This window comes from Quercus robur, chromosome 12 (genome assembly GCF_932294415.1).
Source record: "Quercus robur chromosome 12, dhQueRobu3.1, whole genome shotgun sequence".
Classification (NCBI taxonomy): Eukaryota; Viridiplantae; Streptophyta; class Magnoliopsida; order Fagales; family Fagaceae; genus Quercus; species Quercus robur.
This window is the reverse complement of record NC_065545.1, coordinates 32,035,462-32,107,550: the sequence shown is the minus strand read 5'-3', so window position 1 is coordinate 32,107,550 and position 72,089 is coordinate 32,035,462. Positions and strand designations below refer to the sequence as shown.

At 36.1% G+C, this 72,089-nt stretch overlaps 3 protein-coding genes across 3 annotated transcripts; all 3 read left to right on the top strand.

Annotated features, from left to right (window-relative positions):
* The first annotated feature begins 20,596 nt into the window (after positions 1-20,596).
* LOC126708386 (uncharacterized) lies at positions 20,597-21,829 on the top strand. Its single transcript, XM_050408175.1, has one exon. It carries the CDS (start codon positions 20,597-20,599, stop codon positions 21,827-21,829), a length of 1,233 nt encoding a protein of 410 aa, XP_050264132.1.
* A 9,440-nt stretch (positions 21,830-31,269) lies between these two features.
* Positions 31,270-31,975, top strand: LOC126709982 (14 kDa proline-rich protein DC2.15). The gene has a single exon (XM_050410363.1). The coding sequence runs from the start codon at positions 31,363-31,365 to the stop codon at positions 31,768-31,770; it is 408 nt and encodes a 135-aa protein (XP_050266320.1). The 5' UTR covers positions 31,270-31,362; the 3' UTR covers positions 31,771-31,975.
* A 12,946-nt stretch (positions 31,976-44,921) lies between these two features.
* LOC126709924 (protein NRT1/ PTR FAMILY 6.3-like) lies at positions 44,922-51,710 on the top strand. Its single transcript, XM_050410294.1, has 5 exons — positions 44,922-45,222; positions 45,345-45,522; positions 45,650-45,689; positions 45,760-46,331; positions 50,672-51,710. The coding sequence occupies exons 1-5, from the start codon at positions 45,108-45,110 to the stop codon at positions 51,540-51,542; spliced, it is 1,776 nt and encodes a 591-aa protein (XP_050266251.1). The 5' UTR covers positions 44,922-45,107; the 3' UTR covers positions 51,543-51,710.
* The last annotated feature ends 20,379 nt before the right edge of the window (positions 51,711-72,089 follow it).

Sequence of the window (72,089 nt, the reverse complement as noted above, 5' to 3'; positions counted from 1 at the left end):
ATTTCCACTTGACTTTATCCTTGATTACACCAAATGATTACAAATGACATTGAAACTTCATCATTGTAAGTAAAATATTTGTAAAGATTACAACTAAATTTGTCATGGAATTATCTTACAACTAAATTACCTAACACTCTCTAAACTTTTCATTTGAGCAATTAACCCTTTTAATTTTATAATTATGTGGATTTAAGGCATTGCAGTTAATCTTATACATGAGCAATCACGTTAATTTGAGATATATCTAAAGAGGTGGGGTTAGAATTATGGTTAAATGATTAAATTTATTATTTCTTAACAATTTAAGCTTTTGGGAGAATTAGTGATTTAACATAATATTAGAGGAGGAGATCTTTAATGTGAATCATGTCTCCACCCTAGCACTCATTTATAAAAAAAAAAAAAAAAAAAAATGTTAGGATTTCTAGTGTTGGCTAATTCCATGTCAAATTTCAATTATATTTGCAAATCATTTCCATGTATCTATTCTGTATAGAATTGTATTTGCAATTGAGATATAAGAGGATTAGAAGTTGAATTGGAGTTATAGAATTTAGAATTTCGCTCAAGCGAGTTGGCCATGTTAGGCGAGTTTCGAGCAAAGTGGACAAGTTTTAAAATTCTGTTAGTCAGAGCATTTTTCAAAACTTAAGAGAAATCAGTTGCCTTTGTTTTTTGTTGTTCCCATCCAATTTACCCCTCTTTTGTATCTCATAAAACCCATGAATTTACATCCTAATCAATAGAGAGAAGTGTGAGAAAGCTACCTATTCCATTAGGGTAATACCCATTGTAGCCTCCATACTTTCACCCTTTTCGAATTGCCCCTAATCCATTGAGAGGAGATCTAGGTAAATCATCTTGATATCCTTGAATGATCATTGATTGGAGCTTGGTTTTGAAAATCACCGCATGATCAATCTCAAAAAAACCTTCAAGAGGCCTTGAAGTATCCGGGAGTTTGGATGTTAGTATGAGCCTACTTAATCTATACTCACATGATAATTTATAACTGCTAAAGATAATTCAGTAAGCTTGTACATTTGTTTCCTTAATTTTCAGGTTGAAATTGTAATATGCTTCCGTTTTCTTTGTATGCTAGATAGCTAAATAAGCTACTTGAATTGGTATTGTTCTTCAGCCTATTTCAATGGTAAAATTTATCCCATAAAACCAATCCTTAGATATTACAATAGCTACAATATGGTACATAGGGCCATGCCATTGCTCTTTATTAGGACATATGTGGAACTTATTAGAACATATGTTATTGTATATTGGCTAATCCTTTGACAAAACACACTTTACTTGTAATTGGGTAAATCTAGAATGGGTTTAGTACTTCAAGGAACAAGAGTTTAAGTCTAGTATTGAAGCCATGCAAGTCTGTCCAAGAAGCAAGTGAAGAAGTCCTATTCATTAAAGCTCGACAAATAGCTCGATAGATAATATCTATCGAGGTTTAATGTTGATGCTCGACAGCTGCTCGACAGTATCTATCGAGAATTATGAAATTCAGATTTCTAGATCTGTTTTCATGCATATCCAAGTATATTTGTGTAGGGTTTCTTTTCTCACAACCTTAGACATATATAAGGATTATATTAAGAGCCGTCAAAGGTGATGCAAAATAATGCAATTCAATGCAAATTGATTATGCATGCAAATTGTGATTGGAGACAGAATTTGCCCTAGTTCATCAAATTCTTTGTAGAAGCTGTTGCGTCTTTGCGCCAAGGGTTTTGTAACTAAGGAGCTTCTTGATCTTTATCGTTTGGATGAATTGAAGAACTTTGCAGCCAACATCTTTCTCAAGTTGGTGTGTTAGTCACGTACTTGGATCCATGCATCGATTGGTTAGTCATGTACTTGGAGCCGTGCATTGAAAGGAGAGATTGTCACTACATTGCAAGTCCAATTGGGTATTGGGGTAAGGGCTCAACTGTAGGTTGGTATTAGGTACTAAGATTCCTTTTACTTGTAACCGCTTGTTTTGATAATAGTGGATTCTCGGGAATGGTGACCTTAAATTTACCTAATGGGGTTTTGTCTCTGTGATTTTCCCTATTCGTAAACAAATTACCCGTGTCAAATTTAATTTTCGTTGTATTTTGTTATGTGGTGATTTGTTTGTGCTACCATGCTCATTGCATGTAATTGAATCTAATTAATTTCACTTGACTAAATTAATTGATTAAGTTACCAAATGGGTCAATACATTCTTGGCTTATCAAATGGTATCAGAGCGGGCACACTATGATTAGTGTTAATCTTTGTTGTGTGATATATTGACCCCTGTTGTCATGGCTGCAAATGGCATGAAAAGATCTTTTATTTCAAATACATCTTGCTTTTCTAATCTCTATTTGATTGAGTGTTTCAGAAAGTGCAAGTCTAAAAGTTATTTAAAAACTATCTTGAGGATTATTGAAAAAGGTCTTAGTATAACAAAGAAGAAACTAGACTGTCTCAGAATGAAAATATGTAGAGGAGTATGTCTGAGAAGGGTGAAACTTAAAGGCTTCCTTCTTAAATGGCAGATGAGAGAGAAAACCATTCCTACTAATTTGTCATGTAAGCATGAGGTGTGCTTTATGATGAAATTTGCATTTAAGGTAATGGACACATGTTTATAGTACCTTGACAATGGATGCTCAAGACACATGACTGGAGACCATTCTCTCTTTAAGGTTTTCAAGTCTAAGAAAGGTGGAAATGTCACTTTTGGTGATGGGAGCAAATCATAGATTAAAGGGAAGGGAACCATATCTCTACCTGGATTGCCAGACATTTCAAATATATTATATGTAGAAGGTTTGAAAGTGAACTTGTTAAGCATAAGTTAGATATGTGATCAAGACTTTATGGTGTTGTTCTCGAAAGGGAAATGCCTTGTGTTGAATGAGTCTGGAAAGAAACTCATAAGTGTGTTCACACTTTGGATAACTGCTATGGATTGGTACCTGATGCTAATATTGTGTGCAATAGCATTCGTTTGCCAAATGAAGATCTATGGCAACAAAGGATGGGACATGCTAGCTACAAACATCTGTCAATTGTATCTAAGCATGAATCAGTCCTGGGGATAACAAAGCTCAGCAGAATTAACAATGTTGTGTGTGAACCATGTCAGCTTGGGAAACAAACAAAAGCAAAACATCCAGGAACTCAGACATCAGCTACATTTAGACCTTTGGAGCTACTACATATGGATCTCATGGGTCCAACTAGAATTGAGTCTCTTGGAGGAAAGAGATACATCATGGTTGTAGTAGATGATTTCACCAGGTATACTTGGGTCATTCTTCTAAGATCCAAGTCAGATGCTCCCAAGTACATTGAAGACTTGTGTACAAGGTTGCAAAATGAGAAGAACTTGAAGATTGATTGAATTCGAAGTGATTGTGGTAAAGAATTCGAGAACTCATACATGGAATCCTTTTGCACTAGATCTGGTATATCTCAAGAATTCTCTGCTCCTATTACTTAGAAAAATGGTGTAGTAGAAAGAAAGAATAGAGTCATTCAGGAGATGGCTAGAGCCATGTTGCACAACAAGGATGTGGCTAGAAATTTATGGGGAGAAGTAGTCAATACCACATGTCATACGGTTAACAGGGTGTATTTTAGACTTGATACAAAGAAGACTCCCTATGAATTGTGGAAGGGAAGGAAGCCAAATGTGAAGTATTTCAGAATCTTTGGAAGTACTTGCTTTATCCTTAAGGATAGAGAAAATGTGGGAAAATTTGACTCCCAAAGCGATGAGAGAATATTTTTGGGATACCCTTCCACTAGCAAAGCTTATTGGGTGTACAACAAAAGAACCAAGAAAGTGATGAAAACAATCAATGTTGTTATTGATGAAGCTTCAGATTCTGGTTTTGAGGAAATTAGTGAGGAAATACCTAAGAAAATTCTTCCTTCAAAGTTTAAGGGTGTTCAAGAAATAGTTGATCAAGAGCTCGTTTTTCCAAGCACTCCAAGTGTTGTAGAAGTATCAGCAAACATCCATACCTCACCTGATTCTAAATCTCATGAAGAGAAATGACCTTTCTCAAGGATCAAGTTGAATCACCCTCATGAAGTTATTGAGGGAAACATGAATGAACTTACACTAAGAAAGCGTATAGTTGATAAATGTGTTGCTAACTTTGTGTCTTATTCTTGCTATTTGTCACAGGTTGAACCCACCAAGTTTGAGGATGCTCTCCAGGATGAAAGCTGGGTTGAGTCCATCCATGATGAACTACTTCAATTTCAAAGGAATGATGTCTGGGCCCTAGTACCTAGACCGGAAGGAGAGCACATCATTGACACAAAGTGGATATTCTGTAATAAAACTGATGAGGAGGGAAATGTGATCCACAACAAGGCTCGTCTTGTGGCTCAAGGATACTCTCAAGTGGAAGGAGTAGATTTTGATGAGATATTTGCTCCTGTAGCTCGTATGGAATCCATTAGGGTTCTCCTGGCCTTAGCTTGTCACTTAAAGTTCAAGCTTTACCAAGTGGATGTGAAGACTGCATTCTTGAACGGGTTCCTTAAAGAAGATGTCTATGTGGCTCAGCCTAAAGGATTCATTGATCCACACTTTCTGAATCATGTGTTGTACCTTAAGAAGGCACTCTATGGACTAAAGTAAGAGCCCAAAGCTTGGTATGACCGGCTTACACAATATTTGGTCTCACATGGTTTCACAAGAGGACAAGTCAATCAAACTCTCTTTATCAAAAAGGAAAATGGTGAGTTGATAGTTGCTCAAGTCTATGTTAATGATATCATCTTCGGGTCTACTAAGGATGAACTTGCTCATAATTTTTCCAAGCTTATGCAAGCTAAGTTTGAGATGAGCATGATTGGAGAGCTAAATCACTTCCTTGGATTGTAGATCCGTCAACAAGAGTCAGGTATATTCATATCCCAATCTAAATATGATAAAAATCTCGTGAAAAAGTTTGGATTGGAATCTGCTAGTTCTGTTAGAACCCCCATGAGCCCAAATTTTAAACTCACTGTTAATTTTTTAGGAAAAAATGTTGATTCTTCTCTATATAGAAGCATGATAGGTAGTCTTCTTTACCTTACTACAAGCAGACCTGACATTAGTTACAGTGTGGGAGTGTGTGCTAGATATCAGGCTAATCCCAAAGAGTCTCATATGATTGCTTTGAAAAGAATCATAAAGTATGTCAAATCCATTGCCAATTTCGGTGTGTGGTATAGCAAGGACACCAATGATGTCTTAGTTGGGTATTTTGATGCAGACTGGGCTGATAATGCTGATGATAGAAAAAGTACTTCAGGAGGTTATTTTTATATGGGTAATAATCTTGTCTCCTAGATGAGTAAGAAGCAGAATTCCATCTCTTTATCCACTGCTGAGGCTAAATACATCGCTGCCAGTAGTTGTTGCACCCAACTTCTGTGGATGCAAAAACTCCTCCTTGATTATGTTATTCGTCAAGAACATTTTACCATCTATTGTGGCAATACCAGCGCCATTAACATCTCTAAAAATCCTGTTCAACATTCTCAAACAAAACATATCGACACCATTTCATTCGGGAGCTTGTCAAAGATGGTACACTCACTCTTGAGTTCATTTACACTGATGATCAAAAGGCTAATTCGTTCACTAAGCCTTTTGATAGCAAACGGTTTGAATTCCTACGCCAAAACATTGGTGTAATCTCCATGGAGTGATCTCCTCTCCTTTTCCTCCTTCCTCATGCATTTGCATATAGTTTTATGCTATGTTTTGTTTAACATGTTTTTGTTTGTTTGTTTTCAATTTTGCTTTATTTTGTTTTTTATAAAAAAAAATGGTTGAAAATCAAAAAAATACAAAAACAGTGTGTGTTTTGTGTACATTGGTACTTGTGTACCTTGGATGGCCATTGAAACAAAGTTTTCTAAACTTTGTATCTTTTATAGCTTAGATGAGCATCTCAATACACAACTAAGCAAGTGAGCTTTGTGGCTCGTGTTTGTGATGAGTATGATTAAGTAATCTCTTGTACTCAACACTCATATCACTCTTTTTGACAGGAATGACTAAAAAATCCTAAGCGAAAGGCATAAATAACCATCTCACTACTAAAGCCCGCCAATCATGAATAACATCTATATGCTTCAGCATAGCAAAATTATGATGTTTAAAGCTTAACATAATTGAGTATTTATTCTCTCTCTTATATGCCCATACATGATATGCTAAAAAGAAAAAGAATATGCAAATAAAATAAAAGCAAAAAGAATCAAAATTCTTTTAAATATGGTTGCAAGCATCTTTCTAGGAGATGTGAGAGTTATAGGAAGTACCTCGAAGGCAATAGTCCCCATCAAGCAATTATGATTATGTGTGAGTTAAAATTGATTTTCTCATATCTCAAATCGTCATAACTTGAGACACTTATGCACTCTTGCAATATTTTCACACACAACATGCATATTCTTTGCTACTTTTGATACATGTGTAGGTACAATGTGATTTGGCCGTCACAAGGAATACATGTGTTAATGTATGCTCACTAAACTATCTTGACTTGTTTTTGAAATATAAAATTGGTTAGACTTGTTTAGTGTGTGTGTGTGTGTGTGTGTGTGTGTGTGTGTGATCTATGAATGCTTTGTATTTTTTTGTTGAGAGATGTTTTTGAAAGCATAAAATGTTGATTGGATCTTTGGTTGAGTAACTTGCTTGTTTGCATTCATTTCTATGTGTTTTTCCTCTTGTTGAAAAAATGCTTTTTTTCAAGCTAGAGAGCTTCTCGACAGCTCCTTGACAGCTCTTCGACAATGTTCAATCTATCGAGCTGCTTGGACTTCTTATCTCAACAGATCTTATTGCATTTTCGATCCATCGAGCTTTTTGGACTTTGTCTCGATAGCTTCTCGATACATCGAGAAACCTTCTGTCTAGCCGATAGATTCTCGATCCATCGAGGTGATTTTTCCGTCGACAGAGTCTCGACAGCACCTCGACAGATTCATATTTGTCGAGATTTAGTGCTCGATAGATCCTCAATCCATCAAGCTGCGTTTTGTTTAAATAGGTTCAACGCGAAATTAGATCTCACTTTCTTATTTCTCCATCGATAGAAATTTCTTTTCTCTCCCTCCAACATTCTTCCCTCACTCCCTTCACCTTCCCCACTTGGATTTTGGCCTAGATCTTGTTTTTCTCCTCTGGTATGATCTTCTAATCCTTCTTTCTTCATGCATTTCATGCAGTAGACCTAGGTTTTTGGGGTTTTGTGAAATTTTTGGGGTTTTTGAAAACTTTTTAGATTTTTGTGAAATTTTTGGGTTGGGTGTTGCTTATTTGATGCTATATGATCATGCATTGCATTCCATTTATATTTTCACAATGTTTCATGCATTTAGATGTGTGTTTATATGTTGAAAATTGTGTGTTGATAGGTTTGGATTGGGTTGAACTCATGATGCAATTTTTTTTAGCACATCACATGTTCATATTCGTACCCTTTCTTTTCTATCTATCTGTTCTGGGTTGTGATTGTGTTCTATTCTCTCTCTCTCTCTTAGATAGACTGCGCATGGCTCCCAATCGCAAATCTACTCTAACTCGGAACCCTTTTCGTTTTGGGTCATTTTCTTCTTTCGATCCTCATGTTCCCTCTTTTCACGTTCAGTTTCATGATGAGAAGGCTCATTAGGACTTCTCGAAGAACTTTTCTAAACGTGGCATTCATTCGAAGTGCCATGTGATTCTATTAGACTTTTTCGATACTCCTCTTTCCGATGTCATTCACATTCGGGGATGGGAATCTCTTTGTGAGATACCCTTGAGATGTCCCACTGTGTTCACACAGGAGTTTTACTCCAATATGCATGGTATCGATACCTCTGTGCCTCAGTTTGTCACAACATTTAAAGGTACACATATCATAGTCACTCCAGATCTTATATCTGAGATACTACACATCCTGACTACCCCGGCTGTTAGCGTCTGAGGATTGTGTCCAAAGACGAGCTTCTGTCTCACTTATGTGAGACACCTTCCTTATGGAGTGAGTGTTAAAACACCCCATGCTCGGGCTTTATGATAGGCCAAGAATGTATTGACCTCTTAGGTAAATTAACCAATTAATTAGCCAAGTGAATTAATTAAATTTAATTAACATGCAATACGTGTGGTAGCACAAACAAATCACCAAATAACTAAATGCAGTGGAAATTAAATTTGACACTGGTGATTTGTTTATGAATGGGGAAAACCACCGAGACAAAACCCCACCAGGTGAATTTAAGGTCACCATTCCCGAAAATCCATTATTATCAAAACAAACGGTTACAAGTAAAGGAATCTCAGTACCTTATACCAACCTGCAGTTGACCCCTTACCCCAATAGCCAATTGGACTTGTAATGTAGTGACAATCTTTCATTTCAATGCGTGCCTTCAAGTACGTGACTAACTAATCGATGCACGGATCCCAGTACGTGACTAACACACCAACTTGAGAAGAATGTTGGTTGCAAAGTTCTTCAGTTTATCCACACGATGAAGTACAAGGAGCTTTGTGATCTTCATCGTATGGATGAATTAAAGAACTTTGCAGCCAACATCCTTCTCAATTTGGTGGTTAGTCATGTACTTGGATCCATGCATCAATTGGTTAATCATGTATTGAGAGCCGTGCATAAAAATGAGAGATTGTCACTACAGAACAAGTCCAATTGGGTATTGGGGTAAGGGTTCAACTGTAGGTTGGTATAAGGTACTGGGATTCCTTTACTTGTAACCGCTTGTTGTTATAATAGTGGATTCTTGGAAGTGGTAACCTTAAAATCACCCGATGGGGATTTTGCCTTGGAGATTTTCCTCATTTGTAAACAAATCACCGTGTCAACTTAATTTTTCGCTGCATATTAATTTAGTTGGTGATTTGTTTGTGCTACCACGCGTATTGCATATTAATCGAATTAATTAATTGACTTGGCTAATTAATTGATTAATTTATCATAGAGGTCAATACATTCTTGGCCTATCAATTTATAAGGGAAAGTATGAAGTGAGAAGGGAAGTCTATGGTAAGGTCCTCGATGAGGGACAACAAAAAGCAAGCATAAGGCTTAGTAATAGAATTATAGTGAGACAAGGGATGTAGAACAAATGTCATCACCACATTCAGGAATCTCGGACCTTTTACAAAGCCCGAGCAAGGAGTGTTTTGACGATCACTCCATGAAGAAGGTGTCTCACAAAAGAGAGACGAGAGTTAATCTTTGGACACAGTCCGCAGATAAGAACAATCGAGGTAATTAGGAAACTCCACCCTTGGAACATGTAGTACATTGAAGATAAGCTCCGAAGTAACTATGATATGTATACCTTGAACCTGTGTAACAAACCAAGGTATAAAGGTATCGAAACCGTGCATATTGGAGTAGAAATCCTATATGATCATGGTGGGATATCTCACGGGAATCTCATGTAGAGATTCCCATCCCCGATTGTGAATGACAGTGGGTAGAGCAGTATCGGAAAACTCCGATAGAATCACGTGGCATTTCGAATGAATTCCACATCAGGGGAAGTTCTCTGAGAAGTCCTAACGGGCCTTCTTATCACAAAACTGGATAGAAAGAGGAGTAGGATCAGAAAAAGATGCCTCATAATGTAGAGGGTTTCGAGATGGAGCGGATTTGCACTTAGGTGCCATGCGTAGACTGTTCGAGAGAGAGGGAGAGAGAGAGAAACAAACATAAAGTACCAATCACAAAAAGTACCAAAACAAGGAATGAAAAGGTACGTATGCATGAACAATGCATAAGCATGTGACATGCAAAGAAAAATTCATCATGGGCTTAGCCCAATCTAATCCTACTAGCACAAAAGTTTCCAACATAGAAGCACACATCTAAATGCATGAAATATTGTGAAAATGCAAATGTAATGCAATACATGAGCATATAACAACATATAAGCAAAACCCAACCCAATGATTTCACAAAATACTCATCAATTTTCAAAAACCCTAAAAAATTTTCAAAAACCCAAAACCTAGGTCTAAATGTGTGAAATGCATGAAGAATGAGAGAAAGAGAGATCATACCAAGTGAGAAATGATCAACTTAGGTTGAAAAACAAGGGGGTTGAAGTTTAGAGAGAGTAGAGAGTGTTTGGGAGGTAAAAAGATAGGTTTCTGTCAAGAGAGATAGAAGAAATGAGATCTAATTTCACGCTAAAGCTATTTAAAGAAATCGTGTCTCGATGGATCGAGGATTTGTTGAGAATCTATCGAGCACTATTCGCGACAAATAAATTTGTCGAGTTGCTGTCGAGAATTTGTCGACGGCAGCAAAAGTACCTTAATGGATCAAACAACTATCGAGAAGTTATCGAGCAGACAAAAACTTTCTCGATGGATCGAGAATCTGTTGAGAAGCTATCGAGACAAATTCTAGAAAACTTCAATAGATTGAAGATGTGATAAGATCTGTCAATAAAAGAAGTCCAAAGGTCTCGATAGATAGCTATCTGTCGAAATCTGTCGAGAAGCTGTCGAGCTTGATAAAAACAGTTTTTCAAAGAGGAGAAAAACACAGAAATGAATGCAATCAAGCAAACTATTCAACCAAAGATCCAATCAACATATTAAGCACTCAAAAACATCTCTCAACAAGAAAAATGTAAAGCATTTAGGATCCAAACACACACACACACACTATACAAGTCTAACCAATTTTATATTTCAAAAACAAGTCAAGATAGTTTAGTGAGCATACATTAACACATGTATTCCTTGTGATGGCCAAATCAAATTGTACCTGCACATGTATCAAAAATAGTGAAGAATTTTGCGTGTTGTGTGTGAAAAACAATGCAAGATTGCATAAATGTCTACATGTTATGACGATTTGAGATATGAGAAAATCAATTTAACTCACACACAATCATAACTGCTTAATGGGGACTATCACCTTCAAGGTACATCCTATAACTCCCTCATCTCCTAAAAACACGCTTGCAACCATATTTAAAAGCATTTTGATTCTTTTGCTTTCGATTTTTCTTTGCATATTTTTTTCTTTTGAGCATATCATGTATGGGCATATAAGAGAGAGAAGAAATACCCAATTATGTTAAGCCAAAAACATCATAATTTTGCTATGTCAAAGCATACAGATGTTATTTCATGATTGGCGGGCTTTAGTGGTTAGATGATTATTTATACCTTTCTCTTAGGATTTTTTAGTCTTTCCAGTCAAAAAGAGTGATATGAGTGTTAAGTACAAAAGATCACTTAATCTTACTCATCACAAACATGAGCCACAAAGCTCACTTGCTTAGTTGTGCATAGAGATACTCATCTAAGTTACGAAAGATACAAAGTTTAGAAAACTTTGTTTCAATGACCATCCAAGGTACACAAGTACCAATGTACACAAAACACACACTGTTTTTGTATTTTCCTAATTTTCAATTTTTTTGTATGAAAAACAAAATAAAGCAAAACTGAAAGCAAACAAACAAAAATATGTTAACCAAAGCATAGCATAAAACTAGACTGACTCAAAACAAGAAAGCAAAACACACAAGTAATGCATAAACAAAAAGAGAGGGAGAGAGAAAAAGTGACTGAATCACTTTGAGCATTTTTCCTTCCACACCTTGGAAGAATCTTTCCGTTGAGAAAACCTTTGATCCGATGGTAAGGGGGAAGAATTGAAACCGTTCAAGTTCGAAAGGAACATGAGGGCCTTAAAAAGATCTTCAAGAGGAGCAAAAGAGGATGAAAACTGATTCTGGTTTCCAGATGAGATCATACTATTGCTCTGTTGAATGGATAACCACTTGCAGTAATTAGGTCGAGTATGTCCTGAAGCTCTACAGTGATGACAGAGATGCTGTTTCTTCCATTTAGACTTTTGATTACTTCCCTTCTTAGTTCTAGGGTTTCTAGTCTCTTTATTATCAAGCTTAGGGTGTGCTTATAAGATAGATTTATCCTTCTATGTTCTCACTAGCTAAAACAGTTTTAACATCATTGTTATCAGAATTAACATTATTAGCAGGTGAAACAAACACAGTAGTACTAGAAGAAGCAATATTAAGAGAAGAGAAATCATACCCCAAACCGGTTTTATCGGAAGTAGATTTTTGAAAGCTAAGCATCTTATCAAGTTTTGCATTGGAAGTCCTCTCCAATTGATTTCTGACTTGAAACAGCTCAACTTCAAGCTTCTTGGTCTTTTCGACCAAGAAATTGTTCACAAATCGCAGTGCTCCAATGGTCTAATTAGCTTCCTCAAACTTTGTGGAAAGCTCTTCTCGGTCAAGTTCCACATCATTCAGCTTCTTGGTGGCCAACCTATATAGTTTCTCATGCTTCTCAAAAACTTTGTACAATTTTTCATAGGCTATATGGATATCATCTCGATCATCCATTTTCTCAAACTTAGAGTCTGCCAAGTCCTCTTCATCATCTACTATTTTTGAACCCCCATCAGTAGGATCAATTGTAGCAATGAAGGTATTTCAAATTCCCTCGTCATCATTGTCATCTGAATCATCGTTAGGCTCGGTGTCACTCAAGGTAGCAACAAGGGCCTTACTTTTTCCAATAGTCTTGAGTTAAGTTAGACATTCTTGTTTCATGTGTCCAAACCCTTAACATCCGAGGCATTTTGTTCCGGAGGGCATAGTGTACTGACTACCATCCTTAGCATCCTTCTTCCCTTTATCTTGGCTTCTGAATTATGAAGAACTGGATTGCTTTCGGTCCTCGTCGAATCCTTTCACATTGGCATTCTTCATAAACTTCTTGAATTGCCTAGTGATATAGGATTTCATATTGGAATCTTCATCATCAAAAGACTCATCGATATCACTGCTTTTGGCTTTCAATGTCATGCTCTTGCTTTTGCTTGATTTCCCTATCCTAGACAAACCCAATTCATAGGTTTGCAAGTTGCCAACCAGCTCTGTCAAAGGAATTTGGTCAATGTCCTTTGATTCCTCAATGGCAGTGATCTTGGCATGGAATCTCTCTAGAAGAGATCTAAGCACTTTTCTAACAATCTTGGGTTTTGGAATGGTTTCCCCAAGATTAAATGCAGAGTTCACTATGTCCTTCAGCTTGGCATAGAACTCATCAAATGACTCATCCTCCTCCATCTTAATCTCTTTAAAGCTCGTGGTAAGCCTTTGAAGTTTTGAATCCTTGACAGCCTTAGTTCTTTCATAGGTTGTCAGGAGGATAGTCCATGCTTCCTTCACAGTTTCAGTGGAGGATATCTTCTTGAATTCCTCATTGATGACTACACTAAATAAAGCATTCAATGCTCTGCTATTGAAGTTTTCCACTTTGATCTTAGTATCATCCCAATCAGCCAGCGCTTCCTTTGGCTTGGTCCAACCTATCTCCACAGCTTGCCACACTTTTTTATCTAAAGACTGCAAAAAAGCTCTCATGCGTACTTTCTAGTATGCATAGTTAGTGTCATCAAATAAAAGAGAGATAATTAAATATTGTCCTCTATCCATGACAATCTGAGGTCAATGTATCACACAACAAAGATTAAAACCTAATCAGAGTGTGCCAGCTCTGATACCACTTGATAGGCCAAGAATGTATTGACTCTTTAGGTAAATTAACCAATTAATTAGTTAAGTGAATTAATTAAATCAAATAATATGCAATACGCATGGTAGCATAAACAAATCACTAAATAACTAAATGCAGCAAAAATTAAATTTGACACGGGTGATTTGTTTACGAATGGGGAAAACTATCGAGGCAAAACCCCACTAGGTGAATTTAAGGTCACCACTCCTGAGAATCCACTATTATCAAAACAAGTGGTTACAAGTAAAGGAACCCCATTACTTTATACCAACCTATAGTTGAACCCTTACCCCAATACCCAATTGGACTTGTAATGTAGTGACAATCTCTCCTTTCAATGCACGGCTCTAAGTACGTGACTAACCAATCGATGCACGGATTTCAGTACGTGACTAACACACCAACTTGAGAAGGATGTTGGTTGCAAAGTTCTTCAGTTCATCCACACGATGAAGATCAAGAAACTCCTTGGTTACAAAACCCTTGATGCACAAACGCAACAGCTTCTTCAAGAGAAAGATGAACTAGGGCAATTTTTGTCTCCAGTCACAATGTGAGTGCAACAACAATTGCTACGACCTTTTCATCAAGTGAGACAGCCCTTAAAATAATTCTTATATATGTCTAGGGTTGTGAGAAAAGAAACCCTACACAATTAACTTGGATATGCGTGAAAAATAGATTTGGAAATTTGAATTTCGTAATTCTCGATAGATATAACTTCTGTCAAGAGTTGTTGAGACATATTAAATCTAGATAGATACATGTGTCGAGCAATCTGTTAAGCTTTAATGAACAGCACTTCTTCACTTGATTCTTGGACAGATTTGCATGGCTTCAATACTAGACTTGAACTCTTGTTCCTTGAAGTATTAAATACATTCTAGATCTACCCAATTACAAGTAAAGTGCATTTTGTTAAAGGATTAGCCAATTTTAAATGGCATATGTTCATAACATGTTCCACATATGTCCTAACACTTTGCAAAAGGTTCGAGATTCCTTAATTTGGTGATGACATTTGTTTTTACTCTATTGTCTCATTATAACTCTATCACAGAGCCTCGTGCTCAATCTATGGACTTCCTTCTCGTTTCATTATCTCTATTATAGATGTTTATAGGGATACGACGACCCGTGATAAGCTTATTTTTCCTTCAGGTATCACACGGATGCTTCGCCATTCTTCTATCCCTATTCCTGATTCTCCTCTCTACACTATCATGGGTGCCATTAAAGCGATGTCTGTTCGACAAAGCAAGGCTTAGCTTTGACCGAAGCGGCCACAAACCGAGACGACAAATTCTCTCGCCCCCTCCATTCCATCCACCTCCGCTCCTTCTTCTTCTTCTGCTGGTGTTGTGACTCTCGAGGCAGTCATGGTATAGCTTCAGCGCATGGATGCTCACCTTGATACACTCACTACTAAGTTGTATCAAGTGAATAGTCGTGTCAGTCGTATTGCACGATGATAGGCTCGCCATGGTGGCTTTGTTGCTTCTCCGTCTCCATCTCCAGAGGCTTTTGATGATAAGGATGCTGATGATGGTACTGATGATGAGGATGAGGATGCTAGTTCTTCTGGTGATGATAAGATGACTTTTCAGTGACTTACCAATTGTGAAAGTTCAAAAACGTGTACAAAAACACTTTTGAACGTTTAGACCCCCAAAAACCAACTTAACCAACACAAGCAATATGTCAAACAACAAGTGTGCGGAAACTTAACATATGCTATAAAATGAAATTGGTTAAACAACTATCTAAGCCATAACAAAATAAACCACAGCAGATAATGTAAAGGCAGAGAAAGAGAGGAAGGAAGATGCAAACACAGAGATAACACCCGATGTGTTATCGAAGAGGAAACCGAAGACCTCGGCGAAAAACCTCTCCGCCGCCCTCCAAGCGGTAATCAATCCACTAGAAAATACAGTTGGGATACAAGGACAGCAATAGACCCTCCAAGCCTAATCTACCCAATGCACCTAAGCCCTCCAAGCTTCTTGCTCCAACGAGGTTGTGCCGAACCTTTTTCTTTTCTAGCTTTCCGGATTCCGCTACTACACCGTAGCATCAACCAATAAAGATTGGCTCCTTCCTAACTGCTTCCCAGAACTCCAAACGTCTGTCTCACAGAGATGATAATGGTGAGAACCAGGTTTGGTATAATGCCTCTCAAGGATTTGACAATGGAGAGGAAGAGAGTGAGGGAATTTGATGAGACTCTAAGGTAGAGATTGTGGGTGAAACAATCTGGTTTTTCTTTAGGGTTTCTCTCTCAAAATTCTCTCTGGAAGCTCTCTTTCAATCGTGGGTTAAAAGGGTATTTATACTGGAGTGAAGAGGAATGCGAAACGTCAGGTTTTTCCAAAACAGGGGTGGCTCGCGGCTTGACCTCGCGGCTTGACTAAGTCGCGAGATCCAGTCGCGAGTTAACCGTATGGCCAGTTGTCCTGTTTTGTCCTGTAGTACTCCAGCTAGCATGACTGTTCATCTTCCAGCATGCTTGGCACGTGTGCATCTTCTGGCGGGTTGAAGCCGCGAGTCCACCCGCGAGTCCCAGCCGCGACACTCTGTTTTCTTGCACACTCTTGAGCAAACTTCACTCTATCTCACTCACTACCCTTACAACAATCCCACCTAAATACAGGGTTACTAAATGCTGAATTACAAGCAAATTTGGCACGGAATAAAGCCAATTAGATGGTTGAATAAATTCAACCTTACAAATTGTCATTCGTGACAAAAAGGGGGAGTAGTTTTGGGTTGAGAGTAGTCATGTATTTAGGGGGAGAGTTAGCATAGGACTTTTTTTTTATAGGGGGAGTGTTTATATTTTTTGAGGGATGTAGCGAGGATATATGTACTTTTCTTTTCTTTATCTTAGATACATTATCCTTTTGAAAACCGGTCTTGTGACCATTTTTTTGATAACATACATTGTACTCATTCCTCATTTATTATGATGATGTGTGTTATTATTCACCTATCTCTCCATGTGTTGTTTCTTTTCTCTCTTCATATACATGTTTCTTTATGTATGCAATCCTTTATTTCTGTTTCACACTAAGATGCCTTGATAAGTTTTGTTTAAAGTATTTCAGAAAGACAAGTTGTCAAAATCTATCATGCCAGGAACCCTCTTCTTGCAAAGTTTTTCAAGAGTTTGTGTTAGGATTAGATTTTATTGTACTCAACAAGTGATTATGAGTTTAGTGATTTATGACTTCTCTTATACTTTATTTGTTTGTTGTGGATTTGTCACTAATTTCCAAAGGGGTAGATTGTTAGGACATATGTGAAACTTGTTAGAACATATGTTATTGTATATTGGCTAATCTTTTGACAAAACACACTTTACTTATAATTGGGTAGATCTAGGATGGGTTTAGTACTTCAAGGAATAAGGGTTCAAGTCTAGTATTAAAGCTATGCAAGTCTGTCCAAGAAACAAGTGAAGAAGTGTTGTTCATTAAAGCTCGACAGATAGCTCAACAGATAATATCTATCGAGGTTTAATGCTGATGCTCAATAGTTGCTTGACAAAAACAGTATCTATCGAGAATTACGAAATTCAAATTTCCAGATCTGTTTTCATTTATATCCAAGTGTATTTGTGTAGGGTTTCTTTTCTCACAACCCTAGACATATATAAGGATTATTTTAGGGCCGTCAAAGGTGATGCAAAGTGATGCAACTTAATGCAAATTGATTGTGCATGCAAATCGTGATTGGAGACAGAATTTGCCCTAGTTCATCATATTCTTTGTAGAAGCTGCTGCGTCTTTGCGCCAAGGGTTTTGTAACCAAGGAACTTCTTAATTTTCATCGTTTGGATGAATTAAAGAACTTTTCAGCAAACATCCTTCTTAAGTTGATGTGTTAGTCATGTACTTGGATCCGTACATCGATTGGTTAGTCACATACTTGGAGCCGTGTATTGAAAGGAGAGATTGTCACTACATTACAAGTCTAATTGGGTATTGGAGTAAGGGTTCAACTGTAGGTTGGTATTAGGTACTGAGATTCTTTTTACTTGTAACCGATTGTTTTGATAATAGTGGATTCTCGGGAGTGGTGACCTTAAATTCACCCGATAGGGTTTTGTCTTGGTGGTTTTCTCCATTCGTAAACAAATTACCCGTGTCAAATTTGATTTCTACTGCATTTAGTTGTTTGGTGATTTGATTGTGCTACCATGCTCATTGCATGTAATTGAATCTAATTAATTTTGCTTGGCTAAATTAATTGATTAAGTTACCAAATGGGTCAATACATTCTTGGCCTATCACTCTTACTAAATTTTGGGCAATATTTGGTGATTTAGTTTGTAGACAACTACATTCTAGTCGATGTCGATCAGGGGGAAACCTTTTACCTTACCTAGATTGGTACATTGAAACCCTGAAGCCAAGATTGTTGTATGCATTTCATTTAATGATGTAGAATAGACATACTTCCTGAAGCCAAGATTGCTGTATGCATTTCATTTAATGATGTAGAATAGACATACTTTCTTCTAAACGAGACCATCAAAAGTCAAAAATCAAATCACATAAGCATAATGATCTACCCCACTTTTTGGGCCAACTTTGGAATCATGTGACATTTCGGTGACCTGAAAGGAATTGGCGTGAGGATCAAAACTCATTCATATAAGCATAATCTACCCTACTTTTTGGGCAAGTTATTTCATTTAGACCCATGTATAATCAATCTTTACTATAAATTAGTATTTGTTGCCCCATGGGCATTCAAAATTCAATTAATAAAATTTTAGAGACTTTTTCCCTTCTTTTTTTTTTTTAATTATTATTATTATTATTATTTTTTTGTGTGGACTCCATAATTCTCTTTGTAAATTTGAGGATTCATTTTTAAGATAGACATGTTCTATTTCTTGTGGCAACCCACTACATCAATTTAATGACTATATCAATGGTGAAGGCTATAAAAGAAACCGTTACTGGCCACATACTCGAAATAATAGGCATAAATTGTTTTGTATATTTGAATTCTCGAGTTCAAACCATTTTTTGGACAAACAGTTCTACAAAAATGTGACCCATATAACTAGCAAATATGAAGTTCTCCCTCAAAGAAATTTCACATGTTGAAAATATAAACTAAAAATCTCCATTTATATTTGTAACACATTTTGATTAATTATGTCTTCACAAGCAATCTATCATTTCCTAGTAGTTTAAAATTTTAAAACAATTGGTAATTTATCATAATATTAAAGTAGGTGTTTATGAATATTCGAACTATGACCGTGTTTTACCTCCAATTTAAAAAGTTAAAAAAATCTCACATGTTATATTCATTATTTTTTAATAGTTTAAGTTTGTGAGGGCCAGTTAACTAGGAAGTATTATTAAAAGCAGTATTAACTGGGCCTATGGCCCTATCCGAGGAGGCCTAAATAAGGCTATGAAGAGAATAAAGTTAAAAGAGGATTAGAGACAATGTGAGATGGGTCCAATAAGCGTCCGAGGACAAAAGTCTTCTCGGCAACGTGTGTCCGAGGTAAATCTGAATGCCATACCATCACAGACTTACTTTAGAGTTACACCACAACTAAGGATGGGGCATTGGACCAGGGATAATAAAAGAAAGGTAAACAAATATCTTCAAAAGCTGCTACCTCCACATTAAATGCCTTTCAACCAACTTTCTGACTGCATTAATGTGTAAATGATGCCTAAACAGTGATTAAGCAGCTTTACAGCTACTGGTTGATGGTTCTAGGAGGTGTTGGATGGGACAGGAAGGAGTTCCCCAAATCTAGCCTACACGTGTGTGGTAAGGATGACATCAAGATTACAATATATAACCTGGAAGAATGCACTGAGAGTAGTGATTGGAACTCTTTATACAATTTCTGTTTTGAAGAAAACCGTATGAAACAAATAACTTAGTTTGTTCCGAGGATAAATTTGATAATCTTATTTGTGTCAAACCACCTTGAATCGTTAAATTTAATTGTTTTTCTTCTGGGATAAATCTAGTTCTTTTACCCACGCTCTACAAATTTATTGTTTGGGCCGTTAGCATTTGAGCCCAATCCGATTTTAGGGTTAATACAATTTCAGTCCCTACAATTGGCGTCGTCTGTGGGAAGAGCTTGATTTAAGCCAAAGGAAATTCGGTTACAACGTTCACGATGGAGGAAGCAGGTCCACACCAAGCAGCAGTGGGGCCGCACCAGATAGATGCTAGCCCATACCGAGCAGAATCAAGGGATTCCCAGCATGGCAATCCGCACCGGAGCCCCGAATGGGGAGAGGGCCGTGAGGGAAGTGTACGCGCGACTCATACCAATAAAAGCCAGTCTCGAAGGAAGAGTCATGTTTCCCATGCAAAGAATGACAGGGACATGCAACGTGAAATTGATGAATTGAAAAGAGAGTTGCGTCACGCACGACGAAGATGTTCCCCACCTAGCTCCGAGCCTTCCTCTAAAGAGACAGATGGTGCTAGTTATAGACAAAGATCCAGGACTACACCCAGTGAGACTTTTTCCTATGAAGAGGAGTGTCACCGTTGACGTAGGTACAAGAGTCCGCCTCGTAAAGGCTTAGGGAATAACGCCATGAACAAAGCGTTAAGCCAAGTTTCCAAATCACCCTTCACAAGGAATATAGAGGATGCGAATCTTCCTCGGTGATTTCATCAGCCTACATTCACCCTGTATAATGGTCGAACGGACCCGGTAGAACACGTTAGTCATTTCAACCAAAGGATGGCTATCTACTCCAGGGATGAGACTTTGATGTGCAAGATCTTTCTGTCAAGCTTGGGCCCGGTGGTGATGAGATGGTTCAATGACTTAAGGGCTGATTCTATTGATTCCTTTAAGAAACTTACCCGGGCTTTTGGCGCTCGCTTTATTACCTGCAACAGGGTTCCTCGGCCTTTGGGGTCCTTGTTGTCTATGTCCATGCGAGAGGGTGAAACTCTTAAACTTATTCGGATAGATACTGGGAAATGTTCAACGAGATAGAGGGACAGCATGATGATGTGGCTAAAAGTACTTTCAAGGCCGGTCTTCCAGCCGAGCATGATTTGAGGAAGTCTTTAACTGGTAAACCTGTTACTAGTATACATCAATTGATGGATTGGATTGACAAGTATAGAAGAGTAGAAGAAGATCAACTGCAGGGAAAGGGAAAGGCTAAGGTAATCCCTCAGGAGAGGAGCGGTTTCAGGTTGGACCGGTACAACAATAACCGACCTCGGAAAGACTTTGTTGAGCAGTCAAGTTCTGCCCACACCCAGGCGGTTAATGCTGTGTTTCGGGAGTCGATGCAACAGGTGCTGGAGAAGATTAAGAATGAACCATTTTTTAAATGGACCAACAAAATGGCAGGAGAGCCTACGAGACGCAACCAGAATCTTTACTGCCATTATCATCAAGATCATGGACACACAACTGATGATTGTAGAAATTTATGGGACCATCTAGAACAACTAGTCCGAGAAGGGAAGTTGAAGCAACTCTTGCACCACTCCAGTGGTCGAGTAGGCCAAGCAGGCTCGAAGATGCTGGGAGATGCTTCTTCAAGACTCCCCCTTGGCACAATAAACGTTATTTTTGCTACCCTGAGGAGGACTGGCTCTTGTCCATCCAGGGTACTGTCAGTATCCCGATCTCCAGTCGAGGAGTATAGCTCAACGTCTAAAAGAGCCAGGATGGACATCCCGTTGGTCTTGGGCTTTTTAGATGAAGACAAAGTAGGAACCATACAGCCGCATGATGATGCTCTGGTGGTCACACTGAGAATCGGCGGGTACGATGTAAGAAGAGTAATGGTTGACCAGGGCAGCGCTGTTGATATAATGTACCCTGACTTATACAAGGGGCTAGGTTTAAAGCCTGAGCACTTGACAACTTACAGTTCACCTCTGGTGAGTTTTGAGGGAAGAATGGTCATCCCAAAAGGTCAGATCAGGCTACTTGTGCAGGCCAGTACGAATGTGGTGGAGGTGGACTTCATCGTTGTAGATATTTTCTCTCCATACATGGCTATTATGGGCCGACCTTGGCTCCATACCTTGGGGGCGGTCTCCTCTACCCTACACCAGAAGGTAAAGTACCCATCCGGAGGCCAAGTTTTGGAAATAGTAAAAAGTCAGGTTGCAGCCCAGCAATGCCTGGTAGCGGCTATCCAACATCGGCCAGAGGCGGAGACCCTGACTACCGCCGATAATGGTTTATAGCAATTAAAAGCCCCAGCATTACCCTTAAATGGACTGGCCGATGAGGCAAAATGCGAAGATCTGGAAAAGGTAATTGTTTTTGACAACCCGGAGAAATTCTTCCAGGTTGGGGCTAAACTGCCTTCGCGAGAGAAGAAGCAGTTGGTAGAATTCCTCTGAGAAAATGTCGATGTGTTCGCATAGAGTCCATACGAAGCCCCAGGCATAGATCCGAGCTTCATCTGTCATCAACTCAATGTGAATCCTTCCATTGTTCCGAAGAGACAGCCACCTCGGCAACCATCAAAAGAGCATGCCGAAGTCGTTAGGAGTGAGGTGGCCAAGCTCAAACAGGCCGGGGCTATCAAGGAGGTTTTTTATCCTCAATGGTTAGCCAACATGGTGGTGGTGAAGAAGAAAACTAGGAAGTGGCAAGTGTGCGTGGACTTCACGGATCTCAATAAGGCTTGTCCTAAGGATCCTTTTCCTATGCCGAAGATAGACCAGTTGGTGGATGCAACAGTTGGTCATCCTCGGATGAGTTTTTTGGATGCCTTTCAAGAATATCACCAAATACCGCTAGCATTGGACGATCAAGAGAAGACAACTTTTGTCACCGCCATTGGAAACTATCATTATAAAGTGATGCCCTTTGGTTTGAAAAATGCAGGGTCTACCTATCAACGGATGATGACTAAAATGTTCGAACCACAACTGGGCAGAAACATTGAAGTCTATATCGATGGTATGGTTGTGAAGAGTAAAGTGGTGTCCGAGCATGTGGAAGATCTTGCGAGTATTTCCGGAATTCTGAGAAAGCATAAACTACGTTTGAATGCCTCAAAGTGTTCCTTTGGTGTAGGTTCTGGAAAGTTCTTGGGGTATATGGTAACTCATAAGGGAATTGAGGTGAACCCAGACCAGATTAAGGCCATTAACGATTTATAAGCACCTCGGAATCTGAAAGAGGTGCAGAAATTGACAGGAATGACTGTTGCTTTGAACCGATTTATCTCCAGGTCAGCTGATAGGTGCAGACCCTTCTTCCGTTTACTGCATAAATGGAAAGGATTTGAGTGGACCGAGGAATGCGCTATAGCATTTCAGCAGCTGAAAGAGTACCTATCTCAGTCGCCTATCATGTCCAGCCCTGAGGTGGACGAAGTCCTGTTTGCTTACTTGGTGGTTGCCTCTCATACGGTTAGTTTTGTCTTAATACGAGAGGATAATGGCGTTCAAAGGCCAGTTTATTATGTAAGTAAGTCACTTCATGAGGCCGAGGTGCGATACTTATCACTAGAAAAGGCCATCTTGGCAGTAGTCCATGCAACTCGCAAGCTCCCGCATTACTTTTAGGCGCACACCGTAGTAGTCTTAACTCAGCTACCACACAAATCCATACTTAGAAGCACAGATTATACGGGAAGGATTGCTAAATGGGATACGATTCTAGGGGCTTTTGACATCAAATATATGCCCCGCACCTCCGTGAAAGGCCAGGTCCTCGCCGATTTAGTAGCCGAGTTCGCCGAGCTCCCCGAAGAAGATGAGATGAAGCAACATGACATGGATGAAAAGTCGATTGGCCTAATTTCCACACAAGATGTCTCATCCTGGAAAGTATATGTGGACGGCGCAACAAATCAACGAGGAGCTGGAGTGGGGCTAGTTTTGGTATCCTCCGAAAAGATCATTATTGAGAAGTCCTTGAGGTTGGGATTCTCAGCCACGAACAACGAAGCAAAGTATGAAGCTTTGTTGATGGGAATGAGTATGGTCTAGAAAATGGGTGAAAAAGTAGTGGAAGTATTCTCGAATTCAAGATTGATAGTCGGCCAAGTGAAAGGGGAATTGGAAGCCCGAGATGCAAGAATGCAGGAATATTTGAGTCAAGTTAGGCGTGTGCAAACGAAATTTGAATCTTTTGACTTGTCACATATTCCCTGAGGTGAAAATACCCACGTCGATTCCTTGGCAACCCTTGCCACCTCTTCAGCATGGAATTTGCCCCAGGTGATAATCGTTGAAGATTTGTGCACCCCCACCCCAGTAAGGAAGGACGTGCTTCAGGTTCATCAAGCCAACCTAGCGCCGAGCTGGATGGACCCCATACTGAAATACCTCGACAGTGACACCTTGCCTGAAAAGAAAATAGAAGCCGAGAAAATACGAACGAAAGCTCCTCGGTTTTGGTTATCCGAGGACAAAAAATTGTACAAACGCTCTTTTTCTGGGCTGTATTTGCTTTGTATACACCCCGAGATGTCAGAGTCACTTCTAGAGGAACTACATGAAGGAATTTCTGGAAGTCACACGAGGGGAAGGTCCCTATCTCACAGGGCCATTACTCAAGGATACTGGTGGCCAAATATACAGAAGGAAGCGTAGGAGTATGTTAGAAAGTGTGACCAGTGTCAAAGATTCGCTCTTAACATCCATCAGCCGGGAGGAATTCTTAATCCCCTCTCTAGCCCTTGGCCTTTTGCTCAGTGGGTCTTAGATATTGTAGGTCCTTTTCCTAAAGCATTAGGAAATAAAAAGTATCTACTGGTCGGCACGCATTATTTCACTAAGTGGGTCGAAGCTGAACCTTTGGCTAACATCAGAGATGTAGATGTTAAGAGGTTTATCTGGAAGAGTATCGTAACGAGGTTCGAAACTCCACACACCCTCATCTCGGGTAATGGCCTTCAATTTGATAGTAAAGCCTTCAGGCAATACTGTTCAGACTTAGGGATAAAGAATAGATATTCCACTCCGGCCTATCCTCAAGGGAATGGGCAGGCTGAGGCTGGTAACAAAGTTATAGTCAATGGACTTAAAAAGAGGCTGGATGATGCTAAAGGAAAATGGGTGGAGGAATTGCCACATGTCCTTTGGACGTATCGAACAACGCCTCGACGGTCAATAGGAGAGACTTCTTTCTCAATGACATATGGAGCTGAGGCCGTCATCCCTCTGGAAATTGGCTTTCCAACACTAAGGACTAGTGCGTTTACCTCGAACGGTAACGATGGGCTGTTAGAAAAAAGTTTGGACTTAATTGAAGAGCGAAGGGAGAATGCAATGGTCCAATTGGCTTACTACCAGCATAAACTCAAGCAAGTATGATACTAATGTAAAGCTGAGGCCGTTAGCCATAGGAGATCTGGTGCTGAGGAAAGTTCTGGGAACCACCAAGAATCTGGCTTTGGGAAAATTGGGGCCAAACTGGGAAGGGCCTTATCGGATTACTTCAGTAGCCGAAATAGGAGCCTATTATCTGGAAGACCTAGATGAAAAAGCTGTACTCCATCCTTGAAATGTAAACAATCTCAAGAGGTATTATTATTAATAAAAGTAATCTAGTTTTGGTTTCTTTCAAATTATGCCAATCGTACATCATGTGTTTTCATATCTATTGAAGTATTAAACAGAAACTAAGTTATGTCAGGTTCCTCGGACCACAAACTTAGTGGAAATTAATACCCTATGACATCTATTGAAGTATTAAACAGAATCTAAGTTATGTCAGGTTCCTCAAACCACAAACTTAGTGGAAATTAATACCCTATGACATCTATTGAAGTATTAAACAGAAACTAAGTTATGTTAGGTTCCTCGGACCACAAACTTAGTGGAAATTAATACCCTATGACATCTATTGAAGTATTAAACAGAAACTAAGTTATATCAGGTTCCTCGGACCACAAACTTAGTGGAAATTTATACCCTATGACATCTATTGAAGCATTAAAGGGGTTGAATGGAAACTAATGCAACCTCTTGTTATTAAAATGCTAGTGCTACATGAACTTGGGCATTTCAAAATAATAAACCCTCAAGTACCGTCCTCGGAACATAAGGTTCTTAATTAACTGTTGAAGATATAAGTCCCAATAGGCCTGTGAGCATCATTTAATGTGTAATTGAGGTACCTTAGACCTAACTTTATCCAACTTTTGAACACTTCCTTAAGTTTCGATTTATTAGAATGGATATATATATATATATATATATATATGTATATGTATCCGAAATGTATCTATGTAATGTCATAGTCTTAATGTTTATCATCCATTTTGGCTGCCAACTGTCAATGTGTGTAAGTTATATTTCTTCTCTTGTGTAAATAAAAGACAATCAGGATGAAACCAGTCAAACCAAAATGACAAAACGAACAACACCAAAATGAAAAAACGGCAACTCAAACAAATTCCAAACAGTAAAAATGTATACTTCAATACAATAAGCAAACGGAAACAACATCCCTTACAAAAGTTCTAGTTAAATCACAAAATAGGGCCTACTTTTTCAACTTAATTTGAAGCTTGGAAGTTTGGTTTGCTGGTTTGTCAGCCTCCGAGGTAGTTACTCCCTCTTTGCCCTTAGCAACTCCCTCAGCTGGCATGACTGTAGAAGTCAAATCTTGCTGAAAGCCTTGAGAAGCTACCTCTGCATCCGGAACGGCTGCAGCTTTATCCAAGGGTGCTACTTGGGAAGCACTGGCCTCTTTGGCTGGTTCTTGTTGGCTAGGAGGAGGAGGATCCTGAAGCGATTCTTCTGGATTTGGATCAGTATTTATGGAAGTCACTTTGGCTTGAGTGGAAGGAGGATTCGAGATTCGGATTGCAGGAGGGTAGAACACATTCTCTGCCTTCCTCAACTCAGATGAAGCCTCAACCCCAGCTCGGTTTAGGGCTTTATCCCAAGTTTGGGCGCAGTAAATGCGATATACCACTGGGACCTCTGCCCTAAGGGTTTCCTCGGTCTCAACTACACCGAGGTCGTAACCTTTATGTTCGGCCACGTTCATTGCCTGCTCGGCCTCAACCTTTGCCTTCACGGCTTCCTCCCTGGATTTCTCAGCCTGGTCTTTTAACCTTTAGGCTTCCTTCAGCTGCTTTTTAAGGGTTGTCATTTGTTCCTTAGCAGCCTTCAACTCTTCATTTGCTTCACGTAGGTGCTTCCTTTGGTCCTCGGCTTGCCTTTGTGCACCTTCCAAAGCCGAGTCAGCGCTGCGGCGAGCTTGCTCCTCAGCAATTAATTTTCTCCTCGCCTCGGTCAGGTCGTGCTCCGATATGGTTAGAGTTTGTACGGCAGATGCCCGTTTTTTCCTTTCATCCTCTAACTGTTGGTAGCAATTATTGAGCATCTTATCCAGTCTAAAAGTGTTTTGGATAACCTAAAAGGAAAAGATCAACACCATAGTTAGCAAAAAGCACACATTAATAAATGATAGTTGCAAGTAAAAAAAAAGGGGGGAAGAGAGTTCACACTATACCATTCCCAAATATCTTTTATTGTTAAGGATGAGTTCATTCTTCCTTGCATTTTTTAGTTCGGCCATATCACTAGGAAGCAATAAAGCCTCCTCTACAGCCGAGGCTACATGGCACCCAATGCCACCGTTGAAGTCCCTAATTGACGCGTCATCCCTCAAGGGCTCCCCACCATGCATAGGTGCTGGCAGCCAAGCTTGTGGCTCAGGAGGTTGAGTGTTCGACCTCTCCTGGCCCCGCTATAAAGTATGACTGGTTTTCTGCTGCTTCGCAGCTCGTTGAGCCTCTTCCTCCCGGGTCAGACGGGATTTTCTAGTATCTACCACGTCCTTTCCCTTCGCCTTTTCAAGTCAGCAGCTTCAACTCTGACCGGCTCAGGAGGTCGGTGAAGAGCAGGAGGAGGAGACTTAGTGGGAAGAGGAGGAATCTGAGATTGCATAGATCTCCCCGGTGCACTTTTCCCGGGTTGGTTCTCTATCAGCTCCATAGACTTTTTTGGGGTTTCCTTTGTATACCCATTTCGTCGGGATCGTCCTCGAAATGTATAGTCTGATTAAAAACCTCGAACTTGTCCGACGAATCTGTCAAGTCTACAACTTCGTCCGGATTTCTTTCTTCTTCTTCTTCTTCCTCTCCTCTGTCTTCTTCTTCTCTAAGGACGGGTTGGGATGCGGATGCTTCTGCTGAAAGACTAGCAACAAAAAGTGGCTGAGTGAAGGGAGTGTCTCTAGGGAGCGGGATACCCTCTGGAACGACGAACCCCTAGTAGGCGACGCTGATACGTTGGAGCCGAGGATCACGAGCTCTAATTACGTATTTAGGAGCTTGAAAGGCGAATGATAGAGGTGTTTATCCGTGGATCAAGTGGGCTGCTCGGAGTTGATCGTCAGCTTCGTTCACGTATATTTCGGCTCGCAACACCCTATCCAAACTCGCTTTGTTGACTAAAGTGAGTTTGGGTTTAGTATAACGCCTATCTACAAATCATTGAATTAAAGAGAAGTTTCATGAGAAACTGGGGTATTGAGACACAGAATAATAATAATAATAAAAAAAAAAAAAAAAAAGGATGTGTAAACCAAAATTGATGAGCCCAAGGTTATACTCCCACCTGGTTCTCCCTCTTCCATTGGGCAATGCAAGCTATCGTGCCATTCTCCGGAAAAAATAAGGAAGTCCTCCTTTAATTTTTTTTTTTGAAGTGGGAAGGCATTGGATTAGTCTTACTGCGGGATACCTCGATTTGAGGTAATATCTCTGCCCCTTCAAATTATGTAGATTGTACACCCAGTTCACGATAGGTCAGGTTCAGGTCCATTCTCTCGTTTAAGGCTTCTATACTTCCTAGGACCCTAAACATGTTTGGAGCATATTGTGTGGGAGATAACCTAAAAAGCCTAAGGTAATTTCTAGTGATAGGACCCATGGGAATGGTCATCCCCCCTTCTATGAAGGCGATCATGGGAATGACCACCTCCCCTGTCTTCCTAGTGCCAACCCATTCCCCCTGAGCAGCATACCTCATGCCTACCGTTGGTGGGATCCTATACTTAGCCCGGAAACTTCTCATACCCTCCTCAGATTCAACCAGATCTTTGAACTTACCCATTTTCCAAAAGGGTTTTGAAGAAAAATTAACAAGTTCGAGATAAAAGCTAAAAAAGGTTTTAAGAAGACTTACAGGTTTGAAAGAGGGTCCTCGGATAAGAGTCTAGTATTTGTAGACGCACGAGGAAACGAAAGAAAGTAACAGGTTCAGTGTATGAGGTTTAGGATTGTGTGATTACTGAAAGTAAGAGAGAGAATTGATTTGAAAAACTATTTAAAGTGGCTCAGAAGCTACGAGCGAGAAAGTTCCCACTCGTAAAACAAGAAAAGCCCCCCATCGTTTGATTTACATCTTACCGTTGAACGTGGGAGACAGAGGTGTCGCCAAAATTTAATGCTAGCACGTTTTGGACGCTGAAGCATTAGGAGCGTATCCAGAGTATACGAATAGACATGTAGGAGGTCAGGAATACGAAGTAAAAGCCAAAACAAAATGGGATAAGGATATCAAAATCATCCTTTTCTTCCGAGGAGTCAAAAAGCAAGATTTTAAGGGGCTATTGTAGGGGCCAGTTAACTAGGAAGTATTATTAAAAGCAGTATTAACTAGGCCTATGGCCCTATCCGAGGACGTTAAACCATTCGAGGAGACCCAAATAAGGCTATGAAGAGAATAAAGTTAAAAGAGGATTAGAGACAGTGTGAGATGGGTCCAATAAGCGTCCGATGACAAAAGTCTTCTCGGCAACATGTGTCCGAGGCAAATCTAAATGCCATACCATCACAGACTTACTTCAGAGTTACACCACAACTAAGGATGGGACATTGGACTAGGGATAAGAAAAGAAAGGTAAACAAATATCTTCAAAAGCTGCTACCTTCGCATTAAATGCCTTTCAACCAACTTTCTAGCCGCATTAATGTGGAAATGATGCCTGAACAGTGATTAAGCAGCCTTACAGCTACTGGTTGATGGTTCTAGGAGGTGTTAGATGAGACAGGAAGGAGTCCCCCAAATCTAGCCTACACGTGTGTGGTAAGGATGACACCAAGATTGCAATATATAACCTAGAAGAATGCACTGAGAGGAGTGATTGGAACTCTTATACAATTTCTGTCTTGAAGAAAACTGTATGAAACAAATAACTTAGTTTGTTCCGAGGATAAATTTGATAATCTTATTTGTGTCAAACCACCTTGAATCGTTAAATTTAATCGTTTTTCTTCTGGGATAAATTGAATTCTTTTACCCACGCTCTACAAATTTATTGTTTGGGCCGTTAGCGTTTGAGCCCAATCCGGTTTTGGGATCAATACAATTTCAGTCCCTACAAAGTTATTTGAACAACTGATAATTTTCGTCAATAGAATTGAATGCATTTATTTCTAAATTCATGTACTAGCCTTTTTCTTGGAAAACATCTCCATGAGCTAATACTTTGGAAAGGAAAGGAAGGGAGAAACACACACACGCACAAAAAAAAAAAAAAAAAAAAACCTTATGTGACATTTTTAATAGACTCATTAAAGCATTTTATTTATTTATATTTTTAAGAACTCGGCTTACTTCACAAGCATTTTTTTTTTCAAAGGATGTTAATGTTTTGTTATAGTAATGACACCTAAAAAATAGTAAGCTGCAAACAATTATAAATATTTCCTATACCTAGTTCTCCATCTAATTTGTAAAAAGGCAGCCTACATACTTTACAGTAAGTGTTTTTTTTTGGGTAGAAACTTTACAGTAAGTGTTAATGTTTTATAAATAAATCTAATAATGTGAAAAAAAAAAATTTGAGTCTCTAAGGGGCTGTTTGGATTTAATTTTTTGATCACTCAATTTCCATCACTCATCACTCATCACTCAATTTTTCACATCCGTTTGGCATCATCACCCAATTTCCATCACTCAATATTTTTCACATTATTTGTGACCCATACCTGTCAGCCGGTGCAGCTTTTTTTTTTTTTTTTTTTTTTAAGTACCCAAACTCACCGAAGCTAAAAAAAAAAAAAAACAAAAAAAAAACCAGAATTGAAGATCGAACAAGTAAAAAAAAAAAAAAAACCTAGAACTGAGGACCGAACAAGTGAAAAAAAAAAAAAAAAAAAAAGTCAAAAGGTGGTCAAAAGTTGCGGCTATGGGTCTCCTATGTGTGTTTAATTACAATATTGTCATTGAGTTATGAGTTATGAGTTATGGAAACAGAGTTATCGTTTGCCAAACAACCTTTTTGTTATGAGTCCCACCATTTTTGAGTTATGAGTTATTAAAATTGAGAATTGGCAATCCAAACGGCCCCTAAATAAGCGTTACCCACTCAGACCTTTTGAGTTTTGGATCTTTTGACTGATTATAGACATGATTAATCATCCTTCCTTAAAAAATGGAATCACAAACCATTAAGGTTCACGGGCGTGACTAACTTGGCAATTTGGTCAATTTTGTAGTCTAAACGAATCAAAAGTACTTCATTAAAATATTAAATAAAATAAAAAATTACCCTCCCATTATTGGCCTAGAATCTCATGCTTTGCCAGCTAAATTTTAGGCCAGCGCTGCTTTACAATCACATGCATCCACTCTCATGTTGTCTAAGTGAAACCAAGCGTACTTAACTGCAGTGCTCTATAAATACCAGGTCACATGGCTAGTCTTTTTACCACCACAACAAAATCACTGTGATACGAATTAGTACTGATCTTAATCAATTTAACATTTAGTAGTGAAGTTTAGTTTGAGATATGGATTCAAAGAGATCTTTGTCAGCTGCTTTGTTCATATCAGTTAACCTTCTCTTCTTTGCCATTGTTAGTGGTTGCTACACTTGTCCTAGTCTTCCTAAGCCTAATCCAAACCCAAACCCTAAACCAAGCCCTACTACTGTCCCGCAGAGCTGCCCCAGAGATGCACTAAAGCTAGGGGTCTGCGCTAAGGTGCTTAATGGAGCTGTTGGGACGGTCATTGGGTCCCCACCAGATACCCCATGCTGCTCACTACTTTCAGGGCTTGTCGATCTTGAAGCTGCTGTTTGCCTTTGCACTGCCATTAAAGCCAACATTCTTGGCATCAACCTTAACATCCCCATTTCACTTAGCTTACTCATCAATACTTGTGGGAAGAAGCTCCCCTCTGACTTCCAATGTGCCTAAAGATTTCTTTATATATATTTTCTGTTGTGATGTTGCTGGGACTTTTTTTTTTTTTTTTTTTTTGGTTTCATGTTTCATGCTGTGTTTTCTAGTTGTTCTGTAGCAAGTGTTCAATAATGTTGAACCAACAATTTACAACTCTGCATTGTAATTGTGGGCTTAGACTGATTTTCATTCTGCAGCGGGAATTATACTTTACTGTGTATCTAGATTTATTGTTAGGCAAAATAAGAATGATGAACAAGGAAAAAAGACAATCATATCTTCATGAATAATTGTTCATAATACATAAACAAAGTGGCGCCAAGAAGTCCTGGACCGTTCAGTACTAACCTAAATATGATATGTTGGTGTCCATACTCAAATGTGAACTTCGACGATTCTGCATAGTACGCACAAGCAAGTATGCCATGTTACTAAAAGCATGCATTATTCACTTTGCTATGGCAAATTGGTCAGGCTAAACTGAGTGACATCTAGATGAGCTGATGAAAGAAAAAACCACTTTCGTGAGATGAAATGAAATTGCAGGATAATTTTTTTGGACAAGTAAAAATGCAGGATTACTGGATAACGGATTTTTGTATTGTTTTGACACAATATTAACTGCACCAAGGCAACGTTAAATTGCTTCCTCGACAAAGTATATTAGCAGCTTAACTAGTATACCAATAGTTATTAACAGTGTTAAGCGGAACTGTTTTAGAACCTAGCAAGTTCAAGAGGTTAGCTTCTGCGAAGTACTATACCCTGAACCTGAAGTCTCACGTGGGTGGGGGGGTTTGCAAGGAATATTTACAGGAATATAGTGTAAGGTGTTTTCCATGTAAAAGTATGTTTAGGGTTCTTCTACAACTACGGCATTTGTCACAACCATGTAAAGAGGTTGACTATGACTATGAGCATGAGTGATGGACAATCATTTATGCATAAACTCTTTACTTTTTTTTTTTTTTTTTTTTTCATCACTTTCAATTGATTATTTTAGCAAGTTGTGTCAAAAATTATGACACAAAAGTTATGGTTGACTATATCTTTTGTTTATGAGTCATATTAACGGATACTTGTAGGGTAATTGTTAATGAACTATGATAAGGAATTTTTTACATCACTTTTATGAAAAATATAAAAGCTGTCAACAGCATTTATTGTTTTCTTATTCTCTCAATAAAATGTTTTTAAAAATAATTTCTAAACCAATGCCAGGCATTGGTTAACATTTTCCTTTGTTTATATATGGTAAGAAACTAGTAGGAAGGAAAAGGGTAAGTGCTCATCATGTTCTTTGATCACCTCCTATGTTTATACAGAATGTATATATTTAGTAAAAATTTGTCATTCATATATATATATATATATATATATATATATTTGTGCTATATCCCCAAAAGATTAGTCAAATTACAATTAAGAATCTCATAATCATCTACATCTATGATCTAAATTAATAATAAATAACCAATATGGGGACTCAATAACACATTGTTACAATTGAATCCAATCAAATTGCTATACTCGAAAAGACTAGTCAAATTAAAATTATGGTTCATTGTAATTGCTTATATTGAGTTCAACCTAATAAACACTTAGATATAAATCTTAGCAAGCAATCGCATAACACAAACTTATCCAATTCAATACATATAATTCGGGATATTGTAATATTCTCTACTTATATTCCTAATGTACTCATTAGGGTATACATTGTGTTGCAGCCATAACTTTATTAGGTTGACTTTGACCATTTATATAAATCCAAGAAAAGTACTAGCTAGTTACATTTGCATTATACTAAAAAAATATATATATATTAAAATTACAATTAGAGTTTCCCGTAATTACTTATATATAGCCTAATTCGAGCTAGTGCAAGCTTGTTTGAAGAATTTAGTACACATCCACACAATCTAGATTGACACAATTCAATTGTTATCGGATTAAAACCATGCAATCTAGAATATCACACGTATAAATTATATATATATATATATATATTTGCATTTAGTTTATCTTTGGTATTTGTATAATATATCTGAACGACAATATCGCCTACACCTACTTGGAGTTTGCTTCACCAGATTCTTTCGAACCAAATAACATGTTCAATGCAAGTTGTAGGTTTTCAAATTATTATATATGTCATAAGAAAAAACAGTGAAGCCCACAGAAATTCCCTCGCAAGAAATACTAATTAAATGAGGAACTTTAATAAAAAGCTAATGTGAACTAACTCACGAGTTCATACTGAAAATTGGAGGGAGAGAGAAAGAATAATTAGGTTGTGTTCAACTTCAACATGTGAATCAACAGTGTTACACGAAAAAGGATTTTCTCCACGGCCAAATGCGATCTTGGATGCAAACCACTTAAAATCAAGATTTGGATTTACAAGGACTGTGTATTTGATGGCTGATGCCCCCATCCACATGTAAAGGTTCACAAATGAAACAAAGAGACAAATCTGTCATTTCCCTAGATTTCTGATTATAAGAAGGATTTCCTTTTCCTTTTTTTTTTTTTTTTTTTTTTTTTGACTATAGGAATAGGGGGGAACGACATAAAATGTGATGGCTAGCTTTATGTCAGTTGTGTTGTAGACTTGTGGTCACGTTTGGTTTGCTATACATAGTGTAGTTTTGGAAAATTTAGACCTCATTGTAACCCAAAGTAACCAGTTTTAAGCGGAGCTGATTAATTAATCAATTATGTAATTGAATTCAACTTAGGATTAATCAAACCACACAAACAATATTGCCAAAAACGGAAAATTAAATAAGTGCGAAAAATAAATAACATGACAATATGATTACGATGTGAAAAATCAATGGCAACAACAAATTAAATTAAATTAAATTAAAAATAAAATTCCACCCTTAAAATTGAAGTTTATACAATAGAATAAACTCTAATTCTACTACTAATTAACGTACATAGTATTTACTACCTTGATCTCATGAAACTTCAAATACATGCAATACTCTTCTACTGTGGATTTTGTCACATAACTTCTTGCTTGTAGCTTCAAGAACCTCTTAAAGATTTTATTTCCACACCAAACCCAGGTATGAATGTGTGGCCTAAACTTGATTTGCACTATGGAAGTAGCAACAACGTGGATGATGGTTCTCTACTTGCTTCTAAACTCACGGGTTAAATAAGTGGAGGTTAAGGTTTTGTCCTTGAATGGCACAAGCTTTTCTATATATACAATCTCTATAAAAGTCAGGTTTAATTGACCTTTATATATATAAGCACTCTAATTAGGTTTACAAAAACCCACTTGCATTACCAACTTAATGTAAAAATTGTCAAATTAAAAACTGCATCTGCGATTCTCGATCAATCAACTATGTGTTGAGAAACCAAAAAGTTTTCTTTCCTTGAATATAGAACTTATGACTCAACAAGAGTTACAATTTGTCAAGTTTGCTAATACTTTGGACCTAACACATAGAGAATTAGATTGGAAACAATTGTACATTTGGCAAACCCTAAAGAAGTCAATTCTCCCTCCCCCTTTTATACAGTATTTTCATCAAATAAAAAATCAACTAAATATACATTTTTCTCAACAAAAAAAAAAAAAAAAAAAAAAAAAAAAAAAAAAACTAGATGTACCTAAACCACACGTAACTGCTAAAACAGTTTTATTTATTTTTTTTATAGAGAAAAAAAATTTAAGAATTCTTTTACATTTTTTTTTAATTTCTCTAATTATAGAATTCTTTTAGTTACAATTAATAAAATTAGTTGAGAAAAAAAAAATTTAGTGTAGCCTATAATGTCTCACTCATTGTCTTGATAGTGAAGTGAATAAAGATATGTTTAACTTTTGTGAAGAGGGAAACAAAGAGGCCCAAATGAAAAAAAAAAAAAAAAAAAATACCCCTTGAGTTTTGGACCCACTGAACTTTTAAATTTTCTTCATAACACTTTGATGTTTTCATATTCACATCTTAAACCAATTTTGGTTGTTCTTAGTGACGAAAAAAGAATCATGTGACTATCAAATGACACAACCATGCAACTAGTTCGTACCAAAATGAAACACAAATAACAATATAATCAGACATTGTTGTTATGCATATTTTATTTGATGCGATTGAATTTTTGGGTCATAAATATAATAGTCATATTATTCTTTACTGTCACTAAGAGTAAACAAAAGTTAGTTTCAAAAACCAGTTTCACAAATGTGAAAATTTTAGGAGCATAATAAAGAAAAGTTAAATGCTCATGGGTTCAATTTGCAATTGATCCAAACTCCAAGGGATGTTTATGCATTTTGAACAAAAAAATATTGCCATTAGCAATTAGTCTATTACATTTCTTAATAACCCCAATTTTTAAAAGAAAACAAAAGAAAATTAAATACAAAGCTAGACAGGCCCGCAATAACCGAGAAAGGGTAAGGACTTTCACCTTTCGGTAGCCCATGGACCCTTGTTTACGCAAAGAACTCAAGACGAGTCAAAACTCCGCGTATTAAAAGGGTTGGGCCTCGGTTTGCTATGGGCTGGACCTTGTATGAGGAAATCTTATGCTTCAAGATGTCATGTCAAAAATAAATAAATAAATAAAAAACAAGAAAAAAGAATATAGCGAGAGAACAAAGGATGGAACCACATTAGGGCTAAGGCCTTGAGAAGATTGTCTTATAAGACATGGCAGTAATCCGATCATGCTCTCTCGAATAGAAAATCCGATTATCGATAAGCTTTTTTGTCCAACTGCCACACCACAAATGATTTTATAGGTCGAATTTAATTGACAAAAGCTTATAGAATACCTTTGTGCTTTGAATAGTGTATTTTTCCTCTTTCTTAATGACATATGAGAATCTCATTGTTGTGCCGTCCATGCACGCAGGTTTCAAGCTACATTAAACGTGGCACCACCCTTTTTTTTTTTTTTTTTCTTCAATAATTTTGCCGACCAAATCATCATTATCTTAAACGTAGCTATAAGTCCTCTCTATCTCTTCATTTTTTTTTCCCCTCTTTTAGTAATCCCTCTCTCTTTTCTTTTTTGTTATCAACTTATGTTTCCGGAAATAGAAAAGGGGAATTTAGTGAATCCCTTACAGGTTATCGCGCAGCTTTCCTGTTTCTTATTTAACTTTAAGTACCCCTTCAAACCAGTAAGGGTAAGATACCTTCTTCTTCTGTGTTTTTTTCTCAGCCTTCTAAGTAGTCTTCACCTGCAAGGGATAGATTGGGAAATCCTTTCTTTAGTTCTGTTCTTCTTTCTTATTATAATCTACTTCTTTCCTTTAGATTATGCCAATTTAATCATCTTTTGCGGATACTTCCTTCATCAAGGGCTAGCTAAGTGGGGGTTTTACCTGGCTTTTCAGCAAGTCTGGCCACTTTGCGCTCTCATTCTTTTTGGAAAAAGAACAGTCAAGTTCGACCCCTAAGAAACGTTGTTTGTCCTTTATTTTGCTGCTCATTATTCAATTTATTATAGATATGAGTTTTTTTTTTTTTTTTTTTGCTGGGCAGCTAGCTGGACTTTGTAAGATGATCAATGTTTCAATCATGAGTGTATAAATTTATATCCAATCAGCTGTCATTTAGCCACTGTTTATTTCTTGTCAGGTGGGTCTGGCTTTTTCGAAGTTTTGAGATCCTCTCTCGTACCATGCATTCTAGTTTTTATTCCACATACATATCAAAATTAATAAGAGTCCGGTTAATATATGCTCTTAGAGTATACATTAACAAATCTATTTTTGGAAAACAAAAAAAAATTTATCAGAAATTGAAAAATTTGTTAAAACAAAATTAGTAAGAATCCGGTTAATATATACCCTTAGAGTATACATTAACAAATTTATTTTTGGAAAAAAAAAATTTATCAGAAATTGAAAAAAGGGTATACTATTGTGTGCCTTAAGGCACACGTTAGTAAAATCCTATTAATAATACTGAAGCTATTGAAAAGTTTATTTGTATTTCCTTAACACAAAAGTGGGTTTAAAATTTTAAATATACGAACATGTGCTAATTAGGCAACTATATGTAGTTAGCATTATAACTATGAGAGAGAGAGAGAGAGAGAGAGAGAGAGAGAGAGAGAGAGAGAGAGAGAGAGAGAGAGAGAGAGAGAGAGAGAGAGAGAGAGAGAGAGAGAGAGAGAGAGAGAGAGAGAGAGAGGGTTGGTGTATATATCCCAATGAATTTGGGAATAATTTTTTTTTTTTTTTTTAGAAAAAAAAAATCAATTGTTTTCAAAATAAGTTTGAAATTTTGAATGTGAATTGTTATAGGCCAAAGTTCAAACATTGAAAGGACAATTTTTTTTTTTTTTTTAATACAAGATAAAAATTCTACTTTAATCTAATCTAAGTATATATATGTGAAACTCCCTCTTGGAAACTTGAAACCTCGTCCTTACCCCCCCCCATCATACCCCAAAAACACTTAATACTTATAAAGTGACTATCGCGCCAAGGGTGTGCAGTGGTTAAAATGACAAATATTAAGTTGAAGAATTAATTTATAAAATAAAAAAATAAAAATGAAAGATTTTCATGTGACCGTATTTTTTGCATTATGCATTATAAAGATGTTACTTGATTGAAGTGATTGAATAATGGGTGAAAGCATGAAAGAGAGAGTAAACTCAAAGTTTTACGTGATTCGGTCTAAAGGACTATGTCCATGGTGAAAAACCCTTAATGGCTACATATTGTCTATTAAGCTCTTTAGTTTATAATGAACCTAATGTAGGTTTATATACTAGAGCAACCTATAAATTAAACCTAGGCTAACCATATAGGTTTACATGCATGTTCCTACAATTGATTCGAGTTAGACTCTCAGACCATAATTAGGGGTGTCAAATGGGTAGGTTTGGGGTGAGCATAATTGGGTTGGGTATATAAAACTCATTTACCCATTAAAACTCATTTAACTAATTGTTTCTAACCCAAATCTAACCCAACCCAATTATTATGGGTAAACCCCAACCCACCCAATTACCAAAATGCCACTAAAGTGAAAATGACCAAAGTACTCTAAAAATATTAAACAAATTTCTTGTACTTTCCCACACTTTCTCACCTACCAAACAAGAAGTTCACAAATTTACAATAGCAAATATCGGATCCACACAACCTAGATACATAACACAATCACCATAACAATTCAAACGATTTGGTTTCCCGGTAGCTCACAGTTCTTTTTTTTTTTTTTTCTTCAATTTTTCTAATAAAAGTTAAGAGCAAATAAATAGACCAAAAAAAAAAAAAAAAAAAAAGAAGCATGATTACGTTAGAACCAAAACAAGCACAACTTTCTTACACTTTATCAAGATCCAAACAAAGCCAAACGAATAATTTTTCCAAAAAAAAAAAAAAAGTGAAGAAAAATTACCGGATCACTGGTGACAAGGCGAGAAATTCGATCAGAAATCTCGAAGGCATGGCGAGAGCCAGCCCAGACGATCTTCATCTCATCCACATTGAACTGAGCTTTGCTCCTCTCGCTCGCTAGCTGATCAACTCTCACTATTTCCTACAAACACTCAACAAAAGCCCTAATCGAAGCGAAACCCCAATTATCTAATCTCACAGAGAAAGAGAGAGAGAAATCAATTTCACTACAAATTTCTTTCTTTTTTCTTTGAATGCACCTTTGATTGGTGTTTTTTGTGTGGAGCGAAAAATAATTGCTACACTTTCAAAAACTGTAGAAGAAGGTGTGAAATTGCACCAACTGTGAGATTTCTTCTTGGTTGAGAATCTGTGCAAGGAATCACGGTGAATAGTCTTCAAATCGTCGTGAAACATTCGCCTCCACCTCTGTCCCTCATCGCTACTGCTAGGTCCTCTACCGCCGCAGCCGTTGATGTTGATGACGACGATGATGGTTGTGATGGCTCTGATGATTGGACGGGTGCAGAGGATGACAATGAGACTGCCTTAGGTGAACTCTGAAGCTTTGAAGCTGTTGGGTTTCGATTAAAACGTGATTGGAGGCTGAGAAAATGAGTGAAAATGAAACGTCTGAGGGCTGGGTTTTTTTATTTATTTATTTTTTTTTTTATGGGAAGGGCTGGGTTGAATTTGGAAATATTGTTTTTGGATTAAATGGGGCTCAATGGGTTTTTAGTTAAAACCCAATAATCACTAGGTTTAATTGGGTTGATGCCCATTTAACCAAATTAATAATTGGATGGGTTTGGGTTTAGGCGGGCAAATGGGTTTGGACATATTTTGCCACCCCTAACCATAATATATCTAACAATACACAAGAAGTAGGTACGTAGTTTGCTTTTTCTGGTGAATCCAGAAGATCTGTGCTGCACCATTAGCTCTGCGTAAATTAATTGCCTATGAAAATTGAAACAGGCTTCTATGATGCCATCCTTGAAGCAAATCAGGTGATCATTGCTCGAGCAGTTAATGCTGCATCATGCATCCGGAGATTTCTCTGTTGTGGCGCATATGGTTTTATGAGGTCAAATATCTTTTATGCTTCTTTCGCAAGTGGGATGTGAGCTTTTGTTCTTAAATGTTCTAATGTGAGCTTGGAAGCTCACTTAGCAAAGTATTTTGGTTAGAACTTAGAAGAGACTCCTGATTGGATTCCATAAGGGAGCTATAGGTACTAGCTAGGTAGTGCAAACTGACGTAAATCATTAAGTATCTGATCAAAATAAGAATTTTCCGCTATCTTATTAAAAAAAATCATTACTCACATGATAAAACTTGTGGTCCAAAGCAAAAATGTTGACTTATGATTTGAAGGAATTGAAAACATACGGATCAGATCATTGTATAAATCTTCCGAATTGAAGACAGATATTTACCCCCCTAAAAAATTTGTGGTCAACATTAGTTCTCATAATCTATGATGGTCTTGCAAATCACTGTTCATTGGATGGCCATTAGTGTTGGAGCTGATTTAAACAATAAAGCTAATGTGATCATTCCAAATTCTACATGATTCCCATCCCTTAGAAAACCATAACTTATATGCGTCACTTTTAACGAGTATCCATAGAGTATTTGTTAGTAAACAATTTTAGAAAAATCTTGATACCAATTTTAAGAGAAATATAAAAAATTGTTAAAAAAATCAAATTTTCCCCAAAAAAAATTTCTAAAAATATTGCATAAACTGATAAACCAATACTCTAATTAGAACATTCTTTTAACTTTTCCCCACTTATATATTTGCTCAAAAACCTTGTTGCTAAAGTGATACTTTCGTTATATTTTTAATGGAGATGTTTAAACTACAAAGTTCATTTTCCTTGTATTGAATGACTTGTTAATTAGTCGGTTTGCATGTATAGTTTCATTTGCTACGTTATCAATAAAAACTATGGTCCATTTGGATTTAAGGGGAAGGATGAAGAGTAGAGTAAAGTAAAATAAATTAGGCCTAAAATTAGTTAATTTTCCCCTCCTTCTCCCCTCCATCCAAACGGATCCTAAATGTAGTAATTAATGTTTTGAGAAAATGAAAAATTAAATATATATTAAAGCTACAGACTATTAATGTGATGAATGATTATTAATAAATAAAAAATTGATGTTACTAATAAGTCTAAATGAAAACCATTAAGAATTGACTATAGCAATAGTTTGTAAAAATATTGCTATATAGGTTGTAGCTATAGCATTGCTTAAAACTAAAAATATAGTTTGCATTGTTCTGATTACATGGGTAGTCACATATTGCACCAGTACATAGTGCACCGCTTACATATTGGGTAGTTACAAACTGCACCAGTACATATTTCACCGCTTACATTTTTTTTTTTTTTTTTTTTTTGAGAAACCAGAGTGGGTAACAGCCTGGGCTTTATTGAAAGAACCTCAATGGGGATCAAATAAAACTAGAGGCGCAATGCTAAAGCATCAGCCACAGTATTACATATACTCTAATTAGAACATTCTTTAATACTCCCATAAACAAAATTATGAGAGATAGAGAAGGGAAACAATTACATATTGGGTAGTTACAAAATTTGCCTCAACTGTGATCTTCATTTAATTTTTTTCTCTCTTTAATTCTTTGACTTTATTTTTCAGCGGGAACTATGACAAAATTTTCCAACTCCTAGTCGTAATTTCCTGTAAGCCTAACCCATTACCCAAAAACGTTTTCACTTCGGTGATGACAATGTAATCCCATCTCAAACAATCCACGTTACACCTTGGGTTCTCAGTTTTCTTGCTTTTGCTTTTTGTGTCGTCGCTTATAAAATCCAGGAAAAACAAATATGCCACATTGATTCCTTTGTTTTTTGCTGAATTATTTCAAAAGAAATGAATAAATCAAACTAAACTAAGGCTGCATTTGTTTCGCCTGAAAACACTTTCAGGAAATTATTTTACACCCTTATATGTGTTTGGCAGCCACGGAAAATACGGTCAACAGAAAATCATTTACGCTTTGACCGGAAAATAACCCGCTTTGAGCGTAAAATCATTTATGCTTTGATTTTACCTTCAATGAATTTCTGGAAAACACACCCGAAGAGAGAGAGTGAGAGAAAGCTCCAGCACACACCCGAAGACAGAGAGAGAGCTAGAAGGGAAAGTGAAGAAGACAACCCAACCGTCGCCTCCTTCAAACCCACCCACCGATCTTGCTTCCATCAGACCCATGTCACTGATCTTGCCTCTACCGCCTCTAGATTAAACCCACCGTGACCCAGTTGCCTCCGCCTCGCAATCTTGCCTCCGCCACCTCTAGATCGAACCCAGTCACCTCTCTCTCTTCCTTCTTCTCTCAATTTGACTGGATTTGATGAATTTTTTGGTTTGGTTTGATATTATATATTTGTTTAGAAGCTGAGAAAATGTGAGCATCAAGTAGAAAATGTGTTTTCTATAGTATTTTCAAGAACACAACCAAACACTAAAAAATATTTTTCAAATTATTTTTTTAAATGCCACCAAACACCTAAAATTTTCACCTGAAAATATTTTACACTTGGAAAACATTTTACATTGAACCAAACGCAGCAGCCTAAGCCACGTGCTTCTATTGACTTTAGCTGAGTGACGGTTTTTCTTGGTCTTATTAATGTGAATTTAGGACACACTTGGTAGACTGTAATTAGGGGTGTCCACAGGTCGGGCCGGGTCGGGTTTGTGCCCGACCCAAAGTTATTGGGTGGGTGAAAATCAAAACCGAAACCGACCCGTTTTAATGGTCGGATCATCCAGTTCGGGTCCGTCAGTTTTGGGTAGGTTGTCAGTCGGTTTCGGGTTTTGAAGCCGATGCCGATATTTCACCGTTGGTGTCGATATTTCACCAAATCGGTCAAGATCTAGCTGATATTTGGCCGGATCCGTTGAATCTGGACTAGATCTCGACGAGATCTTGCCAAATCTGGTGGATTTCATGTTGCTCTTTGTCAGAAAATCAAAAAAATCGCCGGATCTGGTGGATTGCAATGGATTTCAAGAAGCTCTTTGTCGGAAAACCTTTGGATCTTGCCAGATTTTGTTGATTTTATGGTCGAGTTAGGTGGCTCGGGTTTTTGGGGAGGAAACCTGCCAGCCGACCCTAATGGATCGGGTCTTGTGGGAGGTGACCCGCCGGCGACTATCAGATTGATCGGTTCGAGTGGTGGCCAGTCGGTTTTAGGCAGGTCCGGCGGGTTAAGTGGGTCATCGGGTTGTGTGGACACCCCTAACTATAATGTAATAGATATTCCTATGGTATAACTATTCGATTGTTTGGTTATATTTTTATTACAATGAATAGTTCTTCTTTATGAATAGCTATTCTTTAAAATGAAGAATAATTATTCTTTATTAAAAGTATTGAATAACTATTCTTTCACCTTATGTAATAACTTTTTAAATTTTTTTTCTAAAAAGCCATTAGTTGCTACATCTTCAAAAGGAAAGAAAATAAATTTTCCTTGTTGTTAATTATTAGCTCTATTTTGAACACCCTAAAATAAGTGTATTTTAGGAAATTTGATTTTAAAATGATTTTATTACACCTTTTTTTTATACTCTACTAAATTGTGGATGCATGTTCAGGATTCTATTCCTAAATGGTCACCAAACTAATGAATAGTAATACTTATTTACATTTCAACTTAATGTATTCCTTATAATACTTATTTCTATTCCCATGTAATAATCATTACAGTGTACCAAACGTGCCCTTAGAGATTTGAATTGCGTAATTATTTCCCTTCTCTATCTCTCATAATTTTGTTTATTACTAAAATATCATTTTCGTCTGCAATATTATTTGATAAACCCTAATAAGCAAAAAAAAGAAAAAAAAGAAAAGAAAAAGGAAGTCAACCAGAGCAAGTTAAAAGGCAACAATGCACAATAGCAGTAAAAAAAAAAAAAAAAAAACAAAAACCAGAATAAACAGCATAAAACAAATAGAAAGCCCAAAACAACCCTTAATTATTTTAACACATAAATTAATTTGATTCTAAAAATACTTTTCGTGTGAATTGAGTATGAAATGGACAAAGTTTAGTTACAAAATTGTTGTAATCTAAAATTACAACCTTACTTAGTAAAATAAGCATTACTACATATTTTTGAAAATCTAACCGAATTGCATGTTCTTTATACTCTCAATATATATGTCAAATTTTATGTCAATTGGATATTATTTACTATATAATCTACAAGCTTATATTTTATGTATAATTTTAAACTACAAAAACTTACAGTTTAAATAATTTATTGATGGCATAGCTATTGATCTTTAAAACTGCATACTAAACAAATGCAAATCAGGTGTGTTAACAATTTCGATAAATTTACAATTATATATATGTGTGTGTGTTGCATAAGTTTTCTATGTGTTGTGAATATTAATAAATGCCATGCTTACCAAAATTTTCCTACATAAATAGTTAAATGATTATTATGTATATTAATATCTTGATAAATGCAAAAAAAAAATATATATATATATATATATATATATCATTTAAATATTAATATATGGTTTAAATAGTATTTCATTTTCTTGTGTATATTTTATTTTTATTTTGTTTGAGAAAAAAAATTTATTTTCTTCTAGTTATAGTTTATATAGTTTCCATTTTAATGCACACTGCACACAGTTTCTTCAAAACTTATATTTAGTAGCTTTTCTAATGCATCATACTGGTTAGCAACTAATATATATAAATATATGGAATCAAGCTAAGCTTACAGGTGTCAGTTCAAGACAAAATGAAATTTCTTGATTGAATTTAAGGTTTTTGAGCTCTATAAATACTAAATAGGCTACAAGGCCTGTACATGTTCCTGCTACCCTCAAGTCTCATATTTCTCAACCATTATTCACGCTCCACAGAAAAATTGAAGCACAGCTCCAACAATGTTTGACCTCCCTCAAACACAAGGGAAAACCCTCCCAGATGCCTGGGATTACAAAGGCCGTCCAGCCGAGCGGTCTAAAACCGGTGGCTGGACCGCAGCTGCCATGATTTTAGGTCTCACATACACACCCTCCCCTGCCCATTTTTATTAGTATTCTATATCCTTCTCTCTTGTAGTTCTAGCATATAATAATAATCCATGATTAATCTTTCTTCTTTGGGGTATTTTTCCACAGGTGGGGAGGCAATGGAAAGGTTAACAACGCTGGGTATTGCTGTCAATCTGGTGACCTATTTGATTGCTACCATGCATTTGGGCAATGCTACCTCTGCCAACACAGTCACCAACTTCCTTGGCACCTCTTTCATGTTCTGTTTACTTGGTGGCTTTATAGCCGACACCTTTCTTGGCAGGTTGAGAATACTCAAAATTGATCAATCTATTCTATACATTCTTCCATCTTAAAAAAGCTTGGTTTGCGCTTTATAGTTAAAACCCATCAACAATTTTCTTTCCTTGATTTGCTTCCTCTCCTAATAGGTATCGCACAATTGCCATCTTCGCCAGCGTTCAAGCAACTGTAAGATTCTTGATCTTGCTTCTTGAATATTTAAAATTGGTCATTTTTTATTAATCTTTTTGGTGATCAGGGTGTCACAATTTTGACAATCTCAACCCTAATCCCAAGCCTCCGTCCACCCAAATGCGCTGTGGACACAGTACCACCTTGCATCCCCGCAAGCGGCAAACAGCTACTAGTTCTTTATTTGGCACTATATCTCACAGCTCTTGGTACCGGTGGTCTAAAATCGAGCGTGTCAGGCTTTGGTTCGGACCAATTTGATGATTCAGACAAAGAAGAAGAAATCCGAATGACAAATTTTTTCAGTTGGTTCTTCTTCTTCATAAGCATAGGCTCGCTTTGCGCTGTGACAATTCTTGTGTACATTCAAGACAACCAGGGGAGAGAATGGGGTTATGGAATTTGCGTGTGTGGAATCGTTCTTGGCTTAGTTGTGTTCTTGTCGGGCACAAGGAGGTACCGGTTCAAGAAGCTCGTGGGTAGCCCGCTTACGCAGATTGTTGCGGTGTTTGTCGCGGCGTGCAGGAAGAGGCATTTGGAACTGCCTTCGGATTCATCTTTGTTGTTCAACGATGATGACATTATTGACGAGGGACAGAGGAAGAAGAAGCAGAGGTTGCCCCATACCAAGCAGCTGCGGTGAGTGATTTCTCATACCATTCTTTCAACTACTCTTTTAACTGTAGTAACTGTGTTGTTATTTTCACCCCCTGTTTTTTCTTATAACTTGTGCTGAGATAAATTATGATTTACTATAATAAATTAATATGCCAAAGTAATTTTACAGTCATCACAAATTGCCATCTTTTATACTATTAAAAAAAATTGTGAAATTTTATTGTGTTTTTCAAACTTAATAGATGACAACTCTTTTAGATAATCTATAATATTATTTCCCTTAATTTTGTTTCTAGTCCCTAAAATATCAAAAGTTCTAATTTACCATTCCTGAACTGTCAAAAACATTATAATTTTAATGATTCTATCTATACCGATTAACCCTCTATCCTACATGTATAATAGAATGTTTAGGTGGCATTATTTAATGGTTATTTGGCATGAGTTAATCTAACATGGGTCCGGTTAATGTATGTCTTTAAGGCACATATTAACTATTTATTTTGAAATTTTTTAAATAAAAAATTGAAAAAACTGTCAAAACAATTAATTACTCTTTTTGTTTTTCTATAAAAAAAATTTAAAAATAATTTACTACATTAATAAATCCCAAAATAGAAAGATGACATGTTGTGAGGACTCATCCAAATTGTAGTTTGAGTCTTTGAGATAATGATTGGTTTATTGTTTTCTGACGTGGTTTGAATAATATCATAGACTATAGTTGCCTCCTTTGTCCTGTCATACATGACAACAACAGTAATGCGCATTACAATGGGTCTTTGATCTCAAAAACCTATTTTCCCATTGCTTTTATACTTTTACACTCTTTTTTTACATCGAATTGATCATGTATTAAAATATGAATATTTTAACATTAATTCTAGTTATTAATGTAAAATAATGGATACAAGCGAGTGTATGAGGATGTTTTTCCTTTCCCTTAGCCTTGGCCTTATATTTTGAACCTTTTCCCTACCAATGATGGTCCCATCCTTAATGAGACTCTTACCCCAAAGACACATTTTTCCATACACCACATTTTTTTTTCCAAATGTTAGTTTTTACTCTGGGGAGTGACATTATTAATTAGTGTATATATTTGGCCAATTGGTCTTCCATCTAGAACTTTTCCTCTACCAGATTCTCAAAAAAAAAAAAAAAAAAAAAAAAAAAATTTCCTTTACCAATGATGATACCATCTTTGATGAGACTCTTACTCTAATGGTACATTTTTCCAAGTCCAAATCTTCTGTCCTACTTTTCCTGCTCTACCCTATACTCCACTAATAAAAACTTGCCACATGTTCACCTAATTAATTAATTACTACCATTAGTCCAAATCTTATGTCCCACTTTTTCTCCTCCACCCTATACTCCACCAGTAAAATCTTGCCACATGTTCACCTAATTAATTATTTACTACCATTAATTAATAATGATAGTATTAATGAGTCAATAATGGTAGTATTTAATTAGTTAGGTGAACAAGTGGCAAATTTTTATTGGTGGAGTATAAAGTGAAACAGGAAAAGTGAAACAAAAGATTTGGACTCCAATTTTCTATATGCTCGTTAGCCAACATTTTCTTTCAAATGTCGTTGTTACTTTGGGGAGTGGCAACATTAATTAGGGTATGTATTTCACCAATTGTTCGATCTTGAATGTGACCAATCAAATCATGCAATTCATATTTGTCTTTATATATATATATATATATATATATATATAAATTCAGTGCTCTGTGACCTCTATCTCGTATTAACTAATACAAAATAATCATTAAATAATATTATCTAAGCATTCCATTATATATGCAGAGGATAGAAAGTAGATTGAATGGATTGTAACGAGATTGTATAATATTTTTAATAGTTTAAGGATGAAGATAAAATTATTAAATTAAAAAAAAAACTTTTGAGATATTTTTTATTAAAAAAAAAAAAAAAGTAACTTTTGACATAGCTTGAGGATGAAATGAAATTTATGTAAACTTCACGGACAAAAGTCAATATTTTTTCCATCCATATACTATTTTCGTTCAAGCATCTTTATAGGAGTGCATTAGTGCTCTCATTGGTATAATATTTTTTTTCTAAAAAAAAGGTCTTCGTGTTTTTTTTTTTTTTTTTTTTTTTTTTAAGTAAGTCCACTTTTTAATGGTTAATAATTAAGGAAAATGTTAAAGAATGGCCTAAAAGTATTGGTTTAGAAACAATTTTTAAAAATATTTTATAAAAAAAATGATAAATCAATAAATTTTGTTGATAATTTTTTTTTTCAATAAAAATAATGTCAAAACTTTCCTAATATAGTTTATTAACAATTATTTTAATGACACCAACACCGTTAACATGACCCAATATTTAAATTAAGATACTAGTCAAGCATTCTGACCATCCTAAATAGCACAAAAACACACACAGACAAGTACTAGAATACCCCCATATTCTTCTATAAAAAAGAAAAAGAAAAAAAGATACCCCTTATTGAATGCATAACAAGCATGATAGTCCTAATATGGCTTATCTCTTTACTGGGGCATAGTGGCATATACCTATGCAATTTGCCAATCAGACGCTAAAACTATTGACCTAGGATGCTAAATGAGTGGCAGCCAGCACCTGGCGGCATCAAATTAATGCATGGGACACCAATAACATACAACTTGTGAGAGATATGATATAATGTTTTTCAATCTGCGTGTATATATATATATATATATATATATATATATATATATATGTATATGATATAATTTTTTTCAATTTACGTATTTTATTAGATAAGCTAATTTGAACTCATAAAATTTATATCCTTTAGTATTTCTTAATATAAACATCTAGAAATAAATAAAAGTTTTTGTTATTAAAAAAATTTCATCAAATTTTTAATCATCTAAAAAAAATCATATTTTTTTCATCTTTTGAGACACATGAGTAGGGACAAAAATTATGTTCTTTGGTCCTTCACAATCTCATCCTATTTGTATTTTTTTTTTTTTTTGGGTGAATAATCCCATTTGTATTTATCTCTTTATATCTTTCATAATCCTAGCATCAAAACCCAAACTTGTCAATCATGCATCTAAAATATTACCATATAATTATATAAAACTTATATAGTATGAGCTGTAAGTGTGTGTAACGAGGAAAGGATGATCAATCTACGGCATCACTCTAAGATTTACAATGGAATCGAAAGATAGTATCACGAGGGGCGGCTATGGCTGCAGCCTGCAGCATATATGGCAATCTGTCTCCCAAATATTTATATATATTAGTAATTTATTAATTTCTAGTTTTCTACGTATAAATTTATTATATGTACAAAAAAATTAATTTAATATATAATTTCTCTATATTTATAAATAATTTTGATTCAATTTTCTAAAAATTTATTGATTTAATTAAATAATAAAGGCTTAGCTTTGTTGTCTTTTATTCTACGAGATTCTTTAAATGGATAAAAAATTCACTTTTCGCCTTCATAGTACAAGAAAATACACCATGCATCAGAAGTATGTTTTCTTCATTTACCATAAAGGTGGTTCTTCATGTGAGAGGAAGGAAACATGCATCAAATCCATGTGAAAGAAAGAAAACATACATCAGATACTTGATATACTTGGATCCACATATTGGCTTGATCTGCCAAACAAAATGACAAAAGCAAATTACCTTTTTTTTGGTTGTTGCTAATATACCAACCGATCAAATTACTTTCATTTTAATGAGTACGCAATCACATTGTCAGTTGTCCTTGATTCCATATCTAGCCATGTCATTTTCATTTTGATCCGTATATGCAACTGCAATTTAATTTACAGGTTGGTGTACCATCATGACAAGCTACTTGTAGAGTAATTATAAATTTTATTATATAAATCTTAAAAAATGACGTATAATCATTGTTGTGACTTTTTTTTTTTTAACATTTATTTATTAGATAGTTAAAATTCAACAATCACACTATCATATTAGTTGTAAAGTATATTTAATACAATATGTAATAGCTTTCTTTCCAACAAAAAAATAAAATAAAATAAAATCAGAGTAATACTAAAAATAAGTTATACAAACTAATATGTCATTAATAAAAAATAAATAAATAATGATATTAATTTATTGAATTATTGAAATCCACCGATCACATTAATATCTATTTATAAATTTCTGCTTATAAATTTATAGTAATTTTAATATTTCTAAAAACAGCAATTTAAACATTCATTTATTATATTACTAAAGTTTACTAATTGCATTCGTTGCATTATCATTGAGTCTAAGAAATTGAAAAGAATGTTGAATAGTAATTTTTTTTTTTTTTTTTTAATCTAATGGTGCATATGCACTACGCAGTTTCTTGAACAAGGCAGCAATCAAGGACCCGAAAATGGCCGGTGGTATCACTGCAGTAAGCAAGTGGTATCTATCAACCCTAACAGATGTTGAAGAAGTGAAATTGATCATTAGAATGTTACCCATATGGGCTACCACCATCATGTTTTGGACAGTGTATGTCCAAATGACCACATTCTCAGTCTCACAAGCAACCACCATGGACCGCCACATTGGTTCCTTTCAAATCCCCGCAGCTTCCCTAACTGTCTTCTTCGTTGGTAGCATTCTTTTGACTGTCCCAATTTATGATAGAATCATTGTTCCCACAGCTGGAAAAGTGCTTAAAAATCCACATGGTCTTACACCATTGCAACGCATAGGGGTTGGTCTTGTTTTCTCAATCTTTGCAATGGTGGCAGCTGCATTCACTGAAGTAAAGCGTTTGAAAGCCGCACAATCACACGGTTTAGCTAATAATCCAACGGCCGAGATCCCGTTAAGCGTGTTCTGGCTAGTTCCCCAGTTTTTCTTTGTGGGATCTGGGGAGGCCTTTACTTATATAGGACAGCTTGATTTCTTCCTACGGGAATGTCCAAAGGGGATGAAGACTTTGAGCACAGGGCTGTTTTTAATCACACTTTCGCTAGGGTTTTTTGTTAGCTCTTTACTGGTTACTATAGTGCACAAGGTGACTGGGAACCAGAGGCCCTGGCTAGCTGATAATCTGAATCAAGGGAAGCTTTACAATTTTTACTGGCTTTTGGCAATATTGAGTGCTTTGAATTTCGTGATATATTTGTTTTGTGCTAAGTGGTATGTGTACAAGGACAAGAGACTTGCTGAGGAGGGGATAGAGTTGGAAGAAACAGAGCTTAGTTGCCATGCATAAGGGTTTCTCTCACTTTGTGTTAGTTTTAATCTTAAAGCAAGTCCGCCTCTTTGTTGAAGAAATTGTTTAGGATATATAGGGCATTTGGTAATGTTGTTCTAATAATATTATTTATATTTTTTAGAAATATGTGTGAGTGAAAAAATATATGAAGATACGTGTAATATTATTTAAATACTAAAAACTGTTACTTAAAACACCCTACCAAACAACCCTTATAGTGATAAGAAAAATAATGCTAGTTTGAGGACGTTTGTAACATTACTTTTAGGATAATATTTGTTCTAGCTACCGGGTTATTTTAGGATATAGCAAAGTTATTAATAGTAGACGGCAATTCTGAAAAAAATAAATTATTATTATTAAGTAGAGTTCTCTTGTTAAATTGTGTGCCTGATTAGAATAATAAGTGAAAAGCTAAAAATTAGTTATATGTATTTTAGGCTCTTAATTTATAGAGAATAGAGAGTTTCAATAATTGAAACATCATGATTGTTCATTTGAATTGGTATTTTATTAAAATCACATAATCATTTAAAAAAAAAAAAGTTTGTCTTCCTTTTTTTTTTTTTCTTTTTTTTTTTTTAAAAGTTAGTTATTTCTTTATACACAGGTCATGTGACCAAATTCCGCACGCCCATTTGCTATCCTAGTGTTACGTGTCCATAAATTTTCTATATTATTTATTTGTTGATATTTGACTTAATTTATATATGTACTCATAAAATTTTTGCAAACATGTCACTTGGGACAATTCAATTTAAAACACAAACCAACTTCCTTTCGTATCATAAGTTACGTTAGATTTATAATACATCTATGTAAGTGTTTTTTTATCCTTTTACGTACAAAGAAGAATATGGAAATCTGGAATAAACAAAAATGTCAAGAAAATATAGATTTTTGGTAGCAAAGGAAAAGAATGAATGTAAATCTAAATTTAAAATATTTTTTAATGAGAAGTTGTATAATAAAAATAATATCAAATTGATCTTGACGTCAAGACCAAAAATGCGGTATTCAGACGAGCAAAATGTGGCATTGAGAACAAGATTGAGAGTTCGAGACCATTTCAGCCTTGACATCAATATTGCAATAATGATATCAAGACCATGATTCCTCAATCAATGAAAGCATAAACAACAATAATAATAAGCATAAAATTTTTATTTATTTATAAAGTTTCAATTTATGACGTCCGATTCTGATGATTACGCTATTTATCATTAAATTAAAATACCAATCAGTTTTGATGCATGTATGTTGGCAATTATGCCCGGTGGGAGTTTGGTAAATATGTCACATATGTGATTTGTCAATAATGATTTGGCATAAACCACATGTAACCTCTAAAATTATTATTCCAAAAGTTGCCAAAACCTTATTTATTGTTGCACTTAAGTGTCACAGTTTTGGTCATTTTCGTTTGTTAAATAGTAACACAAATGAGCTAATTCTAGTGTAATACACCTCTTCTCTCAACAAAATAGTAAGGGTTATCAAATAGCCCACGGCCCACAGCCTGACCCAGAAATCCGACAACCCATCGGGCTAATGGGCGGCCTAGCCCGTTGTTATTGAGGCCCATGGGTAGCCCACTAGCCTAGTGGGTCAGGCTATGGGCTAGTTTTTATGCTCATGGATACCTGGTGGGCTAGCTCAATAGCCCAACCCGTTGCCCAACCCAATAACTCATAATTCATAACAAAAATATATAAGAAGTGTATGAAGGATTGATCCTGAGATATTATAGAGGAATTTCTTAAGAGAACTCACTCAACCACTAAGATATTCAAAGTAATTGTGTTAAACTTAGTTTACTAAATATATATTTTTCTAGTAGTCTAGCAAATTTGAATTAACCATTTGACAATTTTTTTATTAAAGATAAAAATAAAAAACTATTTAAAACCTTAATAAAAAAAAATAAATAGGTTTCCATCAACAAAAAAAAAAAATTAAATAGATTTGACTGTAAAAAAAATTTGTAATTAAGTATTAAATTCTTTAATTCTTTCCTTTAAAAAAATAGATTGATTATTCCCTTATAAAAATTGATTCTTTTCTTATAAAAATAATAAAATAATATGCTAACACAAGCCCATGGGTAGTCCATTAAACCCAACCCGATAGTCCAACCTCGCGAAAGACCAAATGGGCATTGCCCATGGGCAAGGTCATGGGTTGAGATTTTCTCTTTTGGCCCAGCCCGACCCGGCCCATTAACTAGTTAATAGCCCATTATGTCCAGTCCATTGTGCCCATAGGCCAAGTAAAAATGGGCCGGACCGACCCGACCCGGCCCATTGACGACCCTTACAAAATAGTGTCATATAAAATAATAAAATAATTTAATTTTATCAACTTTTTCAAAATTGACTTAGGGATAGGAAATTTAATTTCTTTCAAGTTGAGGTATGTTTACCTCGTTTGTAAATGAGTCAAACTATTAAAGTTCATTATTGTTCATTTAAATTTATTTTAAATACAAGCCGAGCTTGAGCTTATTGCCAAACTAGATTATTTATGCAAGCTTGGTTTATTTTCTTCACAAACAAACTCAAGTTGTTTCAAGAGCTACTTGATTAATTTATTTATTTTTACATATTCAATAAACACTATGACTAAAATTTATTTCTTCTTCACAAATTTATGATAATAATTAATAACCATTATAATTGAAAGTATATTACTTGAGTTAATTAGATGGAATATTGATTTTTGTTCATGAATATATAACAACTAGATTCACCAATCTTTTACTGTTAAAATTTATAAATATTTTTATTAAAAAATTGATGATTTATATCATCTATTAATTACAAGTAATAATTTAATATCTTATGAACTTAATTACAAACTTACATAATTCAATATTAAATATGTATAAGTATATTTATTCTTATAATGATATATTTATTTTTGGTCTTTTTTTAAAAAATAAATTAATAAATGACAACTCCAATGCAAAAGGCTTGATCTAGGGGATAAAATTACATTGGTTGAATCATTACTTTGTGACTCATTTGACACATGTTGGGTAGTAATTCTCACATTATATGGGGAACACACAACAATTAATGATGAAAAGCACCGTTCTAATCATGAAGTTTATATTATCATAGACTATAAAAGCACTCACCTATTCCTTTCGAAATGTTCTTCCATTAAAGTTGATTGTGAGAGTTATGGGTGAATTAGTTGGCAATATAGCTACAATCCCACAAGAGAAAAAATATATAGCCAAAGTAGAAGGTATATTATGTGAGAAATTGGAGGAAAGCCAAAATCTATTAAATTTAGAGAATGGGAAAGTGACGATGCACCTTACCTACCTCACGCAACAAATGATAAATAAAGATCTATACCATACTAATATTATTACAATACAATTATCTTGTGTATGCTGTTGTGCTTGAAATGCTAGGTGGTAGGTGATTCTCATCCCTTTTATTGAATCACATACAAGCTCGAAGGTTCAACAATGGAGGAAATGAAATCACAGAGAAAGAGAGAGAGTGAACATTGTGAAGCTTGTAAAAATGATTTCGTGTATAAATTATCATGCTCTGTTCCCTTATATAATGAGAACAGAGGCGAGAAGAGTAACTGAAGTGACACGTGGCTTAGACTTATAACAAATCTAACTAACTCATTAATCTGTACAGTATAAACGACAACTGTTTAACACTAAGCTACACTATGCTATTGTAGTCTACTTTAATATGTACAAAATACAAGAAACACATACAACTATTGGTATGTACAAACTATCTACTACTTAACACTCCCCCTCAAGATGGACTATAAGTGTTTATTAAGTTCATCTTGGACAAAAGAAAGTATAGAACTGTTTATATCCAAGTGCCTTTGTGAAGAAATCAACAATTTGGTGTCTAGTAGGAACATGAAATGTCTTAATCACTCCATCTTGAATTTTGTCTCGGATAAAATGGCAGTCAACTTCTATATGTTTTGTTGTTTCATGAAACACTGGGTTTGCAACAATATACAAAGCTGCCTTACAATCACAGTACAAAGAGACTGTCTGATTGTGATCTAAACCAAAAGTTTTAAGCAAAGCCAATAACCAAACAATCTCACTTGTCACAGTAACCTTTGCTCAATATTCTGACTCTGCTGAGGATCTAGACACCACTTGTTGCTTTTTACATTTCCAGTATATGAGAGAATCACCAAGGAAAGCACAGAACCCTAAAACTGATCTTCTGGTGTCTGGACAGGCTACCCAGTCAGCATCACAGTAGCCTTTGAGTCTTAATTCTTAACTTGTAAATAGGAATAAACCTTGTCGTGGTGTCTTCTTTAGGTACTTAATCACTTTATAGGCTACTTGTAGATGTGGAGCTTTAGGGGAACTCATAAACTAACTCAGTTTATGCATTGAGTAATAGATGTCAGGCCTGGTGAGAGTCAAATAAAGTAGCTTGCCTATAATTCTTCTGTATAAGGATGGATCTGGAACATCCTCTCCCATTGAACTTCTAAACTTGGCTGATTGATCCATAGGCACATTAGCAGGTTTACTTGCTAGTAGACCTTTATCAGAGAGTAGCTCTAGAGTAAAATTCCTTTGACACAAACTGATGCCTTTCTCAGTCCTAGCAACCTCAAGGCCTAAGAAATACTTCAAGGTACCAAGATCCTTGAGCTTGGACTTGTCATCTAGAAAAGCTTTGGAAGTATTGACTGCCTCCACATTATTGCTAGCTATTAGGATGTCATCCACATATACTAGTAAGATGAAAATTGAACCCTTGCTGACCTTAGTGAAGACAAAATAGTCTAATTTAGATTGAATAAAACCATGATCAACAAGTATGGATGAGAGCTTGGCAAACCATTGCCTGCTTGCTTGCTTCAAGCCATAAAGAGACTTTGTGAGCTTGCACACCTCCCCTTTGCTGCCAAATCTAGGAGGAGGAACCATATACACCTCCTAATCCAAATCCCCATGCAAGAAAGCATTATTGACATCCAATTGAGAAAGATGCCAACCATACACAGCAGCCACAACCAATAGAGTTCTAACAGTCACAAATTTCACCACAGGAGAGAAAGTTTTATAGAAATCAATACCCTCAGTCTAAGTGAAGCCCTTAGCAACAAGTCTAGTCTTGTACCTCTCAATAGAACCGTCAGCTTTAAGCTTAATCTTGTACACCCACTTGGACCTCATAGGCACTTTACCAGGAGGCAATTTGGTCATTACCCAAGTCTAATTAGCTTGAAGAGCATCAATCTCAACCTTCATGGCAACTTGCCACAAGGGATCAGTGAAAGCTTGAGCATAGGATGTAGGTTCCTTGGCAACAGACAAGGCAATAGAAAAAGCTCTATATGCATTAGACAATTTAGTATAAGAGAGAGTAGAAGAAAGGGGACAAAGGATACCTGGACTGTCATTAAAAGTGGAATCATGGGAAGGTATGAGGGAAGCTAAAGCCAAATTGCAGTGATGATTGTGAAGGTATGTAGAAGCTAAATTGAAATGATAATCAAGAAGGTAAGTAGGAGGTTTATGAGACCTATTAAACCTTCTAACAACAGGTAAATCAGGTAAATGAGCAGCAACAACAGGAGGTTCAGGTGGAATACCAATAACAGGTGGAGAAGAATCCAAATCAGGATGAACAAGATCTGAAAACTCATCAGGAAGCATAGCAGTGTCCATAGGATTGAAAGGTAGAGAAAATTCAGCAGAAATAGGAGGAATGGACTCTGGAATTAAAGGTTGATAGGGAAAAACAGAATGAGACGTGGAAGAAGGAATAGGGATAGGTTTAGACAACCAGTGTTTAAAAGGAAAAATAGATTCTTTGAAGATGACATCTCTAGAAAGAAAATCAGATTTGGTAGACAAATCATACAACTTATACCCTTTGTTGCCAAAAGGATAGCCAAGAAATATGCATGCCTTTGCCCTAGGATCAAACTTGGATCTGTTCCTAGTTAAAGTAGAGGCATAACATAAGCAACCAAAGAATCTAAGATGATGGTAGGAGGGAGAATGACCTAAAAGTTTCTGATAAGGAGTGAGATTACCTAGGAGGGGACTAGGAAGTCTGTTGATAAGATATGTGACTGTAAGAACACTATCCCCCTAGAACTTCAAAGGTAAATTTGCATGGAATCTCAAGGCTCTTGCAACATTCAACAAATGCTGATGTTTTCTTTCAATAACAACATTTTGTTGTGGTGTTTCAACATAAGACAGTTGGTGTAAAATACCTTTGGAAGCATAAAATGAAGAAAGGGTAAATTCAAGACCATTATCAATCCTAATCACCTTAATAGAAACCTTGAATTGATTAAGGATCATGTGAAAGAAAGATTGAACTAAGGAAGAAGTATCAGATTTATGTTTCATCAAATAAACCCAAGTACATCTACTATGATCATCAACCAAAGTAAGAAAATATCTTGAGCCATTCTATGAAGGGGTAGAATAAGGTCCCCAAATATCAGCATGGATCAAATCAAAGCAAGATAAAAAAAACACTTGTAGATTTAGGAAAAGGAAATTTGTGTTGCTTAGCTAAAGGATAGACATAGCAATCAAAAGACTTGTTGTTATTACAAGAATTCAGTTCAAGTACAACATAATTCAACAAAGCTAATCTTTGTTAAGAGGGGTGACCCAATCTGTAATGCCACAGTCTAACAACATTATTGGAAGCAACAACAGTATTAAAAGAGTCAAGATTACAAGCATTGACACTTTTATTACAAAGAAGAGATGGCAATCTAGATAAAACCTCTGAAGCAGAAGATGGTAAGGTGACAGAATTAGTGCACTACAAGGTATATAGACCTTCATGCCTCTTACCCAACCCAATCATCTTCCAATGCTATAAGTCTTGAAGAAAATAATAATGGGAAAGAAAAATACAGCAGCAAGAAGGATTTTGGGTCAGCTTGCTTATAGAAATAAGGTTGAAAGAAAAACTAGGAATGCAAAGCACATGTTCTAGAGTTAGAGTTGCTGAAACTTTGACAGTTCCAATATGAGTCACCTTAACCATGTCACCATTAGGAAGTCTAACAGAATTTTGAACAGAAGAAGTAATAGAAGTAAAGAAATGAATGGAATGCACCATGTGGTTAATTGCACCACTATCAAGAATCCAATCATAAGAACTGATATGAGAGGTATTGACACTTGAAGAGAAGACAGAATGCTCAAGAGAAGGAGAAAAACAGATGCCTGATAACTCTTGTTCTTGAAAATTCATTGAAGGCTGAGTAATGATGGTAGCAACTTGAGGAGTATTGTCCAAACATGCCTCTGGTGGAGATTGAGTGCCAAAGTGACATTAAGAGTTCAACAATCCAACCAATTGTTGATATTCAGCCTTGGTGAGTGTGATAGGTTCACTAGCATGATCTTCAGCAGCAATGACATTATTTGCAAAGGATTAACCCTTGTTCTTGAACTTATACCCAGGAGGATAGCCATGCAATTTGTAGCATTTTTCAACAACATGCCCCATGGCTTCGCAATGAGTGCATTGTGGTCTGTCATTCTTGGACTTAGTATAATTCTTGGCATTACCAGACTTGGCTCCTAGAGCTGCCAAAGCTACTGATGCATCAACCAAGACTTTCTTCCCAGTATCCACCTTTCTCTGCTTCTCATCTGAAAGCAAAAGAGAGAGCACTTTGCTCAAGGGAGGCACAGGATCCATAAGAAGAATCTGTCATCTGATAGCTGTATAAATCTCATTCAGCCCCATCAGAAAAGACATGGTACAATCCTCTACTTGATGACCATAGGTACATGTCCTATAATTGGAAAACTCATCCCAAAGTCCCTTAAATTTGGTGTAGTATGCATTGATGGTTAAATCTTCTTGGGTCAAAGAACTAATCTCTTCTCTTAATTCAAAGATTCTAGGTCCATTCCCTTGTCCATATATGTACTGCAAGTCAAGCCACACATCTCTAGCAATCTTGAAATAGACTATACTTGGTTGTAAATCCTTAGAAACAGAATTAAACAACCAAGCTAAGACTGTGCTATTGCATTTACACCAAGCTACGTAATAGGGATGATCAACAGATTGAGGTTTAGGAATAGAACCATCAATGAATCCTAGTTTGGTTTTGGCATCCAAAGAAATAAGGATTGCCCTACTCTAGGTGTTATAATTTTCCTCAATGAGAGGTTGAACCACCAATGAAACTCTAGGATTATCATCACTGGATAGGAAATAGGGACTAGAAGTGTTTTCCCAAGGCTGGATAGTGGAGCAGTAGCACTAGAGGTACTCTCAGTCATACTTAGTGCAATTTTATCAAAGAGAAATTATGAAGATTCGAAGTCCCAAGCAAGAAATAGCAAACGAAAATTAAGAATTGACTTTCTAGAGAATTCTTCAAGAAACAAGCAATGAATGCTGTGAGATGATGTAAAACTAGATCAAATCAAGATACAATCTACAATCTTGATAAGAACACAATAGAAAGCTACAGATAGGGAATTGAAACCCTAAGATCGAAGATTTCAATTTGATGAGATCACAACAGAAAGCTACAGATTGGGAATTGAAACCCTAAGATCAAAGATTTCAATTTCCAATTATGAACAAGAGAATCAAGATTTCAACATGCTAAAGAAATCAAGACCTAAAAGATGATGACCTTAGTGAAAGAATCAATAGAAACACAATGAAGAAAATTTCTACTTGATTTGGAAAAGAAACACCAAGGAATCAAAGAAAAACGTAATTGAACTAGGAAGAATCAGAGAATACCAGACTTGAATGATCTTTGAACTAGTTCAGCTCTGATAACATATTGAATCACATACAAACTCGAAGGTTCAACAATGGAGGAAATGAAATCACAAAGAAAGAGAGAGAGTGAACATTGTGAAGCTTGTAAAAATGATTTCATGTATAAATTATCATGCTCTGTTCCCTTATATAATGATAACAAAGGTGGGAAGAGTAACAAAAGTGACACATGGCTTAGACTTATAACAAACCTAACTAACTCATTAATCTCTATAGTATAAACAAAAACTATTTAACACTAAGCTACACTATGCTATTGTAGTCTACTTCAATATGTACAAAATACAAGAAATAGATACAACTACTGGTATGTACAAACTATCCACTACTTAACATTGTTCTCTAAATATCTGATCTATACATATGTAAGTTTCAATTACACATGTAAGGTATGTGCTTGCCGTTATATAAAATAGAGATATAAGATCAAATATAAAACCTATTTATAATACAAAACACAGTTAAATAATTGATTTGAGAAGTGCATGAAAAGCATCAATAAAAAAAAACTTGAATATTATAATAGAAACATGATACATTACAAATCGATATTATAGCATATTTCAAATACACACACATATGTGTGTGCTTAAAAAACATAAGATCACAACTCCAAAAAGAACTCCTAAATAATTGTTTATTTTTGGTGAAATGGGAAATTTGATTAAAAGAAATTAAGTATGTTAGGACATTTGTGGAACTTGTTAGAACATATGTTATTGTAAATTAGCTAATCCTTTGACAAAACGCACTTCACTTGTAATTGTGTAGATCGAGGATGGGTTTAGTACTTCAAGGAAAAAGAGTCAAGTCTAGTATTGAAGTTATGCAAGTCTGTCCAAGAAACAAGTGAAAAAGTGATGTTCATTAAAGCTCGACAGATAATATCAATTGAGGTTTAATGTTGATGCTCGACGGAAACAATATCTATCGAGAATTAAGAAATTCAAATTTCCAGATCTGTTTTCATGTATGATAGGCCAAGAATGTATTGACCCATTAGGGTAAATTAACCAATTAATTAGCCAAATTAATTAATTAGGTCAATTAATTAATTAATTTGACACGGTGATTTATTTATGAATGAGGAAAATGTCCAAGGCAAAAACCCCCCTGGTGAATTTAAGGTCATCACTCTTGAGAATCCACTATTATCAAAATAAGCGGTTACAAGTAAAGGAATCCCAGTACCTTATACCAACCTACAGTTGAATCATTACCCCAATACACAATTGGACTTGTAATGTAGTGACAATCTCTCCTTTCAATGCACGGCTCCCAGTACGTGACTAATCAATTTAATGCACAGATTCAAATACGTGACTAACACACTAACTTGAGAAGGGTGTTGGTTGCAAAGTTCTTCAATTCATCCACACAATGAAAATCAAGAAGCTCCTTGATCACAAAACCCTACGGTGTATAAACGTAACAGCTTCTTTAAGAGAAAGATGAACTAGGGCAAATTGTCTCTAGTCATAATATGCTTGCAACAACAAGTGCAATAACCTTATGACAGCCCTTAAAATAATCCTTATATATATCTAGAGTTGTGTGAAAAGAAAACCTAAACACATAGCTTGGATATGCATGAAAAACAGTTTTGAAAAACTGATTTTCGTAATTCTCGATAGATACAGCTGTCAAGCTTATCTGTCGAGTTTCACATTTTAAATCTCGATAGATACATTTGTCGAGCTATCTGTCGAGTTTTAAAACATAGCACTTCTTCACTTGATTTTTAGATAGATTTGTATGGCTTTAATACTTAAACTTTAACTTTTGTTCCTTGAAATATTAAACACATCCTAGATCTACCCAATTACAAGTAAAGCGCGTTTTGTCAAATGATTAGCCAATTCTAAATGACATATGTTCTTAACATGATCCACATATATCCTAACAATCTCCCCCATGGGCAATCCATGACAAAACCACAACAAACAAATAAAATATGAGAGAAGTTAGAAATCACTCAACTCATATTCACTTGTTGAATACAATAAAATCTACCCTAACACAAACTCTTGAAAAAATTTGCAAAAAGAGAGTTCATGGCATGGAAGACTTTGACAACTTTTATTTCTGAAACACTTTAAACAAAACTCATCACGACATCTTAGTGTGGAATAGAAATAAAAAATTGCATACAATAAATAAGAAGCATGTGCATAAAAAGAGAAAAGAAACAACACATGGAGAGATAAGTGAAAGAATGAAATAACAACCTCATCAAATATATATATCAAATAAATACAAGGTTTGCTATCACTAAATGGTCACAAGATCAATAGTACAAGAACAATGTATCTAAAAGATAAAGAAAAGAAAAGATACAAAAAGTCCTCACTACATCCCTTAAAAAGATAAACACTCCCCCTAACAAAAATCTCCTATACTAACTCTTCTCCTAAGAACATGACTACTCTCATAACCAAAATTACTACCCCTTTTTGTCACGAATGACAAAGGGCAAGTCACTCAAGTAGTCATCTCCTCGTCACCAAAGAGCTAGTATCCAAATCTTCATCATCATCATCACCTTCATAGTCACCATCATCATCCTCGCTCTTAGATGCCTTTGGAGAAGGAGAGGGAGACGCCATGAAACCACCAAGGTGAGTCTGTCGTCGTGCAATACAACTGACACAGGTGTTCACTTAACACTGAGAGTGTCATGGCGAGCACTCATGCGCTGAAGCCGAGAGTGTCCGTGGCCGCTTCGGTCGAAGCTGGGCCTCACCCCGTCTAATGGGCACACCGCTGATGGCACCCATGATAGAGAAGTGAGCAGACTTAGGATAAGAGACAGACGCATGGCGAATGATCCTCATGATAGCAGAAGGGAAAATAAGCTTATCACGGGTCGTCGTATCCTTATAGACATCTATAAGGGAGAATATGAAATGAGAGGGAAAGTCAATGGTAAGCCCCTCAATGAGGGATAACAAAAAGGGAGCACGAGATTCAGTAATAGAATTATAGTGAGAGAAGGGATGTAAAACAAATGTCATCACCATGTTCAGGAACCTCAGACTTTTTGCAAAGCTCAAGCAAAGGGTGTTTTGACGGTCACCCCAAGATGAAGGTGTCTCACAGAAAGGAGACATGAGTTCTTCTTTATACACAGTCCACAGACGAGGACAACTGGGGTAATCAGGATGTGATACCCTCGGGACATGTAGTACATCGGAGATAAGCTCCGAAGTGACTACTATACGTATACCTCGAACATAAGTGAGAAAGCGAGGTATGGAAGAATCAAATTTGTGCATATTGGGTGTAAAACTCCTATATGATCACAGAGAGACAATTGACCGAGATATCACAAAGGGACTCCCAACCCCAATTGTGAATGATAGTGGGTAAGTCAATATCGAAAAAATTTGAAAGGACGACCTAGCATTCCAAATGAATGCCACGTCTAGAAAAGTTCTCCGAGAAGTCTTGACAGGCCTTCTCATCATGGAACCAAACGTGAAGAAGAGTAGAATCAGAGGAAGAAGATGCCCTGGTACGAAGAGGGTTCTGGGACGGAGTAGACTTGCGCATGGGTGCCATGCGCAAACTATTTAAGAGAGAGAGAGAGAATATGTCGAGCTCGATGGATCGAGAGCTATTGAGAATATGTCAAGCACTAATTCTCGACAAATTTAGCTGTCGAAGTGTTATCAAGAGCTATCAACGGCAAAGAAAGCTCGATGGATCGAACAGCTATCAAGCAACCAGAAAGTTTCTCGATGGATCGAGAATCTGTCGAGAAACTATTGAGACAAATTCTAGAAAGTTTCGATGGATCGAGATTGCATTAACTTTTATCGAGAAAGGAAGATCAAAGATCTCAATGGATAGCTAGCTGTCGAGAGCTATTGAGAAGCTATAGAGATGGGCAAAAACAGTTTTTCAAAGAAGAGAAAAACACAGAAATGAATGCAATCAAGCAAGCCACTCAATCAAAGATTCAAACAACATTTTAAGCTCTCAAAAACATCTCTCAACAAAAAAATGTCAAGCATTTAGATCCAAAACACACACACACACACTAAACAAGTCTAACCAATTTTATATTTCAAAAATAAGTTAAGACAGTTTAGTGAGGCCAAATCACATTGTATCTATACATGTATCAAAAGTAGCAAATAATTTGCGTGTTATGTGTGAAAAAAAAAAAAAAAAAAAAAAAAAAAAAAAAAAAAAAAAAAACTTCGCAAGATTGCATAAGTTTCTATATGTTATGCCGATTTGAGATATGAGAAAATCAATTTAACTCACACACAATCATAACTGTTTGATAGGGACTATCACCTTTAAGGTACATCCTATAACTCTCACATCTCCTAGAAGACATATTTGCAATCATATATAAAGTATTTTGATTCTTTTTGCTTTTAATTTTTCTTCGCATATTTTTCTTTTAAGCATATCATGCATGGGCATATAAGAGAGAGAAAAGAAATACCCAATTATGTTAAGTTTTTGACATTGCACTTTTGCTATGCCGAAGCATATAGATGTCATTTCCTGATTAGCAGGCAACAGTGATACGATGGTTATTTATGTCTTTCCCTTAAGATTTTCTAGTCCTTCCTGTCAAAAAGAGTGATATAAGTGTTAAGTACAAGATATTATTTAATCTTACTCATCACAAACACGAGCCACTAAGCTCACTTGTTTAGTTGTGCATAGAGATGCTCATCTAAGCTACAAAAGATACAAAATTTAGAAAAAGTTGTTTCAATGGCCATCCAAGATACATAAGAACCAATGTACACAAACACACACTATTTTTGTATTTTTTTTTCTTGATTTTTCAAATTTTTTTTTTTAAGAAAAACAAAATAAAGTAAAACTAAAAACAAACAAACAAAAACTTGTTAAACAAAGCATAGCATAAAAACTAGATGCACATGCATGAGGAAGGAGGAGAAGAAGAGGAGATTAATCCATGGAGATAACACCAATGTTTTGGCGAAGGAATTCAAACCGTTTGCTATCAAGAGGTTTGGTGAACAAATCAGCCTTCTGATCATCAGTGTGAATAAACTCAAGAATGAGAGTACCATCTTCGACAAGCTCCCGAATGAAGTGATGTCAAATCTCTATGTGTTTAGTTCGAGAATGTTGAACAGGATTCTTAGAGATGTTAATGGCATTGGTATTGTCACAATAGGTGATAAGATGTTCTTGACGAATACCATAATTAAGGAGAGATTTTTGCATCCATAGAAGTTGGGTGCAGCAGCTACCGGCAGCAATGTATTCAGCCTCTGCAGTGGATAAAGAGATGGAATTCTGCTTTTTGCTCATCCAGGAGACAAGATTATTACCCACATTAAAACAACCCCCCGAAGTACTTTTTCTATCATCAACATTCCCAGCCTATTCTGCGTTAGAATACCCAACTAAGACATCGTTGGTGTCCTTGCTATACCACACACCGAAATCAGCAGTGATTTTAATATACTTTATGATTCTTTTCAAAACAATCATATGAGACTCTTTGGAATTAACCTGATATCTAGCATACACTCCCACACTGTAACTAATGTCAGGTCAGTGGTTTTAATATACTTTATGATTCTTTTCAAAACAATCATATGAGACTCTTTAGGATTCGCCTGATATCTCGCATACACTCTCACACTGTAACTAATGTCAGGTCTACTAGCAATAAGGTTAAGAAGACTACCTATCATGCTTCTATATAGAGAAGAATCAACACTTTTTCCCAAAAAATCAACAGTGAGTTTAACATTTGGGCTTATACTTTTTCACAAGATTTTTAGCATATTTGGATTGAGATATGAATATACCTAACTCTTGCTGATGGATCTGCAACCTAAGGAAGTGATTCAACTCTCCAATCATGCTCATCTCAAACTCAGCTTGTGTGAGTTTGGAGAAACTATAAGCAAGTTCATTATTTGTTGACCCGAAGATGATTCGAAACCATAGAGTGCCTTCTTAAGGTACAACACATGATTCAAAAAGTGTGGATCAATGAATCCTTTTAGTTGAGCCATATAGACATCTTCTTTAAGGAACCCATTCAATAATGCAATCTTCACATCCATTTGGTAAAGCTTGAACTTCAAGTGACATGCCAGGGCTAGAAGAATCTTGATGGACTCCATACGGGCTATAGGAGAAAATGTCTCATTATAGTCTATTCCTTCCATTTGAGAGTATCCTTGAGCCACAAGACGAGCCTTGTTGCAAATCACATTACCCTCCTCATCAGTCTTGTTGCGGAATATCCATTTTGTGTCAATGATGTGCTTACCTTCAATCTAGGTACTAAAGTCTAGACATCATTCCTTTGAAACTGAAGCAATTCATCGTGCATTGCCTGAACCCAGCTTTCATCCTGAAGAGCTTCCTCAACCTTGGTAGGTTCAACCTATGACAGATAACAAGAATAAGACACAAAGTTAGCAACACATTTATCAACTGTACGCTTTCTTAGTGTAAGTTCATTCATATTTTCCACAATAACTTCAGGAGGATGATTTAACTTGATCCTTAAGGAAGGTCCTTTCTCTTCATGAGACTCAGAATCAAGTGAGGTAGGTATGTCTACTGAACCTTCTACAACACTTGGAGTATCGAGAGTACTTGGAGATGCGGGCTCTTAATTAACAATTTCTTGAACATCATTAGGCTCGGGAGGAAGAATTTCTTTAGGGATTTCCTCACTAATTTTCCCAAAACCAGACTTTAAAGCTTCATTGATAACAACATTAACAGTTTCCATCACCTTCTTGGTTCTCTTATTGTATTCCTGATAAGCCTTGCTTGTAGAAAAGTATCCCAAAAATATTCCTTCATCTCTTTGGGAGTCAAATTTTCCCACATTCTTTCTATCCTTGAGAATGAAACAAGTACTTCCAAAGATTCTGAAATACTTCACATTTGGCTTCCTTCCCTTCCATAACTCATAGGGAGTTTTCTTGGTACCAGGTCTGAAATACAGCCTGTTAATCGTATGACACACAATGTTGACGGCTTCTCCCCACAAGTTTCTAGTCACATCCTTATTATGCAACATGGCTCTAGTCATCTCCTGAATAACCCTGTTTTTTCTTTCTATTACACCATTTTACTGAGGAGTAATAGGAGGAGAGAATTCTTGAGATATACTTGATCTAGTGCAAAAGGACTTCATGTATGAGTTCTCGAATTCTTTACCGTGATCACTTCGAATTCGATCAATCTTTAAGCTCTTCTCATTTCGCAATCTTGTGCACAAGGCTTCAATGTGCTCAGGAGCATCTAACTTGGATCTTAAAAGAATGACCCAAGTGTACCTAGTGAAGTCATCTAGTTGGACCCATGAGATCTAGATGTAGTAGCTCCAATGGTCTAGATGTAGCAGATGTCGGAGTGCCCGGATGTTTAGCTTTTGTCTATTTCCTAAGCTAACATGGTCCACTCACAACATTGTTCACTCTATTGAGCTTTGGTATCCCCAAAATTGATTCATGCTTAGATACAATTGAAAGATGTTTGTAATTAGCGTGTCCTATCCTTTGGTGTCATAGGTTTTCATTTGGCAAATGAATACTATTGCACACAATATCAGCATTAGGGACCAATCCATAACAATTATCTAGAGTGTGAACACACTTATGAGTTTCTTTCCAGACTCATTCAACACAAGGCATTTCTCCTTTGAGAATATCACCATAAAGTCTTGATCACATATCTAACTTATGCTCAACAATTTCACTCTTAGACCTTCAACATATAGCACATTTGCAATGTCTGGCAGTCCGGGTAGAGAGATAGTTCCCTTTCCTTTAATCTGTGATTTGCTCCTATCACCGAAAGTGACATTATCACATTTCTTAGACTTGAAAACCTTAAAGAGATATCGGTCTCAAGTCATGTGTCTTGAGCAGCCACTATCAAGGTACCACAAACATATGTCCATAACCTTAAATGCGAACTTCATCATGAAGCACACCTCATGCTTAGATGACAAATCAGTAGGAATGGTGTTTTCTCTCATCTAACATTTATGAACAAAGCTTTTAACTTTCACTCTTCTCAAATGAACTCCTCTGCACATTTTCATTCTAAGACAGTCTAGTTTCTTCTTTGTCATGCTAAGATCTTTTCCAATAATCATCATGATAGGTTTCAAATAACATTTAGACTTGCATTCTTTGATACACTCAATCAAGTAGAAATTAGAAAAGCAAGATGTATTTGAAACAAAAAAAATCTTTTCATGCTAGTTGCAGCCATGACAACAGGGGTCAATGGATCACACAGCAAAGATTAACCCTAATCACAGTGTGCCCACTCTGATACCACTTGATAGGCCAAGAATGTATTGACCCTTTAGGGTAAATTAATCAATTAATTAGCCAAGTTAATTAATTAAGTCAATTAACATGCAATATGCGTGGTAGCACAAACAAATCGCCAACTAAGTTAAATGCAGCAGAAAAATAAATTTGACGTGGTGATTTGTTTATAAATGGGGAAAACCTCCAAGGCAAAAATCCCATCAGATGAATTTAAGGTCACAACTCTTGAGAATCCACAATTATTAAAACAAGTAGTTACAAGTAAAGAAATCTCAGTACCTTATACCAACCTACAATTGAACCATTACCCCAATACACAATTGGACTTGTAATGTAGTGACAATCTCTCTTTTCAATGCATGACTCCCAATACGTGACTAACCAATTCGATGCATGGATCCAAGTACGTGACTAACACACCAACTTGAGAAGGATGTTGGCTGCAAAGTCCTTTAGTTCATCCACACAATGAAGATCAAGAAGCGCCTTGGTCATAAAACCCTATAGCGTATAAATGCAACAGCTTCTTCAAGAGAAAGATGAACTAGGGCAAATGTCTCCGATCACAATATGCTTGCAAGAACAAGTGCAACAACCTTATAACGACCCTTAAAATAATCCTTATATATGTCTAGGGTTGTGTGAAAAGAAAACCTAAACACTTAACTTGGATATGTGTAAAAAACAGTTCTGAAAAACTGATTTTCGTAATTCTTGATAGATACAGCTATCAAGCTTCACATTTTAAATATCGATAGATACATCTGTCAAGCTATCTGTCAAGCTTTAAAACACAGCACTTCTTCGCTTGATTCTTAGACAGATTTGCATGGCTTCAATACTTGAACTTTAACTTTTGTTCCTTGAAGTATTAAACACATCCTAGATCTACCAATTACAAGTAAAGTATGTTTTGTCAAAGGATTAGCCAATTCTAAATAACATATGTTCTTAACATGATCAACATATGTCCTAACAATGCATATCTAAGTATATTTGTGTAGGGTTTCTTTTCTCACAACCCTAGACATATATAAGGATTATTTTAAGGGCCGTCAAATGTGATGTAAAGGTTGTTGCAATTTTTGTTGCACGCAAATTATGACCGGAGTCAAAATTGTCATAGTTCATCATATTCTTTGTAGAAGCTACTGCGTCTTTACATCAAGGGTTTTGTAACCAAGAAGCTTCTTAATCTTCATCGTTTGGATGAACTAAAGAACTTTGCTGCCAACTTCTTTCTCAAGTTGGTGTGTTAGTCACGTACTTAGATCCGTGCATTAATTAGTTAGTCACGTACTTGGAGCCATGCATTGAAATGAGAGATTGTCACTATATTGCAAGTCCAATTGGGTATTGGGGTAAGGGTTCAACTATAGGTTGATATTAGGTACTAAGATTCTTTTTATTTGTAATTGCTTGTTTTGATAATAGTGGATTTTCAGGAGTAATGACCTTAAATTCACCCGATGGGGTTTTGCCTCAGTGGTTTTCTCCATTCATAAACAAATCACCCGTGTCAAATTTAATTTCCGCTTCATTTAGTTATTTGGTGATTTGTTTGTGCTACCACGCTCATTGCATGTAATTGAATCTAATTAATTTCACTTGGCTAAATTAATTGATTAAGTTACCAAAGGAGTCAATACATTCTTGACCTTTCAAAGTACTATAAACTATAAAGTCTAGAGTACATATCACCCCAAGTATCATCCAAAAGCTAGTACAAAATACAATAAGTAGGCTTAGAATAAAACACAAAGGATTCACTACAAATGTTTCCTTCCTCCGCTAAAAAATTCACATACTTATTTCCTTTTTGTGCAACGAGTAGGCTTAAAATAAAACACAAAGGATTCATTACAAATGTTTCTCTCCTTCGCCAAATATTCACATACTAATTTTCTTGGTGCAGGACATGTTAAAGGTGAACTTTTTCAAAAACTTGAAGGAAAGCCTTGCAATCTGACATAATGAGAAGAATATCGACCAGGATGTTTTGAAATGTAAACATGCCAATTGCATACTCCAAAATTTTTATGAATATAATGAATTAACTAAATAGAGCTCATAACTATAATGGATTAACAAAAAAGAGCACATATCTTTTTTATATAAAAAGATAAAGTGATATACAATATACTAATAATGAGTTTTTTTCCTAATTAGTTTTTAATATATTTTTCAAAAATGGATATCTACCATTAGAGGTAACTTTTTTTTTTTTTTAGAAACACCATTATACTTAACTTGAAATTATATAGCTTTTTTTTTTTATTAGAAGATATAGTAATTAGGGGTGTGCATGGGTCGGGTTGAACCCATGGGTTGGGCAATTTTTTATTATTATTATTATTATTAAATTGAGCAAAAAAATATATATCACACCTGCCACTTGAGTTGATAAACAAAATATACATTAATATATGAACTAATATTTCAACTTAGTTATACATTAATATATGAACTAATATACATTAATATTGGCTTTTATATAGGATAGGAGGAAGAGATGGTTGTTTAAAAAAATTATTAATTATATAATATATGGGTGGGTCGGGTCGGGTCGGGTTTAGTGGGTTTAGAATTTTATGACCCAAACCCAACCCAACCCGCTATCAAAAAAAATTTGTAACCCAACCCAACCCATTAAGCCATAAAAACCGACCCAACCCGGCGAGTTGGGTTAGGTCGGATTAGTTTTGGCGGGTTGGTTGCACACCCCTAATAATAATTAACCTATGCCATTGTAGGGACCAGAATTGGACCTTCAACCTGTCAATAATTGATGATGGCCCAATAAGCCCAACACAATATATTTGTTAGAGAGTGGATTTTACAAGAAAGAGCGTTTCAGCAAATCAAATATGGGCCTCAATTAAGAGGGATTAAACTAGTTAAAAAACACGATATAGGATTGACACTCCTCGGTCAAGTCTGAGGATGAGTTGTTCTTATATTTACTCAAGTTTTTTTTCTAAGTACAAGGTGTTCTCTCTTTTTTTCTCCTTTTTCCCAAAGATTACATGCCCTCTTTTTCATGGGGGCCTTTCCCTTATATGGTCCTGTTATTTTCAATCCTAGCCCTCCACTTGTTGGTCATGTAGATGATCTTTTGGATGCTTGTCCCATCAGAAACCTCCTGGAAGTTTTGTGAGTAGTTGTGAATTGAGATATCTTTGCTCAGGGGTCATTTCCATATAAATGCGGTCAGTTGGTTAGGTGTAGAACATTTAATGTGGTGGTAGCAACCTTCTCCCCAAATATTTCTTCTTTTGTTGTTGGTTATCTTCCTTAAAGCTTATCCATAAAAGGAATGATTACCTTTTTTATAGCATTTCCGGGAAGGCTAGGTTCCAACCTTCCATAATGCTTTCCCAAGGAAGCTCGGCTCCTCGGGAACTACTACCAAC

What these genes read in the sequence shown, in the direction of transcription:
- LOC126709982 (XM_050410363.1), top strand. Translation starts at nt 31,363, where the DNA reads ATGGATTCAAAGAGATCTTTGTCAGCTGCTTTGTTCATATCAGTTAAC.
- LOC126709924 (XM_050410294.1), top strand. Translation starts at nt 45,108, where the DNA reads ATGTTTGACCTCCCTCAAACACAAGGGAAAACCCTCCCAGATGCCTGG. An exon ending in CGCAGCTGCCATGATTTTAG is followed by an intron (nt 45,223 to 45,344) that starts GTCTCACATACA and finishes ATTTTTCCACAG; the next exon opens with GTGGGGAGGCAATGGAAAGG. An exon ending in GCCGACACCTTTCTTGGCAG is followed by an intron (nt 45,523 to 45,649) that starts GTTGAGAATACT and finishes CTCTCCTAATAG; the next exon opens with GTATCGCACAATTGCCATCT.
- LOC126708386 (XM_050408175.1), top strand. Translation starts at nt 20,597, where the DNA reads ATGTTCAACGAGATAGAGGGACAGCATGATGATGTGGCTAAAAGTACT.